This window comes from Malus domestica, chromosome 17 (genome assembly GCF_042453785.1).
Source record: "Malus domestica chromosome 17, GDT2T_hap1".
Classification (NCBI taxonomy): Eukaryota; Viridiplantae; Streptophyta; class Magnoliopsida; order Rosales; family Rosaceae; genus Malus; species Malus domestica.
The window spans coordinates 16,230,568-16,302,039 of record NC_091677.1 but is presented as its reverse complement, the minus strand read 5'-3'; the positions used below and the strand labels follow the sequence as shown (position 1 = coordinate 16,302,039).

The 71,472-nt window shown below is 38.0% G+C and overlaps 5 protein-coding genes and 3 long non-coding RNA genes across 11 annotated transcripts in view; 3 read left to right on the top strand and 5 right to left on the bottom strand.

The window, feature by feature from the left end:
- LOC103405417 (uncharacterized) overlaps window positions 1-1,154 on the bottom strand; it is a 1,884-nt gene extending 730 nt beyond the window's left edge. The window contains exons 1-2 of the long non-coding RNA XR_011578259.1: window positions 854-1,154; window positions 1-707 (exon numbers count right to left, since the gene is read on the bottom strand). The exon at window positions 1-707 is cut by the window's left edge and continues 730 nt beyond it. This is a non-coding gene — a long non-coding RNA (uncharacterized lncRNA). The remainder of the gene's footprint in view (window positions 708-853) is intronic.
- Window positions 1,155-19,063: 17,909 nt separating this feature from the next.
- LOC103405381 (uncharacterized) lies at window positions 19,064-21,333 on the top strand. 2 transcript variants are annotated; one of them, XM_008344368.4, is made up of 3 exons: window positions 19,064-19,657; window positions 20,124-20,284; window positions 21,016-21,333. In XM_008344368.4, the coding sequence occupies exons 1-2, from the start codon at window positions 19,270-19,272 to the stop codon at window positions 20,252-20,254; spliced, it is 519 nt and encodes a 172-aa protein (XP_008342590.1). In that variant the 5' UTR covers window positions 19,064-19,269; the 3' UTR covers window positions 20,255-20,284; window positions 21,016-21,333. The 2 variants fall into 2 exon arrangements, with proteins under 2 accessions (XP_008342590.1, XP_008342591.1); XM_008344369.4 differs by having other exon boundaries at window positions 19,085-19,657; window positions 20,986-21,333.
- A 734-nt stretch (window positions 21,334-22,067) lies between these two features.
- LOC103405380 (uncharacterized) lies at window positions 22,068-22,454 on the top strand. The gene has a single exon (XM_017324049.1). It carries the CDS (start codon window positions 22,068-22,070, stop codon window positions 22,452-22,454), a length of 387 nt encoding a protein of 128 aa, XP_017179538.1.
- A 1,077-nt stretch (window positions 22,455-23,531) lies between these two features.
- LOC103405382 (disease resistance protein RPM1-like) lies at window positions 23,532-26,725 on the bottom strand. The gene has a single exon (XM_008344370.4). The coding sequence runs from the start codon at window positions 26,554-26,556 to the stop codon at window positions 23,710-23,712; it is 2,847 nt and encodes a 948-aa protein (XP_008342592.1). The 5' UTR covers window positions 26,557-26,725; the 3' UTR covers window positions 23,532-23,709.
- Window positions 26,726-27,590: 865 nt separating this feature from the next.
- LOC139193781 (uncharacterized) lies at window positions 27,591-28,653 on the bottom strand. The gene is made up of 2 exons (XR_011578258.1): window positions 28,352-28,653; window positions 27,591-28,264 (listed from the first exon to the last, which is right to left on the bottom strand). It is a non-coding gene; the product is annotated as an uncharacterized lncRNA (long non-coding RNA).
- Window positions 28,654-28,661: 8 nt separating this feature from the next.
- Window positions 28,662-33,078, bottom strand: LOC103405383 (uncharacterized). Of its 2 annotated transcripts, none has more exons than XM_008344371.4 (8): window positions 32,785-33,078; window positions 31,674-32,002; window positions 31,398-31,483; window positions 31,041-31,187; window positions 30,416-30,518; window positions 30,193-30,305; window positions 29,662-29,788; window positions 28,662-29,212 (listed from the first exon to the last, which is right to left on the bottom strand). In XM_008344371.4, exons 2-7 carry the CDS (start codon window positions 31,909-31,911, stop codon window positions 29,696-29,698), a joined length of 780 nt encoding a protein of 259 aa, XP_008342593.3. In that variant the 5' UTR covers window positions 31,912-32,002; window positions 32,785-33,078; the 3' UTR covers window positions 28,662-29,212; window positions 29,662-29,695. The 2 variants fall into 2 exon arrangements, with proteins under 2 accessions (XP_008342593.3, XP_008342594.3); XM_008344372.3 differs by having other exon boundaries at window positions 28,662-28,955; window positions 32,785-33,021.
- Window positions 33,079-37,936: 4,858 nt separating this feature from the next.
- LOC103417280 (uncharacterized) lies at window positions 37,937-39,686 on the bottom strand. Its single transcript, XR_011578090.1, has 2 exons — window positions 39,141-39,686; window positions 37,937-38,398 (listed from the first exon to the last, which is right to left on the bottom strand). It is a non-coding gene; the product is annotated as an uncharacterized lncRNA (long non-coding RNA).
- Window positions 39,687-55,496: 15,810 nt separating this feature from the next.
- On the top strand, window positions 55,497-69,873 carry LOC103405421 (7-dehydrocholesterol reductase). Of its 2 annotated transcripts, XR_011578257.1 has the most exons (14): window positions 55,598-55,787; window positions 56,600-56,822; window positions 57,143-57,198; window positions 57,371-57,473; window positions 57,559-57,624; window positions 58,446-58,559; window positions 67,215-67,341; window positions 67,734-67,834; window positions 68,558-68,683; window positions 68,779-68,843; window positions 69,067-69,148; window positions 69,267-69,349; window positions 69,534-69,708; window positions 69,746-69,873. XR_011578257.1 is itself a non-coding variant. In XM_029097479.2 (13 exons), the coding sequence occupies exons 1-13, from the start codon at window positions 55,696-55,698 to the stop codon at window positions 69,598-69,600; spliced, it is 1,305 nt and encodes a 434-aa protein (XP_028953312.2). In that variant the 5' UTR covers window positions 55,497-55,695; the 3' UTR covers window positions 69,601-69,873. The 2 variants fall into 2 exon arrangements, 1 of the variants encoding a protein (XP_028953312.2); XM_029097479.2 differs by having other exon boundaries at window positions 55,497-55,787; window positions 69,534-69,873.
- Window positions 69,874-71,472: the final 1,599 nt, after the last annotated feature.

The window sequence follows — 71,472 nt, the reverse complement described above, 5'->3', positions numbered from 1 at the left end:
TTGGTGTTGGATTTGGGATTGAATCTGAGAATGGGAGTGGGAGAGAAGAAGGGTTTGAATATAGGGTTTGGTTTGATGGGGGTTGAGGTGGGGAAGAAGATAGCTTGAGACGCCATGACTGATGCCATGGTTTGATTGGGGATTCTGTTGCGGTGAAAGAAGGAAAGTAGACAAACACTCGATTACTCTTGTCTGGGGTATATACGGCTGCTTTGCTTTTAGACCGTACAGATCAGCGAAACACTAATTGCATATTAACAAAAAAATATTGTTTTATTTATTTAGATCAAGTACCGACATTCATTGATATGACGTTTCGAAGAAGTACAAATAAAAGAATAGAGTGCATGTAAATAGGTCCTGGCAAAAATTTTGATGGAGATTTCGCACCAGGATCCTCGCCGGTTCCATTCCTAGGATCTTAGGGATCCCGCAATCCTATCCATTTATTATATATCGTACGGTCAGTTTTCGTTAGGTATTATTTATTTTTGAATTTTAAAATTTAAAATTTAAATAATTTCTGACCACACGATATACGATGAACGGACAGGATTGTGGATCCTAGGATCCCTAGGAAATAGATCTGGTGAGGATCCTGGTCCGTAGATTTCAACCTGGTCGAAAATATCTCAATCTTTTTTACTTGCTCTCACCAAACCCAGGTCGAAAAGATAAGTCATTCACAACCACTGATCAAGGATTCCCTGAAAAGTTAAGGAATAGTAATCTTTTTTAGAAATTGAATGGATTATGTCTATATATATATATATATATATATATATATATATATATATATATGTGAGGAAGGTAGAATGAAAGATGATGAGTTCTTCTTTCTTTTATCACTCACTAGCTTCCTTCGGTTTCTGGTTGCTGGTTCCTTCGGTTTCTGGTTGCTGTGCCGATCTTTGTGGTGGTCTTTGGATGTTGTTGGAGTCGTCTTCTCCATCACTCTTGCGGATTTGGTTGGCTGGACCTTTGGCGTCGGGTTGGAGTTTTGGTCTGCGGCGGTTTCTCAGCGACGCGATGGTTCCAGGAATTTAGAGTTTTTTGTTTGGTTTGTCTGTTTCTAGGTTCAAAACTGTTGTTTTGGGCTTTGGATTATGGTCCATTTTTTCTTCGTGATTATCTTGTAACTGGGCCCTCTCGGGTATTTTACTCTTTGTACTTTGCTGCCCTTTGCACCGAAATACTATTTTCAGTTTACCAAAAAAACAAAAAAAAAAAAAAAAAAGGAGCCGATGCTCCACATTTAATCAATACTCACGAATTTTTTTTTTTAATTTTTGAACCTAAACTTCAGCTGGGTCAAAGTCCAGGGACCGATAGAACAATTTTCTCTTAGGTATATGGTCACTTCAGTTTTTAACATAATTCATTAAAAAATTATTTTCCTTTCATTTCAAACTAAGGTTGATATCACTCGCTATAATTTCTCTTTATTAAGCTTTATATAAGCTACTTAGTATTACGGTGGTATTTCTTTTTATTTGTAAGTGAGAGATATTAGGTTTAATTTTCGTCAAATGCGAATTTGAACTACATTATTATTTGCTCATTGTGAAGTCAAGCCTACACTCTTTAGTGTAGATCATACCATTTATTAAAAATATTGTATATAAAGATATTTGTCTCATATATAAAGGCATAAAATGTTAATTGACTCAATCTCAATGTTAAAATAGAACAATATTGGCCACTGAAATTTTTTTAAGAACTTTAACTACAAACTCTTTGTAGGCAATCCACAAAAATTCGTACTTATGTTGGAACAATTACATTATAAAAGACTTAAAAAATTACTTTGTAGACATTATATGACACGCCTAATCCTGATATTCTCCAAACACTAGGGTAGGTACGTGCTAGCTGACAGCCGAAAGTGACGAAGCCATACTAACATGCATGAGAACAATGAATATGAATAAAATTATAGAAATTTAAATATAATGAATACGCATTTAAGGAATGTGTTCATAGCATACAACTAATCTAGAATACTAAAAAAAAAAATATAAAATTGAATGAACAAAAGGATGGGACTTACACCAAGAAGACTCGAAGATGCTAATGCGGGAGTGCTTTGACACCGGGATTGTACGCCTCGAAGTGGGGGCATTTGTAGACATGTAAATTTCGTTGCATACAAATGATGCATCACAAAGCTCCATGTGGCATATGGCTCATCACAAATGGACAAGTCATCAATGACATGTGACACAAATCAAGCAAAGGAAGTGTAAAACATTCCCAAAATTCGACAAAAGGGAGAAAATCCCCCTTAAAATCGGCATGGGGCCCAAAATCTCTAAAAATCAGAAAGAAAGCCAAAGCATATTCACAAAATAAGCCAGAATTGAAGATTGCTCATAAATAGGCAACAAGGCCCATAAATTTCGGCTAATATGAGGAAGGTGACTGAAATTAAGACACAAAACATGTCTAAATTCTCCCATGGACAAATCAAGACACAAATCAAGGCCAAATCCATCCAAAGGCATGGCTTTGGAAGTCTATAAATACAAGGATCCAAGACACACAAAGAGGCCGAAAATCCTACATTCAGAAGAACCTATGCACAAATCTTTGAAGACTAATACGCTACCAAAGCTCTATTCGAAGAACTCACAACCAAAGCCGAAGCTTTCTTTTGACTAAAGCCGAAGCATTCCCTTGAAGAATCAACAAGCACTTGTGCCGATTCCTTCAAGACTTTGTTGCAAGCTCAAAACTTGTAACAACGTTTGTTTCAAGATCAAGTCGCCAAGACCCTTTAATCAATGAAATTCTACATCAACACTCCATTTGCCGAAGCCCTAAACCTGAGGTGAAGACTATCCACGCATTGTTTCAAGCTCAAAACTTGAAGCAATCGTTCAATCGTTCTTCCGAGATCAAGTCATCGTGACCCTTGGATCAACAACCTACGCATCTACATCAAATTGGAAGACTGAATCAAAGGAAAATTGTAAACAGAGATTGTAACCTTATAAATTCATTAATACAAAATCTACTTTGTACATGTGTTCTCGTTTCATTCGTTATAAAATTTTCGTGTTTACAACATCAAAAAATGTAATGTGATGAAAAAACTAGTTTCAAAGAAGAAAAAACTTGCAACTTAATACTGCGGTATGGTAGTACTTATTCATTTCAATGTAAGAGGTCTTAGGTTCGAACCTTATAGATGGCGAATTTGATACCAAATTAGGTTGCCCATTGTCTAGCTCAACAAAACTCTTTCTTCCCTAAGTGTAAAAAATATCAATGTACTTTAAAAAAAATTACGGTCTAATAATATTTATCTTCACCTATAAGTGAGAAGTCTTATGTTCGATGCTAAAAACGAAATCAAACGACATTATTATGACTAATTCATTACAAGCTTAGCCCACTCCACATCCCAACAATTGAGTATCGAACAAATGAATAACAAAAAAAAAAAAAAAAACTCTTCATGTTTTTGTAAGTTTGGAAATTTTTTTCCTTGTGACTGGAATATGGATAGTACACCACGTGTTTTTATACAAGTGGTGGGAAATAATATTTTTTAAGTTATTAACTTTCTAACACACATCTCACCATTTGTATAATGACACGTGGTGTACCACCTCGTATTCCCGTCACACTAAAAAATCTCTTGTAAGTTTGACCGAGTCTGATCGATTTTGACAACCTACATGTAGACCAACGAACAAACAAGCGACATGTATGCGCCACGTCTTCTAGGCTTTCACCACTTTCATCCATCTTCCTCAACGACGCTGGCTAGACACGCGTCGTCGCTTCCACACACCCGTGACAAATCAAGAAGTTATACTTAACCTTGAGGCACTTATTTCTCTGATTCTCTGAATATCTCTGATTATCTATTCAACCATTTGCAGTAGCAACAATGGAGTTTAAACCCATAATTTGTTCTTTTGGTATTTTGGTGATTCTCTGCATATTCTTTTTTATCAATACTCGTCCGCCCGCATGAGTGTTGGGAGAAAGATAGTAGCAGTAGCATCGGTATAAGATGGAGGAAGAGAGAGTTAATGAACAACCCAAAAAGCCATCTTTGTGAGAGATGACTAAGACTGCTTTTTCTTTGTACACATCTTCCCCTTCGATGGTTCCAACATACTTGGACAAGTCCAAAACCCTATTTAATCAAGTTCGAGCTTATTTCTTCCCCCCTAATTTAGAGGAAGTGATGTACTTCTTCAAAATTTCAATTTATTATTTGTATTTTTTTGTGGAAGTATTTTTGAGGAAAAATAGTTGATTAGGATTTTGTGCTAATTATGAGATTATTTTGTTGGGAAATTCTCCCCCTACACATGCATGTGTTTTTCTGTCGGTTATTTTTGTTTGATTTATTTAATCTGATGCTCAAAAGTTATTTGTGTTCACAGATGCACTCGAAATTTGTCAGTTCATCAATTTTTTTTTCTTGTAAAGGTAGGAGGAATTGAAATTATTTGTTAGGAGTTTGTGGTAGTTTTTTTTTAATTTTTGAAATTGATTTTGTGTTTTTTGGGTGGAAGTTTTAGGGGCAATATGGGAAATATTGAAGTTGAGCCTGGTAGCAGTGTCGGCGATAGTGCTGGAAGGAAGGTGACGGAGGTGGTTGGGAAAAGTTTTGGGAAGAGCAAAGAGACGATGGAGGACTCGGCGAAATCAGTAGCCAAAATAGTTGGGGAGACGGTGCAAAAGAGAAAGGAGAAAGTGAAGAGGAGCTTTTCTAGCAATGATAAAAACACAGAAAGTAAAGAACCTCAATTTGAGCTCTAGCTATTTGCTATAGCCAAGTAAAAGAGTAGAACATAAGTTTTGGGTTTTCTTATTTTCTAAGGTGTTCATTTGTATGCTATTTGTATGAGTATAAATTGTTACGGTAACTGGAGTTTGGTAATTTTCAATGTGGTGGTGATTGGAAAAGTTGTGTAATTCTACACGTACCTTTTTTTACAAATAAGTAGCATAATTTTTATGAAACAAACTCTTTATCAATATATTGTTCTATCTATATGATTTCTGGTGGGTGTTGCAGATTCGACAAATCATATTGTCATGTGTTCAAACAGTATACGTTTAACTTCTCGTGATATAGACTATACTTGTCTCGTACAAATGAGTTTCTTTGGACTAAAAAAGGTAGTGGATAATTACTTTATTTGTTGATTGATTGTTGATATTACAGATTGATCTATTGAAAAGATATCACAAACACACTCGAAAGATCAAGTTGCTATTGCATATGGTGCGGGTGCGATTGTGAGGAGTGCATGCTAACCTAGAGATAGGTTTGTAAAAGAGGGGGAGCAAATACAGAAAGGTCGAGCACACTAGGGGAGTGAACATGAAAGTGCTAACTCGTAGAACCAAAGAAGAGTATATATAGTGAAGAACATGAAAGCCTTTGAGAGAAAAACCAAAGATGAACTTTAATTTGTACACGGTGGATGTATCTACAATCTTACACTAATTAATGAAAACCATTAGAACTAAATGGAAAATGCTAGAGAGAGACTATATTTGTAGATTATATTTTGTAAGTCATATGATGTGGCGGTCGATATTAAATATTACTATGATTTAAACAAATTCAACCATCAATTGCTACATAATATGGTCTGTAAAATATATTTCAAATAAATTCTCTTTAGCATTACACGAACTAAATGAATCAAGCTAATTGATTTTATACATATGTGTAATACTTGTAGAAAATAGTTTCAATCAATGTAAAGGCTGTATTAGTTGTGAGGTATTAGTAAGGGAGGCCTAATGTCATCCTTTTATTACTCTACAAGAAAACATGGCTTATGTGACGACAAATGTTTGTCACATAAAGTAGAAATGCGTCACAGTTGATAATATGTGACGCTTTTACAACATCACTACTAGTGTCACATGTGAGGCATCATGGAGTATATGTGACGAATTTTAAAATAGGAGATTGTGACGAGGCAACATCATTATTTTCAGTACATGTGACACTGCCTCGTCACGCAATACTGGTTTAAATTAACGAAAATAGGTGATTGTGATGAAGAAGGCATCACAAAAAGTAAATTATGTGACCTATTTAGTTTGTTACTTACGAAATAGGGAAGTGACGAGGCATCACTACTAGTTTATCACTACTAGCGCCACATATTTTCAGTACATGATGCATTTCTACTAGCGTCAAGTATTAAGTGACGAGGCATCACTACTAGTTTGTCACTACTAGTGCCACATATTTTTAGTACATGTGACACTGCCTTGTCACTTAATACTGGTTTAAATTAACGAAAATAGGAGATTGTGATGGAGAAGGCATCACAAAAAAGTAAATTATGTGACCTATATAGTTTGTCACTTACAAAATAGAAAAGTGACGCTAAAAGCGTCACATTTTTCTTTCATTTGTAGCGCAGGCTAGGTCACTTATGTCAATGAAATACCTATTTTGGAAATATATGTGACAGACCAATACATATTCACTGTTTATAATCTAAAATTAAAATTCCTTGTTTATTATATGGAATTACAATTCATGTCAAATATAAGGTAATGCTTGGGTTAATTACATTTTCATTAATAAACTACTTAGGCACATACATCAAGTACTTGCATGTTTCACATACTCACATAAAAATTCCAAAAAAATCTAAATCTTGGTGTCCCATCTCAACTCATGGCAGTTCATCACGAAGGGAGTTAGATGCTTAGGTTAATTGTATTTTCATTAATAAACTACTTAGGCACATACATCAAGTAGCTTCTACGTTTCACATACATAAAAATCCCTAAAAAAATCTAAATCTTGGTGTCCCATCTCAGCTCATGGCAGTTCATTATGAAGGTACCCACTCTTTTATACATGTTGAGATGCTAACAAAAGAGAAATTTAAGACACTAAGGAGCTAACCAAAAACTTCTACCATGTGCATGAATAAAACTAAGAGTAAAAGACTTTGTAATATAAATCAGTCTTCTTCTGTACCAAGGTCTTCCATTTTAACATATGCACCCTCTACATCTGAAAGATCATAATTAGTACCTCTAGACTTGTTGATACCTTGCCCCTTCTTTACCAAAAGAGCCTTCACTTGTAATACGAGAATATCATTCTTCTTTTACAACTCTTTATTCTCCTTTTCCAAGTTGACGAAACTAGTTGATAGAAGCTTTATTTGAGCTTTCATCTCTGTTAACTCAGAACTTGAAGGCATTGAAGAAATATAACTAGATGTATCCATACAAGGAAAAACACCTACACCATTAACAAATGTTCCCTTCCTGCCAAGGTTCTTAGACATGATGCCAAACTCATCATCAAAGTTCCGTAGAGAATCTCAATTTCTCCATAACTTCATCCTTTTTTTTCATCTTATCCTTACATAAAAAATAAGCTCCAAGAATACTAAAATAGTGAATTCATTATTCATCAATTGCTAAATAAATAAACAATAGAAATATGTAAAGAATTCAGCTTCTATTGGTGGTTTTGCTTTATGGGGGAAATGATGGAGCGTTAATTTCTTAGTGGCTGAAAAGAAACCAAATTGTAAACATTGATCAAGTCAAATTTGTTATACCTTTTTATTACCCATTTTAAAACTTCAATAAACCACAACTAAACCATATGTTAATGTTGTCTGCTATAACTTGCAAAGATCAAAGCCTTACAAATGTTGTTTTGGTCTTGAATTCTTCCCAAATGTGAGAAAGAAGGTGATTTGCTTCTTTTGACCTAAATCTTGAGGGAGGATTCGCAATCTAGCAGGGCTTAAAGTATTGATTTAATTTACCTTTAGCTTTGATTTTGTATTCTAATGCAAACAATGGTGGCCTTTATTTTGTTCAAAAGAGAGACTTGTCAAAAACACCAAACTTTTGAAACATGTTATACAAGTTTTTTTGTTTATATAAATATTCAGGTTGTAGAAAACACTCATATTTCCAATTTTCATATTTTATTTGTACATATATAGGTATTCAGTAAGTAATGCATCTTTTTTTTTTTTCAACACACTATGTTTTGGGTTCAAAACCTATCCCCTCCCTTTAGTTCTTAGAGTAGTAATATCCTTTATAATTAACAATAATAATGTCAATTTATATCATACTTTTCATCATTTTTATAGCAATGAACATCATACACAAAAGTGAATTCAATATTGATCAATTACTAATTCATACACAAAAGTGACTTACATATTTCTCTTGAGCAATATCATTGATTCATTGGCCGTTTTTGTCTTTCTGGAGAGCCCCCCAATTGTCAATCACAGAAAATGGTTCTCCATTCTACTCCTCATATTCATAACAAAATATAAGAAACATGAGCATATCGAAATTACATACTAAATTTTATATGTAATTTAATTTCATTACCTTGTGAGCATTCCTAGTATGTTGGATGAATGGCCTTGCCCCTCCCTTGTGATGATACTTTTGTTTCTTTCAATTATTGGTATTTTTCTTGGAAACATCTTACATTAGAATGCCATTATGAGAACTACTTGTAGCAACATTATACATAAGGGGAAAATGAAATACCTTGAATGCATGAATGCTTCTAAAGTATTTATCATAACATCACACTTTTGGTTAGGTTCTCGAATACACTGCACATCTATCTTTCTTTTCATGTTATTTATAAAACAATGCACAGTCGTAGTAACAAGCATGGATATTTTGATACCCCAATTCAAGACTTCTCAATATCTTCTTGCACTCGTAGAATGATTCAAGAAGGTGGTTAAGTTAGATACATCTTCATCATTACTAACACCTTATTAACTACCTTGTTAGTCATATGGTTGTCAACTTTGTTGTGAATCAATTCCACAATGTATGTCAAAATTATATATTCATTGCATCTAGGGTATAGTTCCCTTGGAGCTTCACGAAGCAACTTCTCATAATTATTAAAATCTACCCTATGAGCATTAGTCACCTCACCACCCCACATTGTTTCTTGGTAACCCATTGTATCTAGATCATCATCATTATCATCCAATATTTGAAATGCATCCTCAATCATATTGACCATGTTGCCATTAGGATTACTAGTCGGCTAGTCATTCGTAAATCCTAAAGTTTGTCCTTTCACTTGATGGATTCTCTCCCCATGATATATCCATATATCATAATTCATATCTATACCATAATTTAAAAGAAGAAGATTAACGTCTTTAACAGAATGAAAAAATTTGTTATGACAAACTTTACAAGGACATGATATCTGATTATTCTAGTTCAAATGGTGACGAGTAACGTCAATGAGTGACTTGACCCCTTCTCTATATTACAAAGTAAGGAGATTCTGATTAAGAATCCATTGTTTGTCCATGATGTCCAACTGTATTTTCACACAATATTAACTTACTAAGACTTCTTTTTTAAACACCATTTGTTTTAGACTAAAATAATTTTGAGTAGCTAGATATGAAATTTACATAAATGAGGGAAATATATACTTCAACAAGATAAGATACATTTCTTTCGTAGGATGCGTATGTGCATACATAAAAGCCATATGATACTATTAAAGTGACATAATCAAGAAAAAATTTATTGAAAAACTCCAAATATTGTATGCATCAATAAATAAGAACAAAACATATAAATTGTTACATGATCATTATATTCTCCAAAGTATGATAAGAGCTTTTGTTTGAGATGTATTTTATCCAGGTTAATTCTCGAAAACACACAGCAAAACACACCACATATAGGTCAAGGGTTTGTTTTGTTGCTAATGAGAGAGAATTAAAATACTATGATGCTAAAAAACAAATATCCAAAACTACACACTTCTGCACATTGAAAACTTTAACAAAATTTAGTGTAATTCAATTTAAATGGATCTGCGAACCTTAAATTTTGTAGATTTCTAAAATAGTATTACAATTTTAGTTGGAGGACGTTGTTGTAGTAAAAAAATTTGCTCTTAAAGTCACAGTATTTGATGAATACTTTGCCGAAGCCTCTCACAATGGTTGAATGCACACAAGAATTTCTCACTTGAAATTTAACGATACAATTAAGAATCAAGTTCCTTTGTGGTAAAGTTGTAGGAAAAATGAATGATTTTTTATGCAAGTATTTAGCCATTAAAAAAATTAGTCGGGTATATCGAGATCTTTTTTGCCTGTAAAACATTACAACTTTTCTCTACTATGGTTAATTGCACTTGCTGGTAATTAATGATTTTTGCACTGCAAGTCGACTTGCATACACTTGCTGGTTGATCAGCCAAATGTCAAACATGTTTAAAGTGACTAATAAGTCATGAATAAATAATAAAACTTTAAGGCAATAACCAAAGGCTAGCACTATCTTTTAACCAAAAAAAGCTAATGCTATCTGATTTCTGATTTGGTAAATTTGGGATTTGGGTGAAGAAAATATTGGATTTTAGGGTTATAAGTTCGGAAATTGTCATAGTTCATTCAATCAAAAGTTTATGTACATAATATAAAACAAAATTAAGATGAGACAAGACCTTACGCGACTGTGCCCACCAAGTTACCCGAAGATGCAAATATTTGGGTGTTGAGGTAGAAAGAATCAAAGTGTAGTGGGGAAAAAAAGTGTGATTCGAGATTGAGTGTATAGGCAAGAGAGGGAGATCAATGGGAGGTGGTGGTTGCCGATGCAACCATCGGATTCTGTGCAAAAGAGGGAGACAAATGGGGTGGGGTGAAAAATGATAGATGAAGTGAAAGTTTTTATGTGACTCTTTCTAAAATCTTCTCACTTATTTTCGTAATATATGACGATTTTCTAGGCACCATCACTAATTTCGTCGCATATTCCATATTTTATTGTAATGATAAGAAGGAACGGCAAGCCTAATTGATATTCAATGTGTACGACTCCTCTATGTTGTCATATGATCTTTACTTGATTCAAATTTTTTACTATGTGAAGCGAGTTTTGTAGTATGCACAGACAAATGTAGGTCGTTGGATTTGATCTTGACGCTATAAAAATCAATCAAAGCAAGTTTACGGTAAAATCGAGTCATAAATGACCCGTCATTAAAATCCAGTGAACCTGACAACAAGTTTTTTTTTCCAACTAAAACTCTCCCCCTCCCCGACAACAGTTATTCATTAATCTTATCATCTCCTTCACCTAAAAGTTTCTCACAAAGGATTTCAAAAAAAATTTCAATCAATTTCTACACTATTCAAAACTCAGTCGAACTTCTCTAGTGTTTGTTGTCTCCGGTGGGGTGTCTAAAACTCAATCGACTTCCACACCTTCTTTGAAATTGGTTTCAAAGTTATCCAGTCAGTTCGACAGAAAGGACATTGTACTTGCTTCTTCCAAGTGGAGGTTGAGATCATTGCTTCCATAAATACTCGACGCCATACTTCTTTTCCCCCCAAGTCACTTTGAAATTTGTTGAGTGTGAAAATTTTGAACTCTAGAAGTAAATTTTGTTATTTATGTTAAATTTGTTATATTAATTTATTGTACATAGTTAATTATGCTCTTTTGTTGACATGTTGTATTAGGCCTTATATTGTTGAACTTGATTGTGTTGAAGTTATATTGTTGACTAGGAGTTGATTTGTGTTGATGAAAGCTTGTTTTATTTTATGAATTAACTTAAGTTTGCTAAATTCACGATGCTTTGTTCACGGTTGATGTATTGTTATGAAAATTGGTTGACAGGTTGTGCTAATGGTATAAATTGTTGAATTTGGTTGTGTTGAATGCTTGTATTGTTTGTGTAAAGGAGGCAACAAATCAGGGGATTCAACTAGCAACAAGAGAAGAAGACTCCTACTGTTGAGAATGAATCTCACATTGATGAGATGAGGGATCTTGCATGGACTTATAAGTAAATTGGGCTACTAATGATATTACCAATTGGTTTTATGGTGGAACCCCAACTTTCTTCATGGTATCAGAGCTAGGTTGCTCCATGTATGAAGCCAAACGGCCACACATGCTCCACGTCACCTCGTTGTGTTGTCCACATGTTAGGTTTGTAAATATTGAACATTCGCCACACGTGAGGAGGTATGTTGAGAATGAATCCCACATTGATGAGATGAGGGACCTTGCATGGGCTTATAAGTAAGTTGGGATACTCCCCATATTGCCAATTGGTTTTATGGTGGAACCCCAACTTTCTTCATGGTATCAGAGCCAAGTTGTCCCATGTTTGAAGTCAAATGGCCACATATGATAACTCATATATTTCATACATTTATATCATCCATTCCTAGTCTCTTTGTGATATGTTTTGAGTTAAAATTGTTGCATTTTACCCTCTTTTGTGTTAGTGTGCAGCTAATTATATTTTGGAACTCAGTTGAGGACAGATAAGGCAAAATGGCTCAGTTGAGGACAGATAAGGCAAAATGGTGCTAAAACTGGAGAATTGAATAAGGATGCTGATGTAGACAAAAAAAATTAAAAGTGGAAACTGAATATGGTGATGAATATGGCTCTTTATAAGACCAATAACAGCAAAAAACACATGAGAATTAAATGCCAATTACTGTGATGTATTGGCAATCTGTAACAGCTCTTTAACATTATAAACCCTATTCTTTCAGCCATTTTCACATACACCTTTCATTTTGAGCGAATTTCATAACTTTAGTCATTATTTTTCTCTCTTTTCATCCACACTCAAAACTCTACCCATTCTATATACTCCAACATCACCGAAGACTCATCCCGACAGACTTTTCTTGGAGAAGTTCAACATCAGAATTGCTTCAAGGGTTTCCTCTCTCTTTGATTTATTTTCACTCATATTGTGTATTTCCAATTTCATCTATGTGAACATGATGTGTAACTAAATTCATAGTTAGGGATTTCGATGTAGCCTTGCACAATTGATCCATGTTTTTATGTTAAAATATTCAATTCATCAATCTATCTCTTGTTTCATTCACTGAATCTTTTGTTAAATTTGTTTGTTAATTTTAATGATTGATCACCATTAGGATTTCTTATAGATCATTTGATCAAGATTATAGTAAACATCATGCTTAATCTTGGTAGACATGTGAATGAATGAAGAGAATGATATGCAAACATCTTGCCATGTATTTTCTTTGGTTCTTTAACGTTTTCTTGCATGCTAAAGACTCTTAATTTGGAACCGAAGTTAAACATCCCAATTAGGTTGTAGATTAGGAGAATTTGTTCGAAACCACATATTATATGGTTAATCATATATATGTAAAACGAACTCTGGAAGATCAAGAAAATACTACATTCACTTGTCCCTTTGGCACTTTTGCATATAGGAGGATGCCTTTTGGTCTTTGTAATGCCCCAGTAACATTCCAAAGATGTATGTTGGCGATATTTTTAGACATGATTGATAGATTCATTGAGGTATTCATGGACGACTTTTCAGTTTTTGGTTCTTCTTTAAATGATTGCCTTAACCATCTGTCTTTAGTGCTTCAAAAATGTCAGGAAACAAATTTGGTTCTCAATTGGGAAAAGTGTCAATTCATGGTGAAACAAGGTGTTGTGTTGGGTCATGTAATATCTAGTAAGGGAATTGAAGTTGATAAAGCCAAAATTGACATTATCTCAAATATGGCTGCCCCTACATCAGTGAAGGAAGTGAGAAACTTTCTAGGACATGCTGGTTTTTATCGTCGTTTCATTAAAGATTTTTCCACGATCACTCGTCCATTATGCAATCTTTTGGCTAAAAATGTTGTAATTCACTTTGATAAAGATTGTATGAATGTGTTTAACACCTTGAAACATGAACTAACCTCTGCTCCTATTATTATGGCACCAGATTGGTCTTTACCTTTTAAATTAATGTGTGATGCTTCTGATTATGCTATTGGTGCTGTTTTAGGTCAAAGAGTGAATAAACTCCCACATGTGATCTACTATGTAAGTTGGACATGAAATGATGCTCAACTCAATTACTTTACAACCGAAAAAAATTGCTTGCTGTTGTTTTTGCTTTAGAGAAATTTCGTTCATATCTTGTTGGCTCTAAAGTGATTGTTTACTCTAATCATGCAACTCTGAGGTACTTGTTGACAAAGAAGGATACCAAACCACGCTTGACTAGTTGGGTACTCTTGTTACAAGAGTTTGACTTGGAAATTCGAGACAAGAAGGGGAGTGAAAATGTTGTTGACCACTTTTCACGCATTGTTGATGAAAACCATGGAGACGGACAAATTTTGCCTCCCAACGAATCATTCCCAGATGAACAGCTCTTTGTCGTTCAATAAAAAGAGCCATGGTATGCTAATTTTGTTAACTATCTTGTTTGCGGTGTAATTAGAGATGATTTCACTTTTCAGGAAAAAAAAAGTTCCTTTCAATGGTGAAACACTATGTATGGGATGAGCCATATTTGTTCAAGTATTGCCTTGACCAAATCATCCAAAGATGTGTCCTGGAGAGTGAACAACAAAGCATATTAACGTTCAGTCATGCATTGGCATGTGGAGGACATTTTGGTGCCAAAAAGACAACTTTAAAGGTTTTATAATCTGGTTTCTTTTGGCCTACATTATTTAAAGATGTTTTTTATTTTTGTTCTCAAGTGGCAGTAGATTATGTATCCAAATGGGTCGAAGCAGTAGCAACACAAACTAAAGATTACAAGGTTCTTTTGAATTTTCTTAAGGATATGATTTTTTGTAGGTCTGGAACTCTGAGAGCTATCATTAGTGATGGTGGCAGCCACTTTTGCAACAAACCCTTCGAGGCATTGATGAAGAAGTACAACATCACACATAAGGTGGCAACTCCATATCATCCTCAAACCTCGGGCCAAGTGGAGATCAGCAATAGGGAAATAAAGAACATTTTGATGAAGACTGTCAGCCCTACAAGGAAGGATTGGTCACTTAGGTTGAATGATGCATTTTGGGCTTATCGAACAACATACAAGACCCCAATTGGAATGAGCCTTTATCGACTTGTGTTCGAAAAGGCATGTCATTTGCCAATGGAGCTCGAGCACCGTGCATATTGGGCCATAAAGAAGTTCAATTTTGATCTCAAAGAAGCTGGTATAAAGAGGAAGCTTCAACTTAATAAGTTGGACAAGCTCAAAAATGAATCATATGAGAATGCTAAGATCTACAAAGAATGAACCAAGCTCTACCATGACAAAGAAATTCTTAAGAAAGAGTTTCAACCAGGTATGAAAGTACTTTTGTATGACTCACATTTGCGATTTTTTCCAGGTAAATTGAAGTCTAGATGGGTTGGACCTTTCAAAGTGATTCAAGTATTACCCCATTGAGTTGTGGAGATAGAAAACATTAAGAATGACACTTATTTTAAGGTCAATGTGCGACGTTTGAAGGCTTATTTGGAGAATGTGGCACAAGAGTAGGTCTATCTAGTTGTGGATTCTCTTGAGTTTACAAGTTAAACATGTTATCATGTCTTGCCTAGACATTAAATAAAGCACTTGCTAGGAGGCAACCTAGTTGGGTTTGTGTTCTTTCCTTTTATTTGTGTGTTCTTTGTTTTTGTTTTTGTTTTATTTGTGTGTTCTTTGTTTTTGTTTTATTTTAATGATTGATCACCATTAGGATTTCTTACAGATCATTTGATCAAGATTATAGTAAACATCGTGCTTAATCTTGGTAGACATGTGAATGAATGAAGAAAATACTATGCAAACATTCTGCCATGTATTTTCTTTGGCTCTTTAACGTTTTCTTGCATGCTAAAGACTCTTAATTTGGAACCGAAGTTGAACATCCCAATTAGGTTGTAGATTTGGAGAATTTGATCAAAACCACACATCATATATATGTAAAACGAACTCTGGAAATAGATTGATAATTGAATACGGTTTAACTTTATAAACATGGAATTGGTTTTGTAATGGTGAACTCGAAATCCCTGGACCCATCCTCATCGTTTCTCAATCAACATATCATTCGTTGTTACATTTTTCTTCCATTTTCAGTTATTCTCATTAACAGCACAAAACTTACATTCAATTTGTCATTTTCATTGTTTAGTTAGGGTTCTTTCAAGGCTAGTAATTTATAGAGGTCTAATCAGTCTCTGTGGTTCGACACCTTTATTTGTGCCATTATAATAACCATATATTGCACTCGGAAGGAACATAACAACATATGCTTCACGTCATCTCGTTGTGTTGTCCACATGTTAGGCTTGTAAATCTTGAAAATTCGTCACTTGTAAGGGGGCGTGTTGAGAATGAATCTCACATTGATGAGATGAGGGACCTTGCATGGGCTTATAAGTAAGTTGGGTTACTCCCCATATTGCCAATTGGTTTTATGGTGGAATCCCAACTTTCTTCATGGTATCAGAGCCAGGTTGTCCCATATGTGAAGTCAAACGGCCACATATACTTCACGTCACCTTGTTGTGTTGTCCACGTGTTAAGCTTGTAAATCTTGAAAATTCGCCACACGTAAGAGGGCGTGTTGAGAATGAATCCCACATTGATGAGATGAAGGACCTTGCATGAGCTTATAAGTAAGTTGGGCTACTCCCCATATTGCTAATTGGTTTTATGGTGGAACCCTAACTTTTTTCACCTATAGGGGAAGGGTTAACAACTTATCCCAAGCTTGTCATGTGTTATGGGTGATGCGTCCAAAGTTTAGGGCATCATGCTTCGGGCACTTAGAGCACGTTGATAATTTGACCTTCAGTGGTCAATTGGTCCATAGCTTGTCGCTCCGCAGAGTGGCAAATCCGGGGTGAAATACCTAGAGGGACTAAGCTATTTAATCGGCCGTGAATTACATGGTTCACCATGAAGGACTTTTGCCTCATTACTAAACTTCGGTGTGACAAACCCTAAGAAATAGAGGTTAACCCTTCCGAAATTAGGCTATTGAGGTAGCATTTTCTTGAGAAGGTTAGGTTTGATGGAGAGAGCAGCAAGGGTAGCAAGGGTATGAAGGAGAAAGGCAAAGTTAAAGATGATGCGTTGAAGATAAGGTTGGTATACTCTGTCAATGTTGTCTTGATAGGGGCAAAGAGCAATATAGTTGTGAATCTAGACTACTTCCACCTTGTTGAGGACATGAATAGGTTCAACGATTATTCTTGTGGTGCAATAACGTTTGAACAACTTCAAGATATCCTCTCTTTAGCTCTTTTAGGAGATGAAGAATGGATGAGGGATATATATGTGAACGGAGATGATGAAGAGGAAGAAGAAGGGAAGGCAAACAAGAGGGGGCAGAGAGCGAGAAGGGGTTGCAAAGGTTTTACATATGCTTTTCAGGTACTATGTGTTGCATTTGTAGCCAATATTGGTTATAATATTGTGATTGAGTATTGTTGAGGCACAAAGTCAGCAAGACTTTGGACTAATGTAAAGGGTCGAGTTTGTGATCTTCGCTCGGTTGCTCCTGTCACCTATTAATAATAATACGTAAACAGATAGAGGTAGGGAAACAAACACAAGATTTGCGTGGTTCACACTAAGTTTGGTTACGTCCAAGGGGTAGATGAGTTCTCATTAATCGTGAAGAGGTTACACAATACATAGGTTCAAACATAATCATCGTTAGTGGGTTCTAATGACACGTTTAAGGACAATAATGACATTAGGGATTAATTGCAGGAGAATGATCTACTTTTATAGTTGAGAAGAGTCTCTAGCTTTCATCCGCGATCGATATGGGACTCTAGGAGCTTTATTTTGACGTTGGCATGTGTCGTTCTATGACTGGCCCTCTAGTTAGAAGGAAACACTTGTGTTTCGGTAGGGGTGCCTTAGCATGAACCCCTCAGTGGGTCCTTGAAGGTATGAAGTTGTCCGGTACTTAGTAATTTCGGGATTGGTCAAGTATGATACAAACAAGTACTAATTTAGTATACGTGCAAGCAGGTGCGGGTGTGGGAATAAAAGTCCTTACGTTGTTTTTTTTTTTTTGGTTAACGAAGTCCTTAGGTTATTGTAAGATGCTGATTTAACAATGCATCATGCTCCGATCTATGATTGATTTTTGTTTTCATGGTAAGATCTTAGATTTGACATGATAGTTTCATCTTTGATTTTGTGTTTTCTTGCATCTTGATTAGTTGAATATAAAGTTGAGGGTAAAGAACTGAAACCATCCAACTCCAATTGGAGAGGGCTACATTCGGATGGATTAGTTTCAATTAGTCTATTTTTGTTGTCAAAATGCTTAAAATCTTAGTGATCCTACAATGCTTAAGAATACAATAGCAAAAAAGAGCAAATATGATACAATTTGAGTCAACCACTAAAACTCCACCTACTCGAACATCCAATACAATTTGATTACCTCTAATGACATACAATGGCAGCGTGCCGAAAGCAAACCAAAAACTCTCATAGAAAGACTTCAAAACGCACAACAAATTAAACTGGAGTTTATATGAAAGCTAAACTTGTTAAAACTCACAAGTCTTTAGATTCACATAGATCTTCAAAGCCTATTCTTTAACATTGTAGTACCACCGTCAATCATATTGAGCAAGACACCGTCGTAAAACGCTAGCCTAAAGTGGAAGACGCACGAATACCATAAGACAATTGAGATTTGAGACAATTGCATAGACGAGTAAAATGGTTGTGTTGGACTAAAATCAACACCATATGGCAAAAATCTGATCGAAAACATCTACACCTAAATGTGACAGTGAAGGAGTGAGGGATAGAAGAAGCATATTGATTTTCAAACACTACTCTTTATTTTATTTTTTCCTTCAAATTGTATAGAATAGAATATCCGTGTATTATTTTACTCCAAACATCATTAAAAAATTTCATTCAAATCTAAAGTTCCATTATTTTTTGCTATCTGAATGGGAACCGAATCCCCTCCGGATCCATATATACTCAGCCTACTGAGCAAACAATTTAGGCCGTTGAAATTTGATCCAACAGTTACAATTATTATAACTTTTAGAGAGGTCCCTGTTTGTAGCCATTGGATCAAATTTCAACGGTCCGGATCACTTGCTCAGCAAGCTCAGATTTATTGGATCTGGAAGGAATCCGGTTTCATCTGAATGCGTGAACAAAAAAAAAACAATAATAATAATAATGAAGTCTTGGGTGTTCTAGGTTGACCAACTCGTCAATAAAATAAACAAAAAAAATAAAATGACAAAGAATTCACCTCCACTCTCTCGCACCATCTACACTACCACTCTCTCTTTCTCGCATTTACACACAAACACAAACACAAACGCACCTAAATTTTCTCTCTTTATTTTCCTCTTATCCAAACACCCCCTCAAAATCTCCCATCTCTCTCTCTCTCTCTAGCAATTCCATCATCAATGGCAAGGTCGTCAATTTCTCAAACCCTTACCCTAACCCGCCACCTCTCGCCCAAATCATCGCCGTCCTCCTCCCGCCTCATAACCCTGCGCGCCCAATCCACCCTCCCTTTTCACCATGATCCACCAACCGACTCCTCCGCCGACTCGCCTTCTGATCCCCTTCTGCGCAAGCTCGAGGACGCCATCCACCGGATCATCGTCCGCCGATCCGCGCCCGATTGGCTCCCCTTTTTGCCCGGCGCCTCCTACTGGGTCCCTCCTCCACGGTCGAGATCGCACGGCCTGGCTCAGCTGGTCGATAAGTTGGCCAACCCTTTGAGTGAGGAGGAGACCATGTCTATGAGCACCGTTAGAGGGTGGCCTTCTTCTGCTTATTTTATCGAAGGTTTGCTTCCTTTTTTCGATTTTATTAATTGGGTTCTGTTCAAAATTGGGTTTTGTTCAAAATTGGGTTTTTATCCTTCAATCAATTGAGATTGGATTGAATTGTGTATTGTGGTTGATTTAATTGGATCATCTAATTCGTTTCTGCATCTGGGTTTGTTTCTGAATTGTGTAATTTTCTCTCTTTAGGTGAGAATTGGAATATCGAAAATCAAAAATCGAAAATTGAAAACGTTAACGGATCGATCATATTTTGAGGCATTGATCTTTTTTTGTTCTATGATGAAAAGTTGCTGGAATGATTAAGATAAAGGAATTAGTCTGGCTTTTTTTTTAAAAAAAATGTATTTTTTTTGGGGGCATTGGAGGGATTAAAAACCTTTGTGATAGAAAGTATTGAAATCTTGTGTATAATGGATGGTTTTCTTACAATTGTTGCTTATTCTATGCCTTCCTTTTCTTTGTAGGTACATCTCCACAACTGATGGAGCCTGTGGTTGTGTTTCAGAGTTCTGATGATGTGTCCAATCCCCAACCGATGGAGACCGCGGATCAAATTTCTAACAATGTGTCCAAGTCCGAGGATGAGGAGGGATGAACCATGTAGTTCTCATCAGTGGCATCTGAGGTAAGCTTTAATAACAGTTGGCTGAGTTCTGTATTGATGACAAGAAATTTGTTTACTTAATTAGTAAAACTCAATGCTCTTATGTTGGGTTTCATCCGTTGGAATTTAATGGTTTTACCAACAAATAATCAAACTAATTTGGGGGTAAACTGGACTAACATAGGCTTTTTGTGGAAGTTCAAGATTACTGAAGTTTAGCTGCTTCATATTCAAAGACCGAAGAGAAATGCTTTCATCTTTCCCAAAGTTGAAAATATGGTTCTGAATACTAATTAGGTTGATCTATGGAGCATAATGGATTACAGTGTGTGCTGGTAACATCTGTTTTGACCTTGTTCATCCTGCTTAAAAGCTGGCGTTGAGGGCTGTGGTTAATTCACCGGCCTTTGTTAAAATTTTAGGAGAGGTTTGTATAGGCTCTTAATGTGGATTCTAATAAATCATTAATAGTTGAATTCATATGCCTATATGTGACAAAAGTTGGATTTGGGGAGTTCCAAACTTGATCTTTTGGTATAATGGTGATTTTAACCTGAAATGAGTTGATGCCATGGGGGCTGATAAAAGACTTCAATCTGGTTTCGAATGATTACTGCTTTCTATGTTGTAGTATTGCTTTTGCTTTCCTGATAAGCAGATCGGTTCCATGAATTCTACTATTGCTTGCAAGCTAATTATGCCTTGGTTGCTGGGATACGCAGGCTCATCTAGTCATGTAAATTGTTATGTAGGACTGCAATAGATACATTGATGAAAGGCATTTCGTCAAGGTCAAGAGCTCTACAGATGCAAACTGGTTAGCGAGGTAGAGTGACTTCTATCCAAGTTCAAGATTACAACTGAAAAGGAGTTGCATGTAATTATTCATCAAGTATGTATAGTTGATCATTGTAGTTTGTTTTCAGTTGAATTGTGTGTTATTTGTACCTATGCCCGCATGGTTAATTTGCTCAATTCAAGTTTTATCAGGATGTCCATGTAAATATACTTAAGAGGTACATCAACCTTTTGTTCATCGATATTTTTCAACCCTCTCTTTTTCCAAGTTACTACGTGTTTTGAGTTGTGAATTACATTTTTCTTTTCTTTTTTGTGACCGTCGTCGCTCTCTCCAACGGAGGAAAAGGGTTTAAGAAGGAATACAGGTAGGTGTTTTGACAAAGTTTTGTTTCAATTGTTTAATGTTTGATGTGGTCGTATACTCGTATTCCATTCAAAAAGGGGGCTTAGCTTATGTTTGTGACTGCGTAGATTGCTTGTTAGTAGTTGGTAGGCTGTTTCCAAATTGACATATTTTAATTCAATGGCCTGCCCAATACATAGGAAACATAGTTGGTGTGCGTAATACACATTTTATATTTTGAGGGCACACCAATGTGTACCATATACTTAATACTTTGAGTCGATGTGTCCAATATTATATAATTTCTATATAATGATGGAATTCTAGTGTTGCCCATCAGCTGAGACTGCAGCCCTAACATTTTATAGGATGCCATTTCTCATGACCAAGTACCCGTCCCACATCGAAGTAAGGGTTTTATGTCAACGAAAGCTATGATGTAAAGTAGAGTTTCTCCTTCATGGTACTTACCTACCACTATATGGTCCAGAAACATAAAACTGCATTAAAACTATAGAAAACTCCGTTCCATTTGTAACCTACTGCCCCAGCATTTCTATATAAATCCTTACCAGACTCTACTCCAGTATCAACACACCAATCTAACAAACCCTTTTTCTGATATAGCAGAAAAGAGAAGTTCCAAGCTTCCATATAGCCATGTCTAGACAAGCTCAAGCATTACTTTCACTTCTCCTATTGGCAACATGTGCAGCAACCGGGCTGGCAGATGCGCCACCACCGCCCTTCTCGACCATCCCAGGCCTATTCCCTCCTGGGATTCCAGGGCTATCTTCGCCTAGAACCCCAGGTGAGATAGCCAAGTGCTGGTCTTCACTTCAGAACGTTCCAGGGTGTGCATCGGAAATTTATCCCACAATCTTGACTGGTAAATTTGCTCTAGGCCCTGCTTGTTGCAAGGCCTTGGTCGAAGTTGATGAGAATTGCTTGCGGAAGTTGTTCCCGTTGTTTCCATCCATTCCTGCAGTGCTCAAGAGCAGCTGTACTACTGCTGCTGCTCCTAAAGCAGCTAGATCAAAGCAGTAGTAGGCGGTTGAGATGATAATTTTTGCAGGAAATAAGTAGATCTTGCTTCAGTTAAGCATAGTCATGAAGGGTTTTTCTTTTGTTTACTTTGGTTGCCATTAAGTTGGTACGTTTTGGAGGCTTCAGGATTGTGATGGATATAATAAGAGAAGATGTTTGGTTACTCAAAGATGAGTAGGAACTACTACTAAAAATCTTTGTGTCCGAATCAGAGTTTTGTGCTTATGAGCAGAACCATTCATATTATGAATCAAAATATCATCTCTGCAAAAGAAAAAATAAAAAAAGAATTAAAACTAAGGTGGTTTAATCAATCTATTGTAGCCAATGCATAGACGGTCAGTGATGCTTTTACCAATTCAGTTCATTTGTTTTTATGCAGTTCGATAACTAATGAACTTAACTTTAATTGATTTTTTTTTTGCAGAGGCGATATTTGTGATTTATATTATGAAATGTTATGATCATAAACTCGAACTTCTATGAATAGGCAACGAGCAATTTTAAGTAGTAACTCCTACTCATCCTTTGAGTAGCCAATTATTATTCATAAGAGAATAACCAGCTTATGGTCTCATCAAAATAACTCTCTTATGGTGGGAAAGGGTGTAATAAAACTCCACATCAGGTGCAAAAGTGAATGTTAATTACCAACTAAGCTGCAAGTTTCTCTCTTTTAAGTTACGATGGAAAAATTACAATTTCTCGGTATATAAATTCAATAGTGAACTGATCATTATGTGAGAATTTGTGGAAATGGCCTCATAATTTGTGGAAATGGCCTCTGCTTGATTAGTTTTTAAGTGAGAACCTTGTTGTCAAGTTTGTACCAAGTGCGATCTCACAGCCATCAGGTAAAACATATCTTATGAATAGTGGGAACACCTAAGGAATCGGGGTTCCCCTTTCATATCTCATACCTGATACCCCGTTGTGCGTTGTTGAAACGATGAGATGATCACGGGAGAGTATTCGTGTGTTCTATAAAACTACCAAATTACTTGTTCTACTCAATCAGTAAGATTCCCAGAAAATCAAACTCAAAGAAGATGAGAAAAGCTCGAAAGAAACGAAAGCTTGAAGAAGAAGATACGAACGCTTCTGTATTTCACTTGACAGTTTACAAACATACATAAATATCAAACTGTTCAAGATTATTATTACAATTTACAACTATTTACAAGAGTTTTTACAGTAATTTACAATACACAGCATCTCCTTAATAATATCAAACGGATCAAGTGAAGTAAAAACATTACTTCCAACGAGTTTCGAGTTCGTGGCTCTTCATGAGAGAAGTGGTTTGATGAAAATTTTCTCCTTCATTCAGACCCTCCAAAGGGTAGACCTCCCACCCTGACTCTCTCAAGTAGGTGAAATAAACTTCTGGGATATGCGCAACCTTCCCATAATCGTTGCCTTGTTCATGTGGACTCAGCGTCTTGATTAACTTTTCCGGCATATCAAAGAACTCAAGCACCTTCAGCTTCTTCAGGTGTTCAATCCCGGATGGCACCTTCTCTAACGATATACATCGCTGGATACTTAGCTTTTGCAGGGACGGCATTGCTCCCACCTGCACCTCTATACATCTAAGTTCATCAAATTCATCAATGCCTAAATGTTTTAGCTTCTTAAATCCTCCAGCTCCGAAACACAATGTGTCTCCTTCAAACACCTGAGATAATTCGAGATGTACCAGGTTCGGCAGATACTGAATGAATACAAGCGGATTGTCCCTTAACCTACTCCATTTCAGATATAATCTAACAAGGCTGTGCAGAGAAGGTATCCAGTGAGGCAATGTTTCCAATCGTCCACGCAAGTATAGGCGCTGAAGTAGTAGAGGAGGAGAAGAAATGTGCTGCAGGTCAATGATCTCATCCTCTTCTACCGAAGTTATGGACAACGCGCAAAGTTTGGTCAGCTTTTCGAGGGATGAACAAAGAGACTTTCCGTCTTGCTTCCTCATATGTACAATGCCTAACCGTCTCAACTGAATTAGTTTCCCCAGCTCTCTTAATATGGCACCTCCATCTTGGTTTGCCTTGATGAAACAAAGCTTTTGAAGGCAAGTTAGAGCCCCTATTTTTGCAAGCACCTTAAAGCCATATTTTGAGTGAAAATCTCCATATGGTACAAATTCATAACGATATACTAAAAGATGACGTAGATGTTGAAGCTTTAAAATTTCAACCGGGAGTTCAGTGACCAGAGAATGCTTCAGATCCAAAGTCTCCAGGTTCTGAAGCTTCCCTATAAATCTCGGAATGGTTTTCACCCTCGTACCTTTCAAGCTTAGATACTTCAAAAAGAAAAGGTTGACAACTTCAACTGGAAAAGCATTTAGAGGTGCACCTTGCAAATCTAACACGTTAAGAAGCTTAAAACCTCCAGGAAAAATTGTATGCAGCACTGGCTTCTCGGTAACTCCAAACATAAACAGAGAACGTAGTTGAGAAGCGCACCTGTTTTTCTGTACGTATTGCAAAGAATTATGCATTGACAGGCGTCGGACTTTATCAGGCCATGGTATGTTTTGCTCTTTAGCTATTGTGGCAAAGTTCTGATCTCTTATCTTAGAGGTGATAATCTCTCGGAGAAGATCATGGACACGAAAGCTTTTGACCCTTCCATCGGATGTTGTCTCTGCTGCTTGAATCATGCTTCTATTCAACAGTTCATTGAGGTAGTCCTCTGCAACATCTTCTAGTGTTTTGCCTTGTTTTGCTTCAATAAAACCCTCTGCCATCCACAGCCGAACAAGTCTCATATGCTCGATTAGATGATCCTCGGGAAAGATGCTCAGGTACAAGAAGCATGACTTGAGATGGTAAGGCAAGTCATTAAAGCTGAGTGAAAGTACTTTTTTCAAGTCCTTGAGTTTGTCATTGCCCTCCATTTCAGCACCAAGGCTATGGCCAACCATATCCCACTGGTCGATCCTCCGCTTGTCTTTGGTGGCCAAAACACCGCTGACTGCCACAATCGCGAGGGGCAGCCCCTCGCACTTTCTTAAGATAGAATTACCGATATCCTCTAAATAAGGAGGGCATGAGTTCCCTTGGAATGTCTTCTTGCATAGAAGCTCCCATGACTCCAACAGCGGCAAGGGCTTCAAATTAAAGACTCTACCTCCAGATTCTTTGCTGGTTGTTGAGGCTACATCAGCTTTTCGAGTAGTTAGTATGACTCGGCCGCCACAAGTATTGTTAGGCAACGCATACTTCAGAGAGTCCCATACGTACAAGTGCCACACATCATCGAGAACAATTAGGTACCTCCTTTTCTGCAGGAAGTCCTTGATTATTGTTTTCAGCTGATTGTTGTTCATGTTGTTGGTTCCTTGCGGAGCTGGCCTTCGGATGGCTTTGTGGAGTTGTTGAATCATGTCTTCGAGGAGATCCCCAAGCTTGAACGACTGAGTAACCGTGATCCAAGCACTTACTTTGAAATGCTTCTTCACTTCTGCTGCATCATAGACTTGCTTCGCCAGGGTTGTCTTCCCTAGTCCTCCCATGCCAGCCACAGAAACTACTTCTCGTCCAGAACCACCGTTAACAAGCCACCCTACCATCTGTTTTATAGGCTCGTCAATGCCAACTATATCAGTTTTCTCTAAAAGTAGAGCATCACCACGATGGTCATCCCACATTTGACCTGCAGTTGAAGAGCCTGACCCTTGTTCAGCCATAAACTTGTGACGGAGCCTCCTATGAACCTCCGAGATTTTTCTGATTCTCTTGTTGATGTCTTGTAACTCAGCAGCAACTCGGTATTGAGCTTTCATGTTCTTAATACAACACGAAAACCGATGGATGGAACCATATAACCCCGTCCCATGATCATGTGCCTGGATAAGTGTAAATTCATCCAGCACGTCTTCACTATCGTGAGCAATGTCTCTTACTTGATTAACCCATACTTTGACTTCCTCATCACTCTCTTCAAATGCATCAGCAACCCTCAGAAACGCGGTCATGCGCTCCAGTTCCCCTCTCAGATACACAATTTCTTCCCTAACCCCTCCCAAAAGTTGCAGATCATTTTCGAAAAGAGGTGCAACCTTGTCGAGCAGAAACTGTACTGCACTCTCTGCCATTAGCTCTCTATTGTTTTTATTACCCGTTCATCCTCAACTGATTTTCCCGGTTCCAAAATCTATGGGGTTATATAAGTCAGGGGTAACATATAAATATTCACAAAAATTTGCAGATGCCTATACTGCAAGTAACTGAATTGAACAAGTAACAGCGACAGGATTTTGAATTATCTAGCTCAGGGTTAACAATAAAATCCACGAAATTTCCTAGAAAATGACTCAAACCACAAGAATCAAGACCATTTTTCCGACTAGACGCTTAGCACTAGCGTGCATTTGCAAGTAAAGGATAGCAGGCCCACAATTTTTCCGACAGTACATAAAACCGAATCTTCTAAACAAGAAAAATAATTTATTATATATTTATATTTTATATATATATATATATATATATATATGAAAGTGACTATTTTGTATTTTAAGATGCTGCTAGGTTTGGTTGCTTCTGCAGCCATCCAATCTCATCTCATCAGCAACTACCGGGTGATTTCATTTGATTGTGACTATTTTGGGATCAGAAAGTCAAAGCAAAAGCTGCTTTCCCACAAAGCCTCCGAAAGCACAAGCTGCTTTCATTTGAAATTGCTTAGTAATAATAATCTAGCTGAGGCCTTCCCAGAAAGCCCCAGAAAGCCTCAGAAAGCCTCAGAAAGCACAAGCTGCTTTCATCTATTGAAAATGTCAGCTTAACCACAGAAAACTTCTACTTCTGAAAATTTTCTTCTGGTTTAATTGTACTATATATGAAACCAAAAGATCTCGACCCTCCATTTGCCCTGAGTATGGTAGAGTTTTCGTAGCCCTTGATACAGAACATATTAGATTTATGATTATACTGTTTCTTGTAATTTTTATTTTACTCTAAGTAATTTTCCACCACCCGTGTCAAGTTACTATAAAAGGTCGTACCCAGTGCACAAGGCTCCCGCTTTACGCACGGTCTGGGAGAGGTGAATCCGTGTCAAGTTACTATGTTGAAGAAAAATGTTTTCACCAGACCCAACAAAAAACTGAAAGGAAAAGCGAAGAACAGATTATTACAAATCGATGAAGTATATGAAATACTTTCGAAAATTCTCATTGCCAGATAAGATTAAATGATTATTATTTATTACGATCGATGAAGCATTTATCTAGCAAATTTGCTGCACCATATAAATCCTTGGATCTCTTCTCCAACAGCAACACAGCTGATATAGTTAACCTGTTTTCTGATACTGATATGGCACAAACGTGAGTGCCAAGTTTTCCGGCACATGTCCAGACAAGTTCAGGCAATGTTTTCGCTACTACTAATAATGGCAACTTGCGGTGCAACCGGATTTGCGCATATTCCACCCACCCCCTCTCCCGAACTTTCCCAATATCCCAGGCCTACTGCCACCTGGGATCCCAGGCCTATTTCCACCCAGAACTCCTGGAGTATTTCCGCCGGGGATCCCAGGCATATTTCCGCCCGGGATTCCAGGGCTACGGCCGCCAGTGGACCCGACTGAGATAGCAAAGTGTCGGTCTTCACTTCAGAGCATTCCAGGGTGTGCACAAGAAATTATTACCACAATCTTTACCAGTAAATTTTCACTAGGCCCTGCTTGTTGCAAGGCCTTCGTCGAGGTTGACGAGAAATGCTTGCTGAAGTTGTTCCCGTTGTTTCCTTCCATCTCCGCGTTGCTTAAGAACAACTGTGCTCAAGTGAATGCTGCTCCTCCTAATGCATCTGGTTCAAATTAGTAGGCAGTTGATCTTGTTTTCAATTAGTCAGAGACATGCTGGGTTTAGGCCTTTTGGTTTTTACCTTGGGTGCCATTTTCCTTGGGTTTTGGAGACTTGGATCTCACTAAAGTAAGACAATAACAGCTTATGATCTCATTAAAACAACTCTCCCCCTCTATCTCAAAGAAATTGTTCGATCTTATTTTGATCTATCCACCCCAGTGATCCATGAATCCAGATCCTAATGCATACGCATTTAAATTGTTAAATGCGAGCAAGAATTCACAAGAACAGTTAGAACATTTCATTCACATTTCAAAATCCAGCAGATAATCCCAGCACCGCATTAACGAATCATGATTCACAATTTGTATCATAGGAAACCTGGAAAATGCAAAGAGAAAATAATTTAACATAACACTGGAGATTGAATTACAACTGTCCAACCAGGATGAACAAGATGAAATGAAAACAAAGGGATGCACAATGAAAGCAGAAAAAGTATAAACTGCGGTTTTCTGCTCGACAATCCTAAGTATTTTATTTGTAAAAATATACTGATGACTAAGAATAATTCACAAGTAAATGAAGATACACGTATATCAAATTTTCAAAAAAAAAACCAAATGTGTAATTTCAGCTCCGTTTGACATTGAGGACAATGCTCGTTGACCAGTTCCATGTACCTGGTGAGGAGAAAAGACATTTTCAGGTTCATTGCTGAGTTAGAACCCCAAATCCCATATCTAAAAGAGAAAGCCGGAGCGAAGCAGGACCATGAAGAAGCATGTGGGATATGTAGTGCACGGATTTAAGTAAGTATAAAGTAGTGCAAGCACAACTTGCAGGAATCGAGAAGGTGGTATTCGGCTAATCAAGAATCTGAACAGGAAAATGTCGTTTTACATTCTTCCACTTGGAAAATTACAAGCCATACAAAAACCTGAAGAGAATGAAAGTGAAAACTGAGAGACTATAGAAACAAAAAAACTTGCCAACCATAAATTCAGAAAATGCATCTATCAAATACTTTTAAGTCCCAGATTCTACGTAACGAGCATGCAAGGCATGCAAGGGAACAAACATACAACTGAGAGCTAGCAAGGCCGAACTAATAAGTAGACAAGTCCGCAGATAGATAAACCTGGGTTTATTAGTTTTTCATTATTTTGGGTCATTTTTAAAGACCGGTTAATACAAACAAATATGCACGTGCACATAAGCACAAAAGATTAACCTAGGCAAAATGATAAAATTACAAAACAATCAGAATAGGACCATATCCCATATCCAGGTGGCAGGTTCATTGTGAGATGGAAAGCAGGAGAAAGCAAATTTTTTAAAGTAAAAAGATAATATGAAAAGGCAGTTGCAGAATGTAAAATTGCTTACAAGACGAGGCAATCTAGAGAAAGAAGACTTCCAACTAATAAAGGCCCAACATTCTCAGTTCTGTCACATGGCTGGGGTCTAGCTCGGGGGCATTCTTATTATCTTCTCGGTCTTCTACAACATATTCCTGGCATCATAAGATTCTTGATTCAGTTGGAGAAATATAACAAATGCTTCAAAATAACTATTACACCTAGTTTACAAATCTTGGAATCCAGAAGGGTAACATAAAATTTAATAATAAAACTAAGCTGTCTTTGGTAGTCTTGGCGTTTAGAAGTGACAAGGGAAAGATGAATATAAAGCAAGAATTTCAAGAAAACGATCAAGGAAACTTGAGTCCAAAATGGACAAAGGTACCAGTTAACTTTCAGTTGGAAAAATTACAGTAATCCTCTGTCCACATATTATGTCTATGAAACATCATGTTACGTGTAGAAAATACTCAACGATATAGTTTAGTTAAATGCCAATAAAATTCAGTACGAACGGTTTTAGTTCATATTAAGTTCCAAGTATCAGAAACTAGACCTTTGTTAATTCTTGTTTGGCAAGAACATGATAATGCCGTTCGTTGATTCTCTGTCCACATATTATGGCTATGAAGAAGCCATAAAGCAAACCCACCAAAACAATAGCTAAAACTGCAACAAGTGAACAAAATAATGCATGCAATTAGTGTAATCACCATGTCTTACACCGAGAACATAAATATTTTATAGGGAGTTCAGAGGGCAGCGAGAAGTTTGCATACCAGCCATAGTATAAAACCCATACGGGTGCTCCTCATAACCAAACATCTCCCTTAGTTCGTCTCCATAAAATTTGTATACCATCACTCCCAAGAATGCCACAATCTGATGAAGAAAAAAAAATATTCGCAAAATTTTAGGAATGACAAACTAACGGGGAAGTCTTATCTCTTCTGCTTCCATAGCACTTGATAGAACTAACTGAACAACTAACAGTTATGTTTAGAGTAACCAATAGTACAGGTCGTACCCAGTGCACAAGGCTCCCGCTTTACGCAGGGTCTGGGAGAGGTGAATGTCGGCTAACCTTACCCCCATTTATGGAGAGGCTGCTCCCAAAGAGTAACCAATAGTACAAACATTTAAATTGGTAACACGATTAGGATGAGTTCTAACAGTACCCTTATATATTAATTATGAAACATAACAGAACCTTGCAAATATGTGCTACAACTGACTCTTGCTAACCTATCAAACAACACTTTCAGTTTCTAATTAATTCTTCTGTGGCCTGTGCAAGCTGAATAAAACTTAACGGAAAATGCCTAACTTCTTTTATTTGGGAAGAACTACCTATTTGATAAAATGATATGATTCATGAATCACATTAATTTGTTGTAAACATACCAGCTGCACGATGATGAAAATGAATGCATGATCTCTAGCAACAAGGAACTGAAATTTCAATCTCAACCACCAGCGATCGGGAGGGACATTCGCTCTTAATATGAACACTGCCCTGCATTCTGTACAATGAGCAAAAGCAAAGCCCTCCTGAAGAAATAAATATATGAATAATTAATACCAAGCTTCTACAAAAGAAACAGCCTTTGAAGAAATAGATAAAATAGATAAACATAACAAGAATTTCACCTCAATTATGTGCAATTTCATTATTCTAAAATGAATATTAAAAATAAAATAAAAAATAAAAAAAGCATCTGCAGATCACAAGGAAAGAGCAGGGATGAAGAAAATCTTCACCTTTGTTGACCTCCAATTATCAAGACATGATCTATGGACATACTTCTGAGTACCTCTGCAATGGCATGGAGCAATTAAGTCTTCCCCTGAAAGACAAATAAAGAACGCTAAGATATTTGAATTTCCTAGCCGCCAAATAATTATAGATTGAAAAGGTATTGAACTATAATTACTTTAACCAGCAAGTTACATGTATATCCTCTACATCATCTAAATTAAAAAATTAATGGTGACAGTAAACTGAAGATACACAGAGAAATGCAAAACATATAGGACCTTCTTCAGTATCAAGGCAAATACGACACTGTGGTTGCTCTGCGTTGACCAACTTAGAATTTTCATTGACGTCAAAAATTTGTGCCTCTTCATCAACAGCAGGAAAATCACCTAGCACAGCTGTAATTTCACATGAGGATGAAGATTCTGCAGGTCTCTGTGAAATGTCAGACTGACATAAGATGGGTTCACATTCTGTAATATCTTCCTTATGACTATCATTTGGTACTAATTGCATTGCGAAGAATGTCGAGTCAGGAATACAAAGAAAAAATCATTGCCAGTGCTATAGCTCCTATAGACCATTTCAATCGGAACTAAGAAAAAACCTATAAAAAAATAGATGAAAAGTACAATGGTTAGGAACTTGCACTACATGTCAAATTGTTGCTACTAGTTCTATGGAAATTAAAATCACGTTCCTGTACTAAAAATAATAATTTGACATTCCAAACTGCTCTAAGAACTTTCCATAAAACATCCATATGCACAAGTATGAAATAGATACATAGTGTTTAGACTACCAATATCCATGTAACAACATCGGCAGAAATTTCGAGAATTCAAAAGAAGCAAAATGCTAACTATGGAGATACCAAATACCGATCAAGAACAAAAGGAGCATAACAAACGATTATTACTGATTACGTTCATCGTATGATTCCAAGCTCTTGCAACCAACCTAACGTGTAACATGGCCTAATTACTTGACTTATGATAAAAAAAAATTATCGTTCTCTGTTTTTATTTATCGAAAAAGAAGACCATTTGAATTTTCTTAAATGGATAATCCGTGATAATTATATATAATTTGCATAAAATTTCCAACTTTATTAATCTGGTCTGTATAGCATCAACTTCAGCTCCAGCTTTTAACTTCCCTAATTATATAACTTGGAGTCCATACAAAAAAGCTTAATTTCTTCCCAGAAAAATAAATCACTAAATAAATAATCAAGCATGCAATTAATAAATTATATACATAATCAAAACCCTAAAAATGTGATTAACGTATACAAACTTTTCACCAAAAGGAACGAGAGTCAATCAACAAATTAACAAAATTGCGAGCGAAGATTGAACTTTTATGAGATCAATTAGGGGGGCTGACCTGAAACTTAGCAGTAGGGGACAATCGCCATGGTACTGAAACAATGCAGGCATCGATTGGATGGGGAATTTGAGAATCCAATTCTAGGGTTCTTATGAATTGAAGCGAAACGGTGGACTTTGAAGAGTTCGACGATGATTGACAAAATTTGGGATTTTTGGTTTTTTATTTTTTTAATTTTAAATTGTATTCGTATTTGGAGGCAGGCCTTGAAAAGTAAAGAGGCACTTGTTTGCTAACAATCAAAATGAATAAATTTTTTGCAAATCACCCTTTACTACAGTGTTGTCTTTGCATGGTATGAATTCGAACTCTGTCAACTTTTTAATCTAATAAATTCATCATATTTGGAACAAAATGAATATTTTTTTTTTTACTTAAAAACAAAACCATAGCAAACAAAAAATGATTTTGGATGCATAAAATAATCAAGTCAATAAATAATGTCGTGTTCGGATTCCAATTCTTTTCCCTCTATAATTGAAATATATTTAATGTAAATTATCCACCATTTCTTAAAAAAATAAAAATAAACAAGGTTGTGTTTGATCATCACGTTACAGTCCTATTAGATTAGGAATGTGATTGTGTAAATCCTAGTAGATATGGAAATGTATCTTATATTCCTATTAGGAGTAGATTACCTATTAAATGTTGTAATCATAAAGGGTAAGGAATTAACCTTTCCTACTACTATAAATAAAGGCACAATGAGGTGGAATAACATACACCTACAATTACACATCTCTCTCTTCTTCTTCTCCATTGCCGCACATTTCTCTCTCTCTATGGCCTCTATAATTGTTCAGTAAATTATGCCTACAACACGTTATCAGCACGCTCTTGACACTAAAGAGAGTTTATTCTTCAATCAGGGGAGTATTATGTTTTAATCATTCTTTTTGTGTTCAATTTATTGTTTTGAATTGATCTACATGCTATTGATTCAATTTAATTTTTCTTTGTTGAACGTGATACAACGCATTGGAGATGCAATTCCAGCTTTCCGAGAAGGATCTTCTACAAATTCAAAGGTTTTTGTTGTTTTTTGCCAATCAGATACGCTTAAAATAAAGTAAGATATTTGAAACGACCTTGAAGCATGAAAACATTCCTCATGATGCATGAACTCCCCTATGTTTATATTTTCCTTCCGATATATATATTATATATGTTCATATATTTGTCAATATATATATATATATATATATATATTTGCTTCATGCATCGCATAATTAAATTGTTATGTGGAATATGTGAGTCAAAGTATCAAATTAAATTAGAAGCAAATATGGGTTTCCTAAACCCTAAGGGATTTTCGAAAAAAAAGGGAATTGGGCATGGTGCGGCACACCCACCACACCATCACTGTGCAAACAGAAACCAAGCTTCAGCCTGGGGTCAATTTGACTGGCCTAAAGCCCTCAGCTTGTTTGTACCTTGACCCATGGCCTGCTGCTTTTTCTCGAACCGAACCAAGCCTCGGCTTGGGTTCCATGCAGCCCAGGCCTGCAGCCTTCATCCAATTCAGCTCAATTAGCTGAGTTTTTTGCCACGACCTGTGTACTTCATGCAGCCCACATGGTTAGGCTTGGTCCCTGCAACCAGCCCATACGGCTGGGATTAGCTCCTACGTGCCCAGAACCCACGGCCAACTTGCGCTGGTTATCACCTGTGCCCCCCCTTTCGGCCCAGATTTGAAACCCAGTTATAGCTAGGATTTCACCTCATCCTCGTGACCTGAAGTTCGCACCCGAGGCCCTTTTTGGGCCCTGCCTTTTCTACTTAAGGCACCAAACTTGTGCCCCTTACCCACGGCACCTAGCCCAAATTATTTTGGGGCTATACTTTCAATCCAATAATATTATTTTAATTTTATTTCGCTTCTACAATCGACCATGTATGGCCCGATTTATTGAATTAATTAAAAGTGACCTGCAGTCCATTAATCTGATAATGAATTCAAAATTATTGACCTGAAGATTACTTTTGGACATTAACGATTCAATAATTTATTTTTATACTTTGAACCGTTAACATACTTTCGTAGTCCCGAAGCACTCACACTTAAGTTCCTAAAGCAACCCAAATCCACTACACTTAGTTGTATATTGCATTCTGTGTTCTTGTAGGAACCTCTCTTTTATGAATTAAACGTTCATAAACTAAATTGAACCTGTAGTTTCAAATTTAGTGCCTTTGAAACCCGAAGTTTTCATAAAACAAAACACCCATGAAAACCCGACGTTTTTCATGAAAACCATGTCTTAGAACTCAAATGTTCTAACTTTGATGCTTATGGATGATTCATTCCCTTAGCACCAATCACAATATTGTTTCCCCTAATTCAGTGGATTGTCGAACAGTCACAAGTTTGATTTTCCTGATTTGGAAGTTTCTAATAGAAACCACTATATGTGGGGTACAAGACGTGAATCTCCACTTAACTATCAAGAAGCTAAGAAACCATTGAAGCCAACAACGACATGGAAGAGTTGAATAAGCCTCCGCCATGATTTTCATTCGAAGACTTATGCTCAAAGCATTACAAATGGAAATACCTCCCAATCAAGGATTCCATGGCTCTTTGGCTTACTTTTACGGATTGTCTAATCATGAAAGACATTTCCTGAAGCACACCATGATTACATCCATGAATGAGTACAATTCTGAAGTTTATAAATCTGGTCGAATTTTGACTAGAGAATACTTTTCTCGTCCTTCCTTGTTTCTAACTCGCCCCTGAAGCAGCAGTGTAGATAGCGGAAGGTTACCAAAGTCTCGAATCTGATTACTACCACAAACATATGGTAGAATCAGGGCCTGCCAAGGTGTGGTATCATGCCCGAAGCATGATCTTTGGTACCTAAGACCTAAAACTTCAAGAATAAGGGAAAATATTCCCGAACCTTAACCCTGCATAATCTATTTTCGTTTCAATGGAATAAACCATTGGTTATGCACATATTCGTGCCCCTACCAATGTTGTTAAGGAAGTACCATTCTAGTAGTCAATATGCAAGACTGATTTTGCTCCACCAAAGACCGTTGGAAGAGCAGAATTTTGACATGGATAACCTTGTTGGCCGTATCCCCTTAGTAAACAATTTACTTTATGAACATTTTTCCATGTTCTTGGATTCAAGTTTGGTGTATGTTTTACTTATGAATAATCTTATTGATATTGTCCTCGAATATGAGTTAATTGAATCATGTTTCTTAATACATGTGACCGATTCAATTAAACACGTGATTAAGTAGGAATGTGGGAAAGTTAGTTATCTGGATGAATGTGTACTACGCACACATGAATGCATACTACGCACACTAACTTTACACCTAAATCACATCTCTAACAATGACTTCAGGTCTATCCAACCTGATTAAAAGCAATGGCACGCTCCTCATTGTATGAATGATATTGAATCACCTTTTAAGGGACCTTAAATTTTCCCTGACGTTGAGTTTTTAAGGATATTCGAGATGACAGTGATCATAAATGAAACCACTAAAGAAAATAGAGTGAAATATATTTGCACCATCTCCAAAAATGAGCCTGAAGTTTTGATTTGGGGCAAATGGGTTGTCTCCCAACTAGGAACACACCACATGTGGCCGGCTTGGAGTTGGGTGATTGAACAGTTTACTTGTTTTGGCACGACCATTTGCGACACTTAGGTCGAACACTGATGTTATGACGCATCTCCTTACCCGAAGTAAGGATCTTATGCCTACAAGCACACTTTGCCAAGCCTGCTCATTAGAGAAATCGATTTTCTATATCATCCCTCGCAAAGATACGAAACCACCCTTTTTTTTTACAGTGGATTCAAAGGAATATATGTAGACTAATCCAACCAAAATGCGGATCATATAAATACTTATGGTTTTGGTTGATGAATCGAAAAACTGGTCACATGTTTGTCCACACACATTGCTGCTAAACCTCCTGGCCGATTAAGGGTTCACCACCCTACTTATCCCTTAAAGTCCGGCAGATTGGATAATGCTGGAGAGTTTACATCGACGGTTTTCGATAAAATATTGCATGTATTTTGGGTTTATAATTGAACATTAAATTCCCATGTTCACCCTAAATAGCCTCGCCTAGCGATCATAAAGCGCAATTTAAATGATTGCCCGAATTTTGGTAAACATACCAAGTTTTTTGGTTTTTTCCTAGGGCTATGCAATCTTATACGCAGCTATGTTGGTCCGCATTGAGGCTCATTGCCACCCAACCTATATGACGTTACATTTGGTTACTGGGTACGAACCTGACGATTTTTGTATTTACGCATTTAGGTGCGCATTCCATGTGCCAAGTTGCGCCGCCACAACATACCACCATGGGTCCTCAAAGAAGGATGTGTATCTTTTGTCGATCATGATTCTCCTTCACAAGCTCTCTTTGAGCCCTTGCACGCAATCTCTTTACCGCTCATTTGTGGGTTGTCACTTTAATAAGACAGTCTTCCCGCCGTTAGGGGGAGATAAGAACGTCAACATTCCTGGAAAATGACATGAATTTACGTGGACGTTGCCCATTATATCTCATCTCGATCCCCATACCACACAAGTGTGATAAGCAAGTGCGATGAATACTAGTTTTCAGAATGTTTCTTCAGACATATTCCTCCGATCTAGCTAAAGTGACGAGATCATATACCAGCTGCAAACATGCCTACAAGGATAGATGTACTTAACGGGTGTCGAGTCAACATCCTTGGAGGGTGTGCTGCCTATGTTGGAAGGTCTGGACGCCCTTGTTGGACAGTCCGATACACCGGCGGATAGAAAATCAATCTGTCTTAGCCTGGAGCACGACAGATCATTCGATTCGTAGGATTCACTTCCCTAGAAGAGGAAGATACGGCACAACAATGAATCTAAACTCGATCGATGTCTCAAATCATTTCCATCTTATGAGATTAATCCAAATTACTCCCGAGACTTGAAGTTCTTAGTCCAGTAAACTAGTTTGGATGAGAAAATGGAATTGAAATGAGATTATCATTGATGATGTTTTCACTTATATGGTAGCTACCGACATAAATGAAAAGCGACGATATCAAATCGTGTTCCGTTGATTAACGACAACGTAGAACTAATTGGACAACTAAAGTTACAATCCAGGTCAAACAGCGTGAAGTAATTCAAATTTTTTCTGCGTTCTCAATAATGACAAAGCAAATATTTACAGTGACAAGAATCTCATCTCTCCGATTTTCAATCAGAAAATTAATTGTCACAAAGAATATAAATTGTTACAAAATAAGATCAACATACTCATTCACTTTCACTGCATGCAGGTCTTCAACTAGTTGAGGGGTAAAAAAAAACCCATGTGATGAGAGATGAATCGTAATGGTCAGTTAGCAGAAATCAAGGATGTGTTAGAAGTAATCACTTGCAGCTTCAAATCTCTGGTAAATCCAAATCCCTGGAGGTAAAAGTAAAACCCAAATGCAAGCAAACATATATTACAGCTTTACAGTTTGACTGCTCCTGATTTTCTCTTTGTTTTTCGCGTTTCCATTTTGTATTTGTAATGAGAAAAATCTACTGAGACTTAGCACCACAGTTGCAGCATTTTTCTATGAACCACGCTAACCTGTTTTCACAAAAGGAAATAGATAGCAGTATTACTCAAATTAACTGAATAAATTGAACGCAAAATGCTATATGGTTAACTTTGCGCAATAGTTGCAAGGTGCTTGTAACTCATTATAAAAGAGCGTTTACCCTCGCAAGTGAAACACTTGAATGGGTTGACTTTCTTAACTACCAGTCAACTCATAGATAGGTTAATTTCCTTCTGAGGGTCTTCAAACTGTTTTTAACAATCTACATTTTTCACTGTTAACTGTCTGCAGTGGTTGTTTTTTACCTGTGTGTTTCTACGTTTGCTCAGCTCTGATTGGTAGGTCTAGGCTTTTGGATGATTGGATCAAAGAAAGTACATCAGTGTGGATTTACCATGGTTCTCAAATAAAAGGAAGTAAAAAAGTAAAAGCCTATACCAGTCAAAATCCTCAACCAGGATCATCTGCTGCATACAGTAGCTTGAATTGCATTGCCATGATTCTCAAATAAGGAAGTATAAATCATTTCCCATTTAAATGTTGGAAAAATCAGTGTTTAAAAACTAATTATGTTTCTTTAATTGATCACTACTGCAAAAACTACACCGATTCAAAACTCTGAAATTCTAATGCAAAAATACATGTTTTGATTAACTAACTAATCTATATTTCATCCAATATGGTAAGCAAAAATTTGACTAAGAACGGTTCCCCTAAATGCTAATTAATGCTGTTGTTATCTAAGTTTGTAATGAGATAGAAAGCACTTACAAGTCTACAAGGCATGAGCTTTTGGAATCCGAATCCTCGGGTGGTCTCCGATAATCCAACGAGAATGGTGATGGTGCTGCAGGACTACTAGGGAGCTTCTGACCATGAGGCAGAAGAGGGAGGTTCTCCGCGGACGCGTGGCTCGAGGGAGGCTGAGAGAAAGGCAGCGAAGGGGAGGGAGACGGCGAGAATGTGTCCCTTTGGTTGCCGGGTCCTACACTAATTGGAAGTGGAGAGGGAGGTGTTGGAGGAGATGGTGTTGGAGGAGATGATGTTGGAGAAGCGTAGGCTTTTTTCTCATCATCGTCCTCCATTGAAATATTTTGCACAACATGCAGATTAATGTTTGATTACCCATCCACATAGAAGTAGGCTGCTCTGCCCATCTTGGTTTGTAAAATTCTGCAGAGGAATCCCACCTAGGCCTTTGAGAGTTCCTTGTAGTGATATAATTCTGCTCAAATTCCCTTGATGTTAATGACTCTCGCAAAGGCAGTCCTTGTGGTGGTGCAAATCTAGGATGCATGAATCTCATCTTTGCACAGCTCTTAAAATCAACAAACTAAAACCTACAAAAATAAAGATAAAATCAACCAGTAAAGAAAAAAGATATATACACAAATACTTGCAAGAGCATAAGGTTGTCGTAGTGTAGCAGCTCAAGCAAGGTCGTTTTCCACAGAAATTGATTGAATAATTTATATTTAAACTAATCCTTAGCTAATTATTTAGAACAAAATTTCTATAAGGTTGATTTGGGAATTTAAAATAATAAAAACGAATTTTAAAATAAAACAATTAAAGAAGTTAACAAAGAAAAACTAAAGAAAATAGTTTTGAAAATAAAGCTAAAAACCTAGGGTTGCGCCGTCCCCTTAACAATCCTATGTAGTTTTACCAATTACTTATGAATTACACATGCAACTTTGAAGGTTAGGTTTTCCTTATGCATATTCTCCTCGTGATATTCAAGCAAGAACGTAAATCTAACACGCAATCTGCCTGTGATATTTAGATCAAATATAAACATGCAAGACTCATTAAGTTTTATGAAAACCTTTTGAAAAACCATGCTACCCCTAAGAGCGTGATATTCGCCTTAGGTGAAATTACAATTATTAACCACAAGAAGCAATACTCAATCCTCCAGTGATATTCCGACCAAATTGCATCCGATTACTTATCTAAACATCCTAATGGTAGCTAAGCATTAAGACATAGAGATAGTTCAAGCACAATGATTAATAATTCAAAGTATACATGCATAATATCATAAGCAATTGAATAAAGACTACATATTCATGCTAAGGCTCAAGGCTTCGCCCTAGCAAACGAAAATTAGTTACTAACAATCATACAACGAAATATTATTAAAAATAAGGATAGAGAACACCTTGAAAATAAACTTCAAAGTCTCTCTAAATTAGTGCGTGCGTTCTCTCCTATGTTGCCTCTCTTCCTCAACCCTAATGGCTAAAAGTCTTATTTATACTACTGCAAAATAAAACCCTAAAAGGTCTTAGAATAAAACTAGGAAATCAAATAAATTGAAATAAAATAGGAAACATAATTCTAAATTAACTACATAAATTCGCCCAAAATCTGCACAGCCTCAAAACAGCCACGTTTCTGGATCTTCAGGGCTCCGAAACAGGTCCAAAAAGGCTAGAAATAAAGCTTGAGATGTCCTGAACATAATTGCAGAAGGCTTTGAACTCAAAAGACATCATCTTAGACGCCAAAAAGCCCAAAGAAACCCAATACGTCAGTTTAACAGCACTGCACGCTGCTCCTTTATTCTATCGCCAGAAAATCATCGCTTGGTATAAAAATCTGATATTTTGATATGATCAAGCCAAGTGACTCACGAACGTCCTCCAACTAGAGTTACTCCAAAATTCATCCGTTTGACCACGTTTTGCTCCAGAAGACGTCGAAAGTCCTATATCGAAAATACAATTCAAAGTATCAAAATTCTTCCAAAATAATATCCAAAATATACTAAAAATAGGGAATAATATAAAAAATGTCGTACCCAGTGCACAAGGCTCCCGCTTTACGCAGGGTTTGGGAGAGGTGAATGTCGGCTAGCCTTACCCCCATATAATATAAAATTCACTTATCAATGTTCTCTCTCCCTCTCTCTTTCTTGGCCTTGGAAGTATGTAATTAGGACAATATGTCCCTCTGAGGCAAAGTCATGACTTTCCCGGGAGTTTTATTTTTGTTTGAATCTTAGGTATAACCTAACTGTCATGGGCACTCCTCAGCTGCTCATTCCTTGGATATGGGATAAACAATACCATGGATACCAGAAACAATTTGGATCCACTTTTGTTTTTCATTTTTTTTTGACACACATGAATTAGAATCATAAGAGGTCGCACTTGGTGAGATGGCAAGTGCCTTCGCCCATGAGCGGTAGGTCTCGGGTTCGAGACTTGGGAGCAGCCTCTCCATAAATGGGGGTAAAGGTTAGCCGACATTCACCTCTCCCAGACCCTGCGTAAAGCGGGAGCCTTGTGCACTGGGTACGACCTTTACGACCTTTACATGAATTAGAATCATACACTCCTTTTAGTCCTTAAGTAAACACATGAGTAAAAATGATATCCATTCCTTATAAGTAAACATGCCTTCAACATATTTTAACGCTTACATTCTATTTGGATAAAAAAAAAATTAAAATTACTAAGGAATTTTAAAATGATAGAAATTGAAATGACGGAATTTAATTTTCTTGGATTTGTGAATTTTCTTGTTTGGTTAACCTAAAAGAACAATAAAATTTGAATACGAAATTTTTATTTTTAAACTCTCACTTATAGAAATTGAGAAATGACACATCTTTCCATAAAATTTACACTATGTTTGGATGAGTGAAATAAACTTGGAATTTTGGTAAAAGTTAGAATTTATAAATTGATATGCGCCAATTCCCTTATTTAGATTCATAAACATAGAAACTTAGAATTTCTGCGTGGAAAAAAAACTTCGAATTTGGGATCTCCAATTCCCAAGTTCAATTCCATGTAAATAGGTGTCATTTCCCAATTTCTATGATTGAGTTAAAAATAACAAATTTCGTATTCAACTCCATTGTTCTTTTAGGTTAACCAAACAAGAAAATTTACAAATTTTAGAAAATAAAATCTTGTCATTTCAATTTCCGTCATTTTGAAATTCCTTAGTAATCTTAAATTTCTTCGTCCAAACATAATGTTAAACTTGGGAATTGTAGGTCTCAAATTCTAAGTTTTTTTTCCATGCGGAAATTCTAAATTTCTATGTTTATAAATCTAAACAAGAGAATTGGTGAATGTCAATTTATAAATTCTGATTTTTGTCAAAATCTCAAATTTATTTCTCTCATCCAAACATAATATTATATTTTAGTAAATGTAGGAAATCATAACTATTTTGTTCTCATTCTCTATAAGTAAATTGTGTATCATGGTTTAGTTGGACACCAATCCTGTTTTTAATAGGTTTGTACCAAGGTCCTGGACCCTATATATAAGTACAGGTTGTTTGCAGGTTGATTAGAAGCTGTGACCTACCAAATTTAGATTGATCAGAAATTTCAATGGAGAATGAGAATGAGATTTGATTCTATTTTAATTTTAATGAAATTTCTGACCGAGAACAAAATCCTCTCAGGTCTTGTCACAAACTGTGATTTTATACGACACTTACATATAGGTTTTTTTAGTTAAAATGGTCTATATATTTGCAATTTATAGGATTGGTTTTTGAGTTTATCCACTATCAATCATTTTGATAATTCCGTGAAAAAAATTCATTAAATAAGAATGAAATTGCAAAAATACCGTCAATTTTTGTCCAATCATTTTCTTATTATTTATTAAATTGAGAATACTTTTGTCATTCTAGTCCTTATTTAACATAATTTTTCATGGACGAACAAAAATGATTGATGGTGGCGAAACTCATGGACTTCTTCTATTGATTTCAAATCTCAGGGATAAAAGTGAGGAGTTAAGCTAATCTTAGAAATCATTTTTGACACACCCCGACCCGGAACGTCCACCTGGACTCCGAATCGAGCTATGTTGGCCGACACCTGGAAGGTGACGAAGCCATAAAGTGTAGTGATGTGGAAATGTGAATAAATTAAAACCTAGAAGTGCCTAATTATAAGAGTGCGCTATGAGCGGAAATGAACCCAATTCACACGTGATGACAGAGCATAAGTACAGTACAATAAAATAGGATGAGAAATTATATCATCGAAGGTAACCGTCTACCCCAAGATTTTGCCAAGAATCCTCGTCGATATGAAAGCTCGGCTACTAAAACCTGGAGGGGCGAAAAACAAGGGTGAGTGGGCTTGAAAATAAAGTTTTAATAAAAACCTTTGAAAACGTTATAACACCTCGTTGTAAAGCATGTATAGTTCCCAAAATATACATACTACGTATAGTATGAAGATACTTATCGTAGCCTGCACATCGTAAATAAGGCATGACATCCCAAAATCCCAAAATCTCAACAATAATATAAGTAAAATCAGGTGCTTAACAACCTATGCTAGCACACCAGTCAGAGTCGCCTAATGCGACCTGTACGACTGAACTAATTTGCTCATCCATCTATGCTAACACATGAGTCGGAGTCACCTAATGTGACCTGTACGACAGGACTATGTGTAATAATAAACGTTGTAGTGCTACAATCATGTGAAGACTAGCGCTATTCGCTGTCACATACGAGTCAAAATTGCCTATTGCAATATATACGACAGGACTAACACCTACTTGGATCCAAGGCGAGCGTGCGGTGCTGATGTGAACAACACGTGAAAGACTAGCCTAGCCCTGGGTTGAGCACTAACACCTGGGTGTAGCAATGATGAGCATACTATATGAATATATGCATGCCATAATGATTCAATAATTCCAATCAACATAATAACCTTACCTGAACTTACCTGCGCATCCTGTAATTATTTTAGCATTTCGCAACAGTACAACATTTATGAGCAGGTAAAATGTATACGAATATGCCATGACAATATATTTCATATATTTCGTCATTTCACTAATTCTTATAAACTTTAGTCAAAGCTAGGCATACGTAAGGAATTCTTTTCCAAATGCATAAATGGAAACTATCAATCATATATATACACATATACATATATATATATACACACACACTATAAAAAGGAAAAGACTCGCTCATCTGAAGTCTGCGTTACAACTCCCTAGCACAAATATCGAGGCGTCATGAACAATCGGCTACTAGAAAGTCAATCGATAGAACACGTAACCTACATAAAACACATCCCCAAGGACGTTCTAGAATGATTTGAAACCCATTGACCAAAAGTCAATCGTCAGTCAAAGGTCAATGACAGGGTCCACAATCCTACGTAACTCAATCTAGCAGATCCTTACCTCAAATTTCTGATTCGTACTTCCAAAGATCCACATTATACTTCTAGAACATCATACTAAAATTTCATTACGATCCAATGGTTTGATCTCTGCCAATTGCAAATTCAAGTGGCAGTCAGAGTTTTATTTTACGAGCCTACAAATCCAATTTGGGAAGATCCGTACGTCGGATTCCTGATCCGTAAGTTTTTAATATCCCCAAATATTATGTACTATAACATATTAAATTTTGGTGATGATCCAATGGTCGGACCGTCGATTCATTTAATATCCAAGTGGCAGTCTCTATCAAAACTATAGTCTTACGACGAGATTTCGTTAATCAAACGTCACATATGAAATCAGAGTAACCAAATTAGTCTAGGAAGGGTAGGTGGGGTCTCGGCCCACATGCCATCGCCACGCGCTGCCGCACGCAACGGTCGCCCCCTCCACCGACTCGCCAGAAAATTCAACTAATTCCAAAAAATTTCATATCTTACAGAAATGAAGATCTCAACGAGTAGAGCAAGTTTTATACATGTGGCCAAGTCCAATTTGGTCAGGAAAAGCTTCAAATCGCCACAAACCTACTGGAACCCTAGAATTGGGTGTGCCTCGATTCAACTTCTCTGATGCTTTAACACCCTTATCACTAATTGAAGGAAATTTTTTGTCCTAACTAAGAACATGTGAGAACATTTGAACACATAGGCAAACTAATAACACTTTAAAGTAGGCATGCATTAAAAAACAATTCTAAAACCCATGACTTTCAAAGCCTAGTGAATGGTGAACCACAAGACTCTTTAACAACATTAAAGAGAATGAAGGATTTTGAGATTCATTACCCTTGAAGCTTATCCTTGTTTAAATAAGGGATTCACCCAAGTGGAGGGCTTTCAAGTCACGTCCTAGCTCCTTAGATCTTCCTTGTGATTTTTTTCCTTTTGATACTTCTTTGCTCCTTGAGGGTGTGAGGAAAGGATCTCTAAGAACACCAAAGGTTTGGTGTTTCTAAGTCTCCACACCAAGGATGAGGTGTGAAGATGAAATGGATGACTTAGAGAAAGAAAGATTGCTAGCTATACCTTCTCTAAGTAGCCGGCCTCTATGGAGAAAAAGAGAGAAAAAATTTCTCTTCTTTGCCTCAAGAAACCCTAGTGAGTAAAAGCTATAAAAATGACTTTATACTACCTCACATGTGAGTGGCAAACTTGCAATTAATCCAAGTTTGCATCCACTCACCCTTATGGCCAGCCTTGACTTTGTTATTGGGCTAATTGCCCATTTTGTTTTAGTTGTCATGCAACTTAAACATAATGGGCCTTGTGGACCAAAACACTTTTGGGCCCCCGAGACCTGAAACTAAATTGAAAGCCCAATACGAACCGTTCGTATAATTAATTAACTAATTAATTAAACTTGACCATTCTCAATTAAACCATTTAATTGCTTATCCATCTTATTTATATTTCTTAACTTTCATCCTTACTCGGTGTACGATCCATTAGGTTCCAATTAGCGAGGTAGTGGGCGATTGTTACTCTTAACGATCGATTGTGAATTGAAACCACATTTCAATTCTCCTTTTGATGAAAATTAGTGTTTGCTAATCTTCAAGGCTTTCACAAACCATGAGTGACACCTAGCAGTATGCCATAGTTACCCAAGCTAAGTAATCAATGACCTATCGTAAGAATTGCGACCCTCTTAGAGACCAACCATGCTCTCTCAGAGACGGATGAGGCATGCTGCATAGCTTGCCCTTTGGACAGTTACCCAAAAAGATGGACTGCAGTTGAGCTTCCTTGATGTGACAATTACTGGCAACTCCTGGCTGAGCATTCTATATGTGACCAACTAGCGATCTTCGTGTTACAGAATAGTATTCCCTTCACTCGTTAGAGGAACATCCCTTTTGAGCATCCGCGATGTGACTAACTAGCATTTGTAGCTGAGCATCCTTGATGCAATACATAGGTGATCTCTGTAAGGATACAGAATTCTAACTCCAACTACATGCACGAGGTCCACGCGATTGAGAATCCTTGATGTAACTAGCTAGCGTAAGTAGCTGAGCATCTTGTATGTGACCAACTAGCGATCTCTGCGTATCTCTGGAAACCTAAAGTCCCTGCCAATTCAATGAGCAGCCTACGGTTTCTAGAAGATCCCTAGGAACCTAAAGTCGCTGCCTATTCAACAAACAACTTACAATTTTTGGAGGGTACCTGGGAACCTAAAGTTGTTGCCAATTCAACTAGCAGCTTACGGTTTCTGGAAGACTGCCTACGGTACACCATTCGAGTAGTTAACCGCATAAACTTATACAACCGCACAATCTTGTGAAAGGTTAACAGGTTAGCGTGCATATGCACTGCCTAGCGCAGAACAACCCTTTGGGTTCACACTAATTCCTAAAGTGTTGTGCTACTTGCTACGTAGCCTACGAAATTGGTTACATAAAGTGCAAAGCGTTATTTCAAACCACTGCCCATGAAATTCCATAAAACCATGCACTTTTGATGCGAAATGGTAGCAAATTTTGTGTCCCAACAATCTTTAGTATGTTATGATGCAGGCCACGCAGCTTAAAGGATTGGAGAAATGACGACTAGCTAAGAAGCTTATGGTCAGGGGGCAATAATGCAAGATAAAGCTAAACAATTCAACGCCCTAAAAGATCAAAGTTAACAACCAAGTAGTCATGCAGACTCGCCTACTTCGGTAAGTAAGGTGTTTGGCTGCTGACTCTCTGGTTAACAACTTTGCAGAGGTTTTAAGCCTAGATCGACAGTCACATAGGTCATGCAAGCCCGTTTGCTCATTAAAAAGCAGCGCGCTTCGCTAACGACCTTGCGATTAAAGATTTAATGGACCATTAATACGAAACATGTAATTATTGAGGTCATTCGACCCTGCAAGTTAGAAGTTTCAAAAGATGCCTCAAGCAAGTGAAGACTTGCACCCCGACAACCCAAAGTTGGTGCCTAAATCAATGAAGATGGGCTCGATTGCTTTGTTCAAAGTAGCTTGCTCAGTTGTTCATTTTATGGCTAAAGCTTGAAGCAAGGCAAAGAGACAAAAATGAAGTAAAGCGAAAAAGTGGTTTATTAATTTCTAGCAAATTGGTAAATTGAGTTCAAGCAAAGTAGGAAAAAAGCAAGAAAGTAAATCCTATAGTCTATCTAAAAAGACTACTCCTCAACAGCTTGGACATCTTTAGCATCCGTATAGCTTCTAGTAGTATCAACCTTCTGTGCTTCATCTATAGCTGCCACATCCTGGGTAGCACTATCAACCATCTCTGCCTAGGTGGCACCACTTTCAGCCACACTTACCTGGGCAACCTGATCCTCAACTGCTCCACCAACGGTGCTCTCGAATGAAAACTTAAGCAGATCTTCAGAAGAAATAGCAAAAAGCTCATGGTCTTTATTAGATAAGACTTAGTCGGACAACATGCCAATAAAATGATCTATATAGCCAAGCTTATATAAGTCAGCTTGACCTTGGGCAAGAACAACCTTAAGATTAGACTTCTCACTCTTCAACTGCTTATTCTCCTTAATCAGGTCAGTACAAGCATTCTGTAACTCACCTAGTTCCTTCTTCAAGTTCTCGCTTACAGACAACGCTCCATACAGCTCCACTTCCTTGGATTCAAGTATACTGACTGCCTTCTTGAGTCGAACAACATCATTATGCATGGCAAACAACTCTACATCCTTAACATCAAGGGCATACCGAAATTCTAAAATGGCACGCTCAAGGTCTTGCACTAGCAACGTCTGGACTTCAATCTTCTTTTATGCAATACCATACTTCCCCCGGATTGCGGTAAGCTGAGCCTTCAAGTCATTGATCTTTTGGCGAGCAATCTCAAGCTACTAAGCAGTGGGGGCAGAGACTAGACCTGGCAAACGGGTCGTGTCTATCGTGTTCGTGTAACATCTGTCATCTTAACGGGTCGTGTCGTATAACACCCATTATGATCCGTTAAGAAAAATATTTTTTTTCTTTTCTTAAATTTGCACATACCACACATTGTCACATAAATATTACTTCAAAACATTAAAACACATTTGTCGTTTAAGTACTAAATCTACATTCGAAAATAAGAGCCTAATAAAATAATAATACAAACACTACTAATCTATTACAAATATTAAATGTGCAAGGATATGCAATTAGTATATATAATTATTATAGTTTATTCATACTTTTATTAAGTATAACATAAGATTTTGTGATATCCACTAGTTTAAATATTTTAAATTGAAGATCGAATTTATTCTTTGTATTCATATAGGGTCAAGGAGTGTAGCTGTAAAAAATCATCAAAATCGGAGTTAAAATAACTATTAAATCGTGATTTTTCTTTTTATAACCGTCGAAAAGTTTTGTCTCGATACTTGATCTCTGAATGTTTGTTTTTTGCAATTTTTGGCATATGCGATCTTAAAGTATATACAAACATGTTTAACGGTTGGATGTTTGAAACTAGTTTCGTAGAATGCGTATATCTCATCAAAACAATAGATTCACTATCACTTAAGAGTTTATTCATACTTTCATTATCCACTAGTGTAAATGTTTTAAATTGAAGATCGAATTCAATCATTGTATTCATATAGGGTCAAGGAGTGTAGCTGCAAAAAGTCATCAAAATCGGAGTTAAAATAACCGTTAAATCGTGATTTTTCTTTTTATAACCGTCGAAAAGTTTTGTCCCGTTACTTGATCTCTGAATGTTTGTTTTTTTTCAATTTTTGGCGTATACGATCTCGAAGTATATACAAACATGTTTGACGGTTGGATCGTTGAAACTAGTTTCGTAGAATGAGTATCCCATCAAAACAATAGATTCACTAATACTTAAGAGTTTATTCATACTTTCATTAAGTATAACATAAGATTTTGTGGTATCCACTAATGTAAATATTTTAAATTGAAGATCGAATTCATTCATTGTATTCATGTAGGGTCAAAGAGTGTAGCTATAAAAACTCATCAAAATCGAAGTTAAAATAACCGTTAAATCGTGATTTTTTGTTTATAACCGTCAAAAGGTTTTGTCTCGTTACTTGATCTTTGAATGTCTGTTTTTTGCAATTTTTGGCGTATGCGATCTTGAAGCATATATAAACAAGTTTGACGGTTGGATCTTTGAAATTAGTTTTGTACGATGCATATCCCATCAAAACGGTAGATTCACTAACATTTAGAGTTTATTTATACTTTCATTAAGTATAACATAAGATTTGTGGTATCCACTAGTGTAAATATTTTAAATTGAAGATTGAATTCATTCATTGTATTCATATAGGATTAAGGAGTGTAGCTATAAAAAATAATCAAAATCGGAATTAAAATAACCGTTAAATCGTGATTTTTCATTTTATAACCATCGAAAAGTTTTGTTCGGTTACTTGATATCTGAATGTTTGTTTTTTGTGATTTTTTGCTGATACAATCTCGAAGCATATACAAACAAGTTTGACGGTTAGATCGTTGAAATTAGTTTCATATAATTCGTATCACATTCAGTTCAATGGTGTGTGTGTATATATATATATATATATATTTATTTATTAAGTAGATTTAAATCTATTTATTTTGCACGTATAATTGACCAGTACACGGAGTAGTACATCACGTGTTATTATAAAAATAGTGATAAAAAGTTAATAACTTAAAAAAAATAAAATTTCCCACTACTTTTATTAATTTTCATTTTTCCCTCTCTTTTTTGTTTCCTTTTCAGCTTTTCTTATAATTTTCATTTTCCCTCCCTTCTTTTTCTTCAAAGGGCGGCAGCCTACCCATCTTTCCCTCTATTTTTTGTTTCTTTTTCAACTTTTCTTATACTTTTCAATTTCCCTCCATCTTTCTTCAAAGGGTGCGGCGGGAATGGAATGGAATTATGGAATCAATGGATGCATATTAATTAATAATTATTATAGTTTTTATAAAATTTAATATATATATATATATATATAATTATTATAGTTAATATTTTGGGGGTATAATTATTATAGTATATATAATTATTATAATTATTATAGTTAATTTAATATATATATATATATATATTTATATATATATATATATATTATAGTTTTTAGGGGTATAAAATTGTTAAATTAATATATATAATTATTATAGTATTTTTTTAGGGTTATAAAATTATAAAATTAATATTCTTCTTATTGTGTATCATGTTACTTACGTGTATACCTGAATAAACCTGTTATCTTAATAAGTGCTTATCGGGTTACCCGATAACGACCCGATTCGTTATCGTGTCGATCCGAACACCTGTTAATTTCGTGTCGTGTCATGTCGGGTTATCGGATCGTGTCAGGAATTGCCAGCCCTAGCAGAGACATTAGATCTTTTCAAAAAGGCAAGTTCAAACTTCAACTCTTTAATTTTCTCAGCAGCCGAGCAAGCTTCTGCTACCATGGCTACTGCTATCTCCTTAACAGCCTTGGCGTCATCATGCTTCACACGTATGTACTCGGCTGTCAAGATCATAGATTTTCGTATCATAGCAAGCAGGGAACCCCTTCATGATTGAGTCTTACACCTCACAAAGAAAATTGAGTAGACAACCTTGTTCACGCCATCAACAAACTTGGCACATGCTTCCATGTCCTCAAGCATATCAGGCTTCAATAACGTATAGATCTTGGAAAATTCCCCTAAGGCTGGTTTGGCAGGCTAATCACGGCTGCTTATACAGGCAGTGGAATCGTTATCCTCGCTCTTCGCCACTGCATGCACCTCCGAATTTGGATCGGACTTGGGCACGAAAGGCTGTCTTGGAATAAAACCAGGTATAAGGGGCACAATAGAACTTTTTCGCTTCGCAATCCTGTCAGTAACTATTCTAGTAACCCTCGGAGTAGCAGGCTTAGATCCAGCAGCCTCCCAGTAGTGAACACACCCTCACGAGCAGCAAATGAAGTCTTCGGTTTTTTCTCCACCAATGGCTCTCGAGCATGTGACAAATATCTCTTTCTCTCGCCTCCATTAACAACAAGCTCCACGGTAACAATTGGACGAGCGAACGCCTCATCCTTGATCCTTATAATCTCCTCATGCGGGGGCAACCTACCTTTCTCCCTACGAAGAGGACTGAGCAACATTCAGCAGGGATCCTCAAAGCGATGTGCACCTTCTTCATGTCTGGAAAAGTCTTAGGAGTTGAACCAAATTCTGAATCTACATAAACATATGAGGAAAAATCAAAAGGCAGCTCAGCAAAAGTATAAAGCAGCTTAGAGACTAAGTAGCTTACATACCATTGATGAAAGTAGTCGAAACGCGCAGCCCAGACGAGAGTCGGATTCTCACTCGCTGTTGATCTCTAGGGTCTCTCTAGCCCAGCCATGGTCCCATTTGCTCGAGTGATCGAAGAACCTATGACGGGTCCTCAGCTGTTTAACACCATCGATGTGACCTATATCAACGAAGTACCAAAACTCGTTGGTAGTTAGGTCTAAGTAAAAAAACCTACTTAAGTTGTGAAACCCCACCATCGCACAGACTGCATTCAGATAACACTGAGCAGGAGCACACTTCATGGAGCCGATCACATTTTAGAAGAATCGAGGCATAGGAAAGGTGAATCCCAACACGAAGTAGTAAAGGTGAAACTTGATAGCTTTCTTAGACCCAAACGGTTCACTGCTGCTACCATTCTTGAGGAAGTCTTTGAATTGCTCATTGGAACCTACCTTGATGTAAGCAGCCCTGAAGTAGCCTAGCTTACTTACAGATTTGCCCTGGTGATACAACGGTAGAATAAATTCATAATTCTTATGGCTCGAGGAAGTTATGTTCGAAAACATCCTACAACGGCGCAAGGAAAATTGTTAAAAGACTGCTCAAAGAAGGAAAAAAAAATTGCATAAAGCAGTGCGTCAGGCTGTAGCCCAGCTGGCTGCCCCACAGACCCAGCACATCAAACCCAAGACGTGGGCCCAACACCCCAAGCCTTCTTCTTAGCCCAATCTGACGCCAAGCTCCATTCTAGCAGGCCTCACAGCCCAATTCAAATGGAGGGGGGTTGGCACCTCACACCTCATTCTCTCATTTACCATCTTTATCGCTGCACGGGCCTGAGCCTAACAGCAAGCTCATGGAAGGCCCAGCCCGAGCTAGACTTCCCCCGCAGTGCCCTAGAGCTCCCTCAGCCCAAGCCAAGCCGACACCTGGCATCAGCCAGCCAAGCTACCCGGCAGCAGTAACATAGCAACCTACGGCTGCATAATTTCCAAGTCTTCAACCCCCGTCGAGCTAAAATTCAAGCCCTGAGGCTCCGAAAAATCAAGAAGAAAGAGAAAATTAATGTTTTCTTACCTTGGAGAAGAATAAAAGCAGCGTAACACAATTCTTTGCATGGGTAAGCAACGAAGATTGCTAGAGGAGGGGAACAGATATCCTCTGGCTTTTCTCTCTTTCTTGCGGGGTTTTTAGTTGCACTCCAAATTTATTTAATCCATGCGTGACATAGCCTTAAATAGGTTTTGGTGGCAATTACATTCCCTTTCTTAGAAGAATTTAAATTGCAAGTCAAAAAGGGAATCTACATCAAATTAGGACACAAACTTCATTGCAGCTTTGGATTCCTACATCTCCTGCCCTTTCCTGCAAGCAGCCCAGCAGGTGTGAGGGCATTTATGGAGCAAAAAATAATCCCAAAAATCATGGAGCTGACATGTGGATTATTTCCCAAGAAAGACAAGAATGCATCTATTAAATGAGCAAGGAGCAACCTCATTCACCACACCCAGCTGATGTAGAGCAGGAAGAGATCAACGACTACTTAAGGCACCCATGCCTGTAGGAAAAGTCAAAGGTATTTATGATAGAATAATCTCTTATTCTTATCATAAATACATTCCTAATAAGAGAATATCTCTTTCAAGTAAGTTATCCTAATTCCATTTATTTAAGATATTTACCTAATTACTCCAAGATATTTGTTTACACAGATATTTTGGAATATTCCCACCAAACATTCCACATAGGGTTGGCCACCCCTAAACCCTAGATGGCCGGCCCACTTCCTCATTCTCTCATATAAATACACCTTTTATCTCTAAAATTCAAAAAGTTTTTTGCTACCCAAAAACACTCAAACACATTCTTTCTAGAATTCTAACCTTGGCATCAGAGATTCTTCAGCCAAAGCCCCCTCCCAAAATTTATTGTGGGCGCGTGAGGCTTTTGACCTTAATCTTAGGTGTTATTATTTTATAGGTGCATTTTCGTCAAAGGAAGAGACGACGGAAATTTGCACCCACAAATGCATTTCTTTTAACTAATATTAAGCTAATATTTTTTTTTTAAAAAAATTGTGTTTGAATTTGAATTTTTTTGGTTAAAATGTTTACAAAAATATTATATGACAATGTAATGTTAAATTAATTCAAAACAGTTTACATAAACAAAAATGTGCGCCTATTCAAACAATCACATAAAATCGTAACAACTCAAATTTAGGAATTCTACTATAAGTGCTTTTCCATTGGAGGCAATATTCCTTTAGGGACACAAAGATTCCCTTACAGCAGTACTCAAAGGTGGTGGTGGGAGTCCCTAAATAGAGACTCCCTGGGCATCTCGAGTGCTAGTCCTCAAAGCTGTCCTTACCATCGCATAGACCTTATAAATGAGGAATAAAGCTCTTCAATGCACCAAAAGTATAAGACTCACTGGATAGATGAGGCAAGTCCTCACATATAGGGACAATATAGGGATCAAAGTGGTGGAGCCCAGTGAAAATTTTGAGTGAAAGACTTGGCCCACCCATGTGCAGATTTCTTGCTGCTGTGCAACTCCATGCATGGGTCCCAATGAACTTTTTTCTTTTGTTTATTGAAGGGAAATCAACCGTCTTAATAACTTTTTGAATTTTTATTTTTATTTTTACTATTCAGATCAATGGTTGAGAAAGTAACAATAAATTTAAAATCTTTTAGTCCTTAAATTTAAGGACTATACTATAAGGACACTCCTATGAAATTAATATTCTTTTAAGAACAAGTATATTCCTGTTAAGTCCCTAAATAGTGGTGGTGAGAGTATCTAAATAGGGACTCCGATTAGAAATGCTATCACTTACGAACTTAAAGGGAACTTTTGTGTTCTTGAAAGAATATTGTTTCTAATGAAAGTCCTTATAGTAGAATCCCTAAATTTATGTTTTTTTACGAGTTTATGTTATAATTTGATTGGGTGTATTTTTTTTTGTTACTTCTTTAAAACTAATTTAACATTCTGTAGCCACATAGTACAATGATCTAGTGATATTTCTCTTCATTGTAAGTGAGAGGTCATGAGTTCGATTCTCGTTAAAGACGAATTTAAAATACTTTATTGCTAATCTTTTGTGAGGCTTACCTCACTCTTCCTTCATCTTAATGTAAATAATATCGTTTGTCAAAAACTAAAATTTAATATTTTTGTGAATATTTCGACTAAAAATTTGAATGCTGAGACGAAATTTTATCGAGAGAAACGTAAATCTTGAGGTCGGGTTTGCTCATTAGTTTGCCCATGCTGTACTGTTTGGTACGTGGGACGAGACGGAACGGAACGGAACGAGCCGTTCTGTCCCACGTTTGGTGCGCCTAAAAACTGTGGAACGGGTTGTCCCATGGGACGAAATTTGGTTGATTTTTCGTTCCACCTCTTCCCCCTGGAACGATCCGTTCCACATCCGTGGAACACAAATTTATAACATTTTATGACAAAATTTCTCCTTATCTTTTTCAATATTTACATCATCCGTTTCGTCCTGTTCCGTCTCATCCCGTTCTGTTCCGTCCCGTCTACTTACCAAACGGTACCTAAAGCTTGGCGATTCCGTGGGCCCACCGTTTGTAATCTATTCCGTGTTAAAGAACCAGAGTCCGCTAAACTCATTTTAAATTCAGAAAAACCAAACTCAGATCAGATGGACTAAGGCTACATTGTAAGTGGGCCCGCACCCCACCAATAGGGGTATAATAGGAAAATCCAATATTAAAACGACACCATGTTGCTAGTCTTCACCTCTCCGACTCCGAGAGTCTGTCAATCAACCATACAAAGAAACTGAGCTCGGTCTACACTCTCAGAAATCAGAGAGAAGAAAAATGGGGGAGACAAAGACCGTACATTCCCCATTGGTGACGTACGCTTCCATGCTATCGCTGCTTTCTCTCTGCCCTCCCTTTGTAATTCTACTGTAAGCTCTGTAAATCTTTCTTTTTGCTGTTTTGCTTTATTTATTTTTTTCGGGTTTTACTTGTTTTGTATGAAAAACGAAATGAGTTTTGCGTTTGATTGTTTTCGGATTGAGTATTTTCGAGGATGGTGGTATGGGGAGTAATGGGTTTTCGTTATTCTTTGGTTTTGTGGGGAAAATAGGATGATTGAATCCGAATCTCGTATTGGTTTTTCGTTTTCTTGTTTGTTTCCATGGAAAATTTTAATTTTCTGGGAGAATATGATGTCTTGAACTCGAATTATGTTTATTTCTCTTCGTTTATTCCCTAAGCTTTTGAAGAATTTGTCCTCTATATTAAAAGTTTGAGGATTTGTAGTGTTGATGTTGAAAGAAAGAGATGCTGTAGTTTCAGATATTAAATTTTAATTTTATAAGAACTGTGAGATTATGAAATTTTGAATTATACAAAGTCATTTAAAGTTTTTATCTCGTGTAGATGCATTGATAGTGTGATTTATTAGTATTACTCTTTTTCTATAATCCCTGTTTTGATAATGAGAAGACGCAGACAAAGAATCTGAATTTGAAACTTTTAAAGTTTTAGATTTTGGTTAGTTGGGACGCTGTAAATTACTTAGCGGAAGTAGAGCTAAACCAATAAATAAACTGTTGAAATTAAACAAAACAAAGTATATATGAGTAAAAAGGTTTCAGAATTTGGAGCACCTTATCAATTTATCAATCTACATGCCATTTACTGCTACATGATATCAATGTAATTATTATGATGGTTATGAATGGTTGAACTCAGAATCTGATACTTAATGCAGATGGTATACAATGGTACATGCTGATGGCTCCATTTTGCAAACTTGGGATTACTTGAGGCAGCATGGACTGCAGGGGTTTATCAAAATATGGCCAATACCTACTGCCACTGCATGGAAGATTATTGCCTGTTACGGTGCTTTTGAGGCTGCACTTCAGCTTCTTTTACCTGGAAAAAGGGTTGAGGGGCCAATATCTCCAGCTGGGAATCGACCTGTCTACAAGGTGCTGGATACTCAATTTCTATGTGTCAAAATTGCTTTGCCAAAGTGATCATAAAAATATGATTTCCAACTCCTATGCCAATCTCAAGTTATATATATATATTGAATGTTCTGAATCCTTTGGCCTTGTAAAAATCACTAGATATAAAAATTGTATAAGTTAAAGCATTTTTTTGTCATTTTTTCTGCACCCGGACTTGCAGAAATGTAAAAGTATTAAATTGATTACTGTTCGCAGTTATGGAAACGTCTACTACTTGTTCTGGATAGTTCTATATGCAAATTCTTTCCCTTTTCTAATGTAGCTTGTGCATTTTGCAGGCAAATGGTATGGCGGCCTATTTTGTAACGTTGACTACCTACCTTGGCCTTTGGTGGTACATATTTTCTCTGTCAATTCATTGTTTCCTATTATGAATGCCGCACATTCTTGAGTTCACTTTCCTAGAAATTCTATCATTTTCGGAATTATTGAGTTATTGATGCAGTGGCCTTGTAGCACCAAAATGTTTGCTAGTGCATTTGATGTTTTTCTATGTTAAATTTCAGGTTCGGGATATTCAACCCTACAGTTGTTTATGATCATCTGGGAGAAATATTTTCTACCCTCATTTTTGGAAGTTTCATCTTTTGTATTTTCCTGTACATAAAAGTGAGGGTTTATAAGTACTCCAAAATATAAGTTTATCTGCATCTTACAATCATTTTTTTTTACACAAACACGTTATGTTTGCAAGGGCCATGTGGCACCATCTTCCACTGATTCTGGATCTTCTGGGAATGCAATAATTGACTTCTATTGGGTAAGTTTCATTTTTCCTGTTTTCCATCTATTATGTTCCCTGCCACTCAAAAATAAGCATGGATAGACCTTTTAGTTTAACTGAATATATACCCTGTTTTAACTGAATATATACCCTTAGAACGTTCACATTCGGTTGTGATGCTAAGTTGGACAGTGTGACTATGCCTTGTTACTTATTTTTTTTCAAGATATCTGTTATCCATTGACTCGTACTAAATAGCCCATGTAAAAAGTGATTCTTTCAATAAGCCAAATAGTTGTGCTATCTGTGATCTATCTGAGCAAACGAGAGCAGTTCAAAATGCACTCATAGCTGTAATTGTGGTTTCAATCAGATTCTTGATGTACTTTATCAGAATGAATAAGTCTGTCCCAAGAGAATTTGTGCTAGTATCACGGTCTTGCTTTATTCGGCCCTTGTGCTGCAACACTCTAACTTAAACTCGTGAACCTGAAGATTACTTTTTGATAATACTGATTTACTGGATTACCTTGGTATCTCTTTTAATACAAGTCATTCTGATTAGATGGGATTTTTGTGTTGTATACTATTTTTTTCTTACTCTCTGGTAGTTGATTAGTTGGATTGACTTCTTCTCCAGATTTTGTTGTACTCCCTCTGTTTGTTTTGTAAAATACCCTTTTCCATATAAAAAGAAAACTAATTACTTCGACTACTTCAATAGATTGTACAGCATATCTTCTTCCATTTAGAATTATTGTTGTGTGACTGAGCTTTTAATAAGAAAAAAAAATTCTGTTTTTTATTGGATATGACCTGATGTATAAAAAGTATTATTCACTCTTCGTTTTTCGTAGGGCTTGGAGCTGTATCCACGAATTGGTAAATACTTCGATATCAAAGTTTTCACAAACTGCAGATTTGGGATGATGTCCTGGGCAGTTCTTGCTGTGACCTATTGCATAAAGCAGGTAATTCGTCTGAGATTTTTTTTTTTCTGTCCTTACCGTTTAGGTCCAACTCCGCCTATGTCTTACATGGCCGGTCCCAAGCCCGGATAAAGGAGGAGGGGGAGGGCGTCAGGTAGTCGACAGCCGGCACTCCATGATCACGTCGAATCCTTATGAAAATGAATCCAGAACAAAATCGCGCTAAAGCTAGGGCGTCACCCGTAAGTGGCGCGCTGTGTGGCCCGAGCACAGTGATAAGTGAGCAAGGGTCGCTGTATCTCCATCGGCACCCGGATGCAGTGTTAAATGAGCAAGGGGGCCATAGAAACTTCTTTTCGAACGACTCCACTCAAAGTTGTTTGGGAGCATATGTTCCTATCAACTTTACCCGGGACACACAAAAGAAGTACTTTGATCCTATTAGACGGGGGAGGGTGAAGAAGCTAGGACAGAAGGGTAGAGTTCAAGAGAGCAAAATGCGTTTAGGAACGTGGAATATAGGAACCTTAACGGGAAAATCTATGGAAGTAGTGGAAGTTATGGTGAGGAGAAGGATAAATATTATGTGCCTACAAGAAACTAAGTGGGTTGGTAGTAAGGCAAAGGATCTAGAAAACTCAGGGTTTAAACTTTGGTATTCGGGCACAAATAGAACGAGAAACGGTGTTGGCATCATCGTGGACAAGACCTTGGTACAAGATGTTGTAGATGTCAAGAGGGTAGGAGATAGAATCATGGCAATCAAGATTGTAATAGGACAAGAACTTATCAATGTGATTAGTGCGTACGCACCTCAAGTAGGGTTGGATACGAGTTCGAAGGAGAAATTTTGGGAAGATCTTGGAGACTTGGTGCAAGGAATTGCTCAGACGGAGAAGTTATTTATAGGAGGAGATTTAAATGGACACGTGGGCAGGGAGACAGGCAACTATGGAGGTTTTCATGGTGGCCATGGTTTTGGGGAGAGAAACGAGGATGGGGAAGCTATCTTGGATTTTGCAATGGCATATGATCTCTTCTTAGCCAACACCTTCTTTAAGAAGAGAGAAGAACATGTGATCACCTACAAGAGTGGGTCGTCAAAAACACAAATAGATTTTCTTCTAATGAGGAAAGGGGATCGTATAACTTGTAAGGATTGCAAAGTTATACCAGGAGAGAGCGTGGCTAATCAACATCGCTTGTTGGTGATGGATGTACATATCAAAAGAGTAAGACAAAAGAACAAGACTTGGAAGTGCCCAAGGACTAGATGGTGGAATCTAAAAGAAGAAAAACAAGCAATTTTCAAAGAGAAGGTAATCACCCAATGTGTGTGGGATAGAGAGGGGGAAGCTAGCCAAATGTGGGATTCCATGGCTAGTTGTATCCGAAAAGTAGCAAAAGAGGTATTAGGAGAGTCCAAGGGCTTTGCCCCACACCAAAAGGAATCTTGGTGGTGGAATGAGGAGGTACAAACAAAGGTGAAGGCTAAGAAGGATTGTTGTAAAGCCTTATACAAGGAGAGGACCGATGAAAATGGTGAAAGGTATAGAAAAGCGAAGCAAGAGGCGAAGAAAGCTGTCAGAGAAGCTAAGTTAGCGGCTTACGACGATATGTATAAACGACTAGATACCAAAGAAGGAGAGTTGGATATCTATAAACTATCTAGAGCAAGGGAAAAGAAGACAAGGGACCTAAACCAAGTGAGGTGCATCAAGGATGAGGATGGAAAGGTTCTTGCTACAGAGAACGCGGTTAAAGACAGATGGAGAGGTTATTTTCATAATCTCTTCAATGAAGGACATGAAATGAGTGCTTCTTTAGGGGAGTTGAGTAACTCAGAAGAGTGTAGAAACTACTCTTTTTATCGTCGAATCCGGAAGAAAGAAGTGGTTGTAGCTTTGAAGAAGATGAAGCATAAAAAAGCAATAGGCCCAGACGATATACCAATCGAAGTGTGGAAACTTTTGGGAGAGACAGGTATAACATGGCTCACTGACCTTTTCAATAGGATTTTGAAAACGAAGAAGATGCCAAATGAGTGGCGAACGAGCACTTTGGTGCCTATCTACAAGAATAAGGGCGACGTACAAAATTGCATGAACTATAGGGGTATTAAGCTAATGAGTCATACAATGAAGCTCTGGGAGAGAGTCATTGAGCATAGATTGAGGCAAGAGACACGGGTTTCGGACAACCAATTCGGGTTCATGCCAGGGCGCTCAACCATGGAGGCAATCTATCTCTTACGAAGATTGATGGAAAGATATAGAGATGGGAAAAAGGATTTACACATGGTCTTTATAGATTTGGAAAAAGCGTATGATAGGGTCCCAAGAGACATTCTTTGGAGGATTTTAGAGAAGAAAGGAGTACGAGTAGCATATATCCAAGCTATAAAGGATATGTATGAAGGAGCAAAGACTGCCGTAAGAACTCATGAAGGACAAACCGAAAGCTTTCCCATAACTGTAGGATTACATCAAGGCTCATCCTTAAGTCCTTACCTTTTTGCGTTGGTAATGGATGAGTTAACAGGACATATTCAAGATGATATTCCTTGGTGTATGCTGTTCGCAGACGATATAGTGTTGATAGATGAAACTCAGGAAGGGGTAAATGCAAAGCTTAACCTTTGGAGAGAAGTGTTGGAATCTAAAGGTCTTCGCCTAAGCCGATCAAAGACAGAATATATGGAGTGCAAGTTCAGTGCAAATGGAGGCCAAAACGAGTTAGGGGTGAGGATCGGAGATCAAGAAATACCAAAGAGCGACCGTTTTCGTTACCTAGGATCTATCTTGCAAAAGAACGGAGAATTAGATGGAGATCTCAACCATAGAATACAAGCTGGATGGATGAAGTGGAAGAGTGCATCCGGCGTGTTATGTGACCGCCGTATGCCACTGAAGCTCAAGGGAAAATTTTATAGGACGGCAATAAGGCCGGCGATGCTGTATGGCACAGAATGTTGGGCGGTGAAACATCAACACGTACACAAAATGGGTGTAGCGGAGATGAGGATGCTTCGTTGGATGTGTGGGCACACGAGAAAGGATAAGATTAGGAATGAGGATATCCGGGGTAAAGTAGGAGTAGCCGAAATTGAAGGAAAGATGAGAGAAAATCGGTTACGGTGGTTTGGACATGTGCAAAGAAGGCCTACTGACGCTCCGATTAGAAGATGCGACTATGGGACAGAGGTTCAGGGCCGAAGGGGTAGAGGAAGACCTAGGAAAACTTTGGAAGAGACTCTAAGAAAAGACTTAGAGTACTTGGATCTAACGAAGGACATGACACAGGATCGAGCACAATGGCGTTCTAAGATTCATATAGCCGATCCCACTCAGTGACTTGGATTTTCCAAGTCTCCAACCGAGAAGTTTTCCTCACTCGGAAAATTAAGGGAACACTACCCCAACCTACATGCTCCACTCAGAAAGCTTCAACATACAAGCTTCAACAAAAGAAAATTCAAAGAACTTAGCGAAGAAGGCTTTGGTGTATTTAACACAGTACGTTGAAATGAAGGAAAGCTTATTTATTGATATCCCCGATAAGCTACAAATATGTACATATACATGAGTCAAAATAAACACACAAGAGGGAGCCTTCACAAAGGTTGCTTAGGAGAAGTCTCAGCAGTCGGTAGAGCCCCAGAAAGAGAAGGCACCGGAGGGGGATCATTTGGAGCCTCAGTACTGGACAGAACCCTAGAAGGAGGAGGCATCAGAGGTTGATCATTTGGAGCTTCATTACGCGGTACAGCCCCAGAAGACGAAGGCAATAAATGCCTTTGGAACAAACCCACAAATCTCTGATGATCAAGTAAAACCTGACCATCAGTTTCCTTCATCTGGTCAAGCTTCCTCTTCATGTTTGTAGCATAGTCATGTGCGAGCCGGTGCAACTGTTTATTCTCATGCTTGAGCCCTCTAATCTCCTGTTTGAGACTCATCACTTCAGCCGCCAATGATTCAACTTGGCGGGTTCGAGCAAATAGGCGTTGGGCCATATTAGACACAGAACCTGCACACTGAACACTGAGAGCCAGCGAATCCTTAACAGCTAACTCATCAGACCGTTTGGAAAGTAGTCTGTTATCTTTGGGAGTGAGAAGGTTCCTGGCCACCACCGCAGCGGTCATATCATTCTTCATCACGGAATCCCCAACGGTAAGAGGACCAGTAGGGGAGACGAAGGATGGGCGCCATATGTTGTCTGGAGAAGGCGGGGCTGCCTCTTCAACAAGGTTCAAGTCAAAACGACGGTCGGAGGGGCCAGACATTTTCAAAGGTGTTGAAGAGAGAAGAGGTCGGACAAATCAAGATCTTAGAAGTGCAAGAATGAAGCTTCTACTGGTGGAGATTCAAGTGTGCTTTGGAACTTAATGCCAGCCCCTATAAAAATCTGCACTCGACGGAGCTTCAGAAATCGAAGAGGCGCCTGCTCAGAAATCGAAGAGGCGTTTGCTTTCTCAAAAGCTGGGCTGCTTAGAGATCACGAGGGTTGATCTCAGAAATCGAAGAGGCGTTTGCTTTCTCAAAAGTTGGGCTGCTCAAAGACCTCGAAGGCTGATCTCAGAAATCGAAGAGGCGCTTGCTTTCTCAAAAGCTGGGCTCCCCAGAGACCACGAGGGCCGATCTCAGAAATCGAAGAGGCACCTACTTTTCCAGCCTTGTCAGCACCTGTCACACGCACACTCAGCTTTGCGGAAATTATGGGCATTATGTCGAAGACTTCTGGGGAAGTAGAAAACACATGAATCTTACTGTTCAATCACCCACTTCCCACACGCAACAATAGCTCATGGGTACCACAGATAACTTTGCCAAAGTTCTCTGCCAAAGTTGAGCACGTGAAGCTTGCAACTCCCACTACATCGCTCTGACCAAGAAGGGTAAAAGAATAGCAAAGAAACAGCACTAACAAAGTTTAGACCCATAAATTTTGAAGGTCTAGCTACCATATTATTACCCACAAGGGTAAAGGAATAGTACCACTGCTGGATAATTGGAAAGTCCCTGTGTGTCAACCTCTGTGCTTCGTGGCAAGGTAGACTAGCAAACATGCCCAACCTTTACTCACATTCGAGAAAACACTCCCAATAAGATTGCTTGCTCCAAAATCGAAGAGGCACCGTCCTCCGAATCTCGAGAGCCAGACTCCCAACATGACTAAAAGGTCGTACCCAGTGCACAAGACTCCCAACATGACTACTTTCTTAAAAATCGAAGAGAGGGTAAAGGAACAGTACCATTGCTGGATAATTGGAAAGTCCCTGTGTGTCAACCTCTGTGCTTCGTGGCAAGGTAGACTAGCAAACATGCCCAACCTTTACTCACATTCGAGAAAATACTCCCAACAAGATTGCTTGCTCCAAAATCGAAGAGGCACCGCCCTCCGAATCTCGAGAGCCAGACTCCCAACATGATTACTTTCTCACAAATCGAAGAGACACTGCTCCCCGAATCTTCGAGAGCCAGACCCCCAGCATGATTGCTTTCTCAAAAATCGATGAGGCATTGTTCTCCGAATCAATCGAAGAGGCGCTCGCTTTCTCAAAAGCTGGGCTGCTTAGAGACCACGAGGGCCGATCTCAGAAATCGAAGAGGCACCTACTTTTCTAGCCTTGTCAGCACCTGTCACACGCACACTCAACTTTGCAGAAATTATGGGCATTCTGTCGAAGACTTCTGGTGAAGTAGAAAGCACATGAATCTTACTGTTCAATCACCCACTTCCCACACGCAACAATAGCTCATGGGTACCACAGATAACTTTGCCAAAGTTCTCTGCCAAAGTTGAGCACGTGAAGCTTGCAACTCCCACTACATCGCTCTGACCAAGAAAGGTAAAAGAATAGCAAAGAAACAGCACTAACAAAGTTTAGACACATAAATTTTGAAGGTCTAGCTACCATATTATTACCCACAAGGGTAAAGGAACAGTACCACTGCTGGATAATTGGCAAGTCCCTGTTTGTCAACCTATGTGCTTCGTGGCAAGGTAGACTAGCAAACATGCCCAACCTTTACTCACATTCGAGAAAACACTCCCAACAAGATTGCTTGCTCCAAAATCGAAGAGACACCGTCCTCCGAATCTCGAGAGCCAGACTCCCAACATGACTACTTTCTCAAAATCGAAGAGAGGGTAAAGGAACAGTACCATTGCTGGATAATTGGAAAGTCCCTGTGTGTCAACCTTTGTGCTTCGTGGCAAGGTAGACTAGCAAACATGCCCAACCTTTACTCACATTCGAGACAACACTCCCAACAGATTGCTTGCTCCAAAATCGAAGAGGCACCGCCCTCCGAATCTCGAGAGCCAAACTCCCAACATGATTACTTTCTCAAAAATCGAAGAGACACTGCTATCCGAATCTCGAGAGCCAGACCCCCAGCATGATTGCTTTCTCAAAAATCGAAGAGGCATCGTTCTCCGAATCTCGAGAGCCAGATACCACAGACCACTTTTTCAAAGTGCTCTGACAGAGTTAAAACATGTGAAACTGGCAGCTCCCACTACCGTGCTATGACCAAGCAGGGTAAAGGAATAGCATTACTACTTCTTAGGGAGACTCCTATATATGTCGACCTCCATCCCCAACAGACAGGCAGACCTGCAAAAATGCTCAACCCTTCATCATATCTGAGAGGGCACTCCCAACGAAGCCTTTCGAAATATTCAGCTTTCCTTCCCCCCGATAATACCTCTGCAAACAAGCTATACTAGAGCAAGAATATCTCATATCATCAGGGTTAAAAGCAAGAGTATCCCATATCATGCTTTTTCCCTGTCTTTTCCTTTGGCCTTGTTTTTACCTGCAAGACAAGGAGAAAGAGAGCAATCAGTCAGCACTTGGAATCAAGCTTCCAGCCAGGAACTGACTGCCTGGAACCCCTTACCTGATTACTTACCTGGCATTGCTCTCGAGTACTCATCTTCAACATCTTATATTTCCAGGGAAGATTCCGCATCTGCTTGAGGAACAGATAGGGCAAGTGCGAAGGATACAAGGAAGCATGTGGAGACAAGCGTAACAGCACACGTGCCGATACATCCATTACTCTGTCAAAAGCAAAAGTATCCCATATCAGCAGGGTGGAACGTACTCTAGATTTGATGGACTTGTTTTGACCCTCAAATTCTTCAGTCGGCCTTATACTCTGGAGGAAACCAGAAAACCCTCCAGCTCAGTTCAAGAATAAGCCTGTGGAAAGTTACTTCTTCAAAAGCAAAAGTATCCTATATCATCTCTTCTCATTTTTCTTCTCTTTATCCTTCATGCTGCTGCAAGATGGGGAGAAGGTGAACAATCAGTCGGAGCTCTGATTGCTTACCTTGTCTGTCACCTCTTTCAGCAGACCCCCTAGCTCGGCGACTTGAGGGACTCCTACTACATGGTTTGTATCGCGCTTGACCAAGCTTGAAACTACAAGTAAGCTTCAAGTGAAATTGATACATTACCTTGTGCATCTCCACCAGTTAAAGATACCACCCCTGGATGGAGGAATAGTACTTCCAGAGAAGATGCCACATCTACCTATGAGACAGATAAGGCAAGTCAAGACGACACCACACTCCGATACTTAGAAGTTTCGTGATTACGAGATCATTCTCCCACAATATTTCCTAATGTCATTTGTACTAAATCTTTCACTTGTACTCACTAAAGGAGAGCTTGAACCTATGTACTTGTGTAAACCCTTCACAATTAATGAGAACTCTTCTATTCCGTGGACGTAGCCAATCTGGGTGAACCACGTACATCTTGTGTTTGCTTTCCTATCTCTATCCATTTATATACTTATCCACGCTAATGACCGGAGCAATCTAGCGAAGATCACAAAAAGCGACCGTTTTCGCTACCTAGGATCTATCTTGCAAGAGAACGGAGAATTAGATGGAGATCTCAACCATAGAATACGAGCTGGATGAATGAAGTGTAAGAATGCATCCGGCGTGTTGTGTGACCGTCGTAGGCCACTGAAGCTCAAGGGAAAATTTTATAGGACGGCAATAAGGCCAGCGATGTTGTATGGCACAGAATGTTGGGCGGTGAAGCATCAACACGTACACAAAATGGGTGTAGCGGAGATGAGGATGCTTCGTGGGATGTGTGGGCACACGAGAAAGGATAAGATTGGGAATGAGGATATCCGAGGTAAAGTAGGAGTAGCCGAAATTGTAGGAAAGATGAGAGAAAATCGGCTCCGGTGATTTGGACATGTGCAAAGAAGGCCGAATGACGCTCCGGTTCGAAGATGTGACTACGGGACAGAGGTTCAGGGCCGAAGGGGTAGAGGAAGACCTAGGAAAACTTTGGAAGAGACTCTAAGAAAAGACTTAGAGTACTTGGATCTAACGGAGGACATGACACAAAACCGAGCGCAATGGCGTTCTAGGATTCATATAGCCAACCCCACTTAGTGGGAAAAGGCTTTGTTGTTGTTGTTGTTGTACCGTTTAGGTCCAACATTTTCATTTTAGTTGATATATTTCTAATTTCAATACATTACCAGCTACCATTGTAGTTTGTTAATGTTAACATTGTTGTCCACATTTACCTTTCTGACACAGAAAATCTGTGTGCCGAAAGGGCCATGATCAAGAGTGTACTTGTTCACCTCTATTTAAATTATGTCATCCATATTTTATCTGATATCAGATTTTCGTTTCTTGTTTTACCAGTATGAAGTTAATGGGAAAGTAGCTGACTCAATGCTTGTGAATACTATATTGATGCTGGTGTATGTCACAAAGTTTTTCTGGTGGGAGGCTGGATACTGGAATACAATGGATATTGCACATGATCGAGGTTCACATATGCTCTACCTTTTACTTTTTCTCCCACTGTTTAGATGTTGGCATGCCCAAGACTAACCATCAGATGTGATAATATTAACCTTAACGTTTGAAGGTTAATATTTCACCTTACTGAAATGGTGGTCTTTTCGGGGGCTGATTGTCTTGATATTTGATTACCAGTAGCCTGGTATTTACCATGTTTTTATGGTGAACTACGGGCTACTATTAACCGCATCTCTTTGCAAGTCCAAGGTTTTCATGCTGACTATCATCATATTTGTTCTTATCCCTGTAGATTGACCCATAGTAATGTAACTTTCTCAATCATGGTTTCCTCATCCTTCACTTGGTTCAGTTCATGCTTCATCTCACTATGGTTCATTGTACTTTTGTCTCTGGCAGCGGGATTTTATATTTGCTGGGGTTGCTTGGTCTGGGTTCCATCTATTTATACATCTCCTGGCATGTACCTGGTCAACCATCCTATAAATCTTGGAACTCAGGTATAATCCTGATATGTGGTTTGCCCAATTTTTTGAAGTTATGAGTCACATTAGTAATTTAGTAGTAAACGTATTTGGTTATGAAGGTGTTTTCTAAGTTAGTTAACTCGTGATTTCCTTATTTTAAAAGGCTGGCTTTTACTTTATGTTTTAGCCTTTTAGGTCACATTTTCTTTTTATGTAGGGGTCGTAACGAATGGTGGATAGTTATTAACTTATTATGTACACACCTGGTTCTAAAAGTTCAATGAGCATGGAAAGCGAAGGATTAACCTTTAGACTTCGGCCATTGACCAAAAAAATTAACCATTGGAGTTTGGTTACTGGTTAGGTTGTTTGTATGAATATGATGAAATTTTCTTAATGTCAAAGAATTTATATGCCTTGCTTTTGGTTTCATTGCATTGTGCACGAAATTGTGATAAGGTCTTGTCATTATGCGAGTCAAGGTATTTTCAGAATTTGAGAGGACCATGCTGAAAACGTGAAATCCAGTGGACCTCCAATGAATAAAAAGACAAATGGGAAAAAACAATTCCGGTGCAAGAAAGAGAAGAATGGATAAATAAAAACTTTAGATAGTAAAAAATCTGGCTGCAATTCTGGCAAATATGAATCAACTGATTTTTACGATGTGTGAAACTTCTCAGCTGAGTCATTTGTCTTCTTTTCTTCCTATCATTATTTGTCACGTTTCTGACAATCTCCAACCTCCTGTTCCAGCTAGCACTTTTTATTCTGGTGGCCGGGATCCTTTGCATATACATCAACTATGATTGTGACAGGCAAAGGCAAGAATTTCGGAGAACAAATGGCAAATGCTTGGTTTGGGGGAGAGCTCCATCAAAGGTGTTTTTTCTCATGAAGTTTATCATGTGACTCATTCATTATATGCACAGGTTGAGATTATTTTGGCTGACATAAAAGAGTTTTGCCCATGTCAGATAGTTGCTTCATACACTACCACATCCGGGGAAACAAAGACAAGCCTTCTTCTAACCTCAGGATGGTGAGAATTTCGACTCTCTTTTAAGTACACAACACCTCTGTGCACACGCATATAACTGAGTATTTCTGTAACTTCTTTTTGTCGCACAATGGGAGTGAGTTGAGCCATGCTTTTGTTGGTATGCTTCTCGTGTTTGCACATTGCCTATCCTAATTCATGCATGTGCTAGATTTAAAAAGATAACGGTTTTGAAATCATTGCTGAGTGTATTGCTCTACTGCAGGTGGGGTTTATCACGTCATTTCCACTACGTGCCAGAAATATCAGCTGCCTTCTTCTGGACTGTTCCAGCTCTTTTCAATCATGTAACCATTTTTGCTTAGTGTTTTATTGTTGATTTTCTGGACTGTTCAGAAATCTACAGAATCTAGCGTGCTTCAGTTTCCTGCCGTTTAGCTGAACTTTTTCCTTGTTTTCCTGCAGTTTCTACCATACTTCTATGTGGTTTTCCTGACAATCCTTCTGCTTGACCGAGCCAAGAGGGATGATGACCGATGTCGCTCCAAGTAAGCAGATACAGATTCCTGTTGTTACATAGTATGCATTCTTGGGGAATCCGCAAAAACTGAAATGACCTCTAGTGGTTGCAAAATGAAGTAACCAAGTTGTAAAAGCCATAAAAAATGAAACGGTTCCAAGCATTTCATGTAATTTCGACTGAGATTCTGACGAGGAGCGTTTGCATTGCAGGTATGGCAAATACTGGAAGTTATATTGTCAGAAGGTTTCCTACAGGGTCATCCCCGGAATCTATTGAAGAGTCGGAATCCTGTACGCATCGACGAGGGCGCGAGGTTGAATTCGCTTTTTCTGCTCAAAGGCTCATTTGGTGATTTGAGAATGCTGTGTACGATTGCTTTGGGGATGTAAGTTTTGGTGTATTGTGGTATTGGTCTTGTGGACTGCCCAAGGAAGCATTAGTTTTGTATTTGCTTATGAATATTTCATGTACAAGTTCAGACTTTTTTGTTTTCATTAATTGCCATTAATAATAAATTACCACTATACCTGGAGTTGGGTATACAAGGAAGGGGTTTGCTATCCACACCCTATTTTACTTCTCACACACCCCTTGTTAATTTCTATCTTTTGATTTTCTTCAATTCATCCGATCCACAACAACAACAACAACAACAACAAAGCCTTTTCCCACTAAGTGGGGTCGGCTATATGAATCCTAGAACGCCATTGCGCTCGGTTTTGTGTCATGTCCTCCAGTACTCAAGTCTTTTCTTAGGGTCTCTTCCAAAGTTTTCCTAGGTCTTCCTCTACCCCTTCGGCCTTGAACCTCTGTCCCGTAGTCACATTTTCGAACCGGAGCGTCAGTAGGCCTTCTTTGCACATGTCCAAACCACCAGAACCGATTTTCTTTCATATTTCCTTCAATTTTGGCTACTCCTACTTTACCTCGGATATCCTCATTCCCAATCTTATCCTTTCTCGTGTGCCCATACATCCCACGAAGCATCCTCATCTTCGCTACACCCATTTTGTGTACGTGTTGATGCTTCACCGTCCAACATTCTGTGCCATACAACATCGCTGACCTTATTGCCGTCCTATAAAATTTTCCCTTGAGCTTCAGTGGCCTACGACGGTCACACAATACGCCGGATGCACTCTTACACTTCATCCATCCAGCTTGTATTCTATGGTTGAGATCTCCATCTAATTCTCCGTTCTATTGCAAGATAGATCCTAGGTAGCGAAAACGGTCACTTTTTGTGATCTTCGCTAGATTGCTCCGGTCATTAGTGTGGATAAGTATATAAATGGATAGAGATAGGAAAGCAAACACAAGATGTACGTGGTTCACCCAGATTGGCTACGTCCACGGAATAGAGGAGTTCTCATTAATTGTGAAGGGTTTACACAAGTACATAGGTTCAAGCTCTCCTTTAGTGAGTACAAGTGAATGATTTAGTACAAATGACATTAGGAAGTATTGTGGGAGAATGATCTCGTAACCACGAAACTTCTAAGTACCGGAGTGTGGTATCGTCTTGACTTGCCTTATCTGTCTCATAGGTAGATGTGGCATCTTCTCTGGAAGTACTCTTCCTCCATCCAGGGGTGGTATCTGTAACTGGTGGAGATGCACAAGGTAATGTATCAATTTCACTTGAAGCTTACTTGTAGTTTCAGGCTTGGTCAAGCGCGATACAAACCATGTAGTAGGAGTCCCCCAAGTCGCCAGGCTAGGGGATCTGCTGAAAGAGGTGACAAACAAGGTAAGCAACCAGAGCTCCAGCTGATTGTTCACATTCTCCCTATCTTGCAAGCAGCATGAAGGATAAAGAGAAGAAAAATGAGAAGAGATGATATAGGATACTTTTGCTTTTGAAGAAGTAACTTTCCACAGGCTTATTCTTGAACCGGGCTGGAGGGTTTTCTGGTTTCCTCCAGAGTATAAGGCCGACTGAAGAATTTGAGGGTCAAAACAAGTCCATCAAATCTAGAGTACGTTCGACCCTGCTGATATGGGATACTTTTGCTTTTGACAGAGTAGTGGATGTATCGGCACGTGTGCTGTTACGCTTGTCTCCACATACTTCATTGTATCCTTCTCACTTGCCCTATAGGTTCCTCAGGCAGATGCGGTATCTTCCCTGAAAGCATAAGATGTTGA

Coding starts and splice junctions, on each gene's coding strand:
- LOC103405381 (XM_008344368.4), top strand. CDS start 19,270: ATGGCAAGGTCGTCAATTTCTCAAACCCTTACCCTAACCCGCCACCTC. Junction 19,658..20,123: donor TTCTGCTTATTTTATCGAAG/GTTTGCTTCCTT, acceptor TTTTCTTTGTAG/GTACATCTCCACAACTGATG.
- LOC103405380 (XM_017324049.1), top strand. CDS start 22,068: ATGTCTAGACAAGCTCAAGCATTACTTTCACTTCTCCTATTGGCAACA.
- LOC103405382 (XM_008344370.4), bottom strand. CDS start 26,556: ATGGCAGAGAGTGCAGTACAGTTTCTGCTCGACAAGGTTGCACCTCTT.
- LOC103405383 (XM_008344371.4), bottom strand. CDS start 31,911: ATGCAATTAGTACCAAATGATAGTCATAAGGAAGATATTACAGAATGT. Junction 31,188..31,397: donor ATAATTGGAGGTCAACAAAG/GTGAAGATTTTC, acceptor TTATTTCTTCAG/GAGGGCTTTGCTTTTGCTCA. Junction 29,789..30,192: donor CCAAACAAGAATTAACAAAG/GTCTAGTTTCTG, acceptor TTATGATGCCAG/GAATATGTTGTAGAAGACCG.
- LOC103405421 (XM_029097479.2), top strand. CDS start 55,696: ATGGGGGAGACAAAGACCGTACATTCCCCATTGGTGACGTACGCTTCC. Junction 57,625..58,445: donor CAATAATTGACTTCTATTGG/GTAAGTTTCATT, acceptor CGTTTTTCGTAG/GGCTTGGAGCTGTATCCACG. Junction 67,342..67,733: donor GGATATTGCACATGATCGAG/GTTCACATATGC, acceptor TGTCTCTGGCAG/CGGGATTTTATATTTGCTGG.